The 72,089-nt window shown below is 43.5% G+C and overlaps 1 protein-coding gene and 1 long non-coding RNA gene across 3 annotated transcripts; both read left to right on the top strand.

Annotated features, from left to right (window-relative positions):
• Positions 1-1,477: 1,477 nt before the first annotated feature.
• Positions 1,478-41,824, top strand: LOC112253569 (lysyl oxidase homolog 4-like). 2 transcript variants are annotated; one of them, XM_042323670.1, is made up of 15 exons: positions 1,478-1,624; positions 3,044-3,370; positions 5,719-6,026; positions 6,337-6,551; positions 20,393-20,431; positions 23,171-23,384; positions 23,651-23,828; positions 27,077-27,231; positions 27,599-27,766; positions 28,962-29,124; positions 30,354-30,597; positions 33,251-33,366; positions 35,507-35,643; positions 40,819-40,930; positions 41,305-41,824. In XM_042323670.1, the coding sequence occupies exons 2-15, from the start codon at positions 3,046-3,048 to the stop codon at positions 41,373-41,375; spliced, it is 2,445 nt and encodes an 814-aa protein (XP_042179604.1). In that variant the 5' UTR covers positions 1,478-1,624; positions 3,044-3,045; the 3' UTR covers positions 41,376-41,824. The 2 variants fall into 2 exon arrangements, with proteins under 2 accessions (XP_042179604.1, XP_042179603.1); XM_042323669.1 differs by lacking the exon at positions 1,478-1,624 and adding an exon at positions 1,695-1,792.
• Positions 41,825-44,440: 2,616 nt separating this feature from the next.
• On the top strand, positions 44,441-47,738 carry LOC121846701. The gene is made up of 2 exons (XR_006083656.1): positions 44,441-45,779; positions 45,839-47,738. It is a non-coding gene; the product is annotated as an uncharacterized LOC121846701 (long non-coding RNA).
• The last annotated feature ends 24,351 nt before the right edge of the window (positions 47,739-72,089 follow it).

Raw genomic sequence — 72,089 nt, forward strand, 5'->3', positions numbered from 1 at the left:
AAAGACACATGATGATTGACTGAACAATCCCCTGGAGATGTCTCCCTTGGAAACGACATGCATAGTCTTAGATACAGAAGATATAAGCCTACTACACTGTATAAAAGACAACAGCTGTGATTCCAATTGTCTATCAAAACCTTGCAATTTGAAGTCAAAGCGTCAAACAACAGCTTTTTACTCTTCCTGCTTTATCAGGAAATTGCGGCCACACTTAGGTAAACAGTGAAGTGAGGGCAAGTGACCTTAGAAATCCACCTCTCACGTATCACACGTTCCTCACTGGTGCTATACCCTCATCAATACTCCCATCTCTGACTACCACCCTTACACTAGCAGAGAGAGAGAGACAAGGAGGCTGGGCCTATTTTAAAACGCTGGTTTGCGGTTGGGCTCAACAAGGAAATATATACCCTGTGGTTTACGCAGCTTCTTTGGGATACTTGGAACTTGACATTTTGGAACTATTCCTGACATAGCAACTTCCTGTTGGTAGCATTTACACAACACACACACATACAGACTTACATAATGTTGGCCTCCTCGAAGACTTGTTGTGTAAAACATTCTGGACCGAGGTTGTGTAAAGGCAACCATCAGCCTATCAGAGAAGAGAATTTGATGGTGTCACTAGCAGAAACATGTGACTCTAAATGTGAATGATTTGATGATTAGGTTCATTCACTCATTTATTCATTCATTCATTCATGACACATAATCAGTCTTGAATGTACAGGACATATACGCTCTCATGTTGAATTATTTGAATGGTTAAATTGATGAATAAATTCAAAGGACAGACACTGATTCTTCTTTCATGTCAAAGGTATTACCCCAGTATTTCATTATGTTTCTGTGATAAAACGTTTGGATTGTTTTTGACATTATTAAGATAGAATCCTATCTCTCCTCCCTGTAGAGACAACAGCACCATGCTGTCAATACAGAACATGGAGGATGGAATACTTTTGCATTAGTTGAACCCATTAAGAAGACGTAAGACATCATTTACAGTCATTCAACCTGGATGTTTTTGTTTGAACGATTACTCAGATCCACCCACTGTTGACTCTCCTCCCGTACTGCAGATTGTTCTTTTATTCATGTGATCATGAAAAATCAAGGATACAAACTGAACTGTTTCATCACTTTACCGTCTATCAAGTGAGATTTGTCTCCCTGTGAGTTTATAGGAGATGCAGTGGGTTGTGAGAAGAGACTTTATTTGTTACATGTGACTACATTTTATCTCTATTGGTACAAGAGATGTGTGGGATTATGTACAACAGTGAAATTATACACAGACAGTATCTGAAAACAGATCATTATTTCCCAACAGCACCATTTAAAATGCACACACACCCCAAACTATGTTTATAGTTAAATCAAAATGCAATTAAACAATTGTGTGTGTGTGTGTGTGTGTGTGTCAGCATTTTTGAGTGAGCAGGAACATTCTTAAAAAGAGAGAGAGAAGAAATGTGGGAGGGAATGAGGGAGGCAGGAGAAGAAAGAGAAAGATTGACCAGAGACCTCATCTAGCAGGCACACTTCCTTACTCAGTCACTCTCTCCTCTCCCGGTCTGGGACGTGTAGGACAGCTGTGTCTGTAGCTTTCTATCAGGTGAGTCCATCCTCCTTACTCAGTCACTCTCTCCTCTCCCGGTCTGGGACGTGTAGGACAGCTGTGTCTGTAGCTTTCTATCAGGTGAGTCCATCCTCCTTACTCAGTCACTCTCTCCTCTCCCGGTCTGGGACGTGTAGGACAGCTGTGTCTGTAGCTTTCTATCAGGTGAGTCCATCCTCCTTACTCAGTCACTCTATTATTTTCAATGACGGCCGAGGAACAGTGGGTTAACTGCCTGTTCAGGGGCAGAATGACAGATTTGTACCTTCTCCTGCTCTTTTATTCTAATTTTATTCCCTTTTTATTGACCTTGCAGTGCTTTTGATGTATAATTCAAATACACATTTTCAGATAAATATATTAGTCTAGGTAACTTATGTTAAATTGACATGTTGGCTTTTATCTGGTTGTGTCTTCTCATACAGGGATGATCAGGTAGTTAAACATGAGTGGTTGCTTCTTTCTGGATGAGTTGATTAAAGAATAAACATGATTTGATGAACATCAACCTCATCCATTTTTTAAGATTACGTTTCATTCAAATGCGGAATTTTGTTCCACATGTAATTATCATAATTTATGATAATAGCTCTATTCTGTATTCTGATATGTAATTACACAAAGAAAGTTATGGCTTCTGTGCAACTCAATGTGATCTAGTGTATTCTCATGTGTTTCTGAGGATAGAGTGAATGTCTCAAACATTTGTGGAGTTATTTAGCTGATTTATAGTATTATGCAATTCTGTCCGTCCTTCTGCCTGCCTGTCTCGCTGTGTCCGTGAAGGGGTGAAATACGTCTCGATAGCTCCAGGGTGATACTTGTACATATCTGGGGCTGAAAGAACTTAAGAACTGAAATATTTCTAGACTAATTATATGTCTATGTGAAATGCAACCATGGTTCTGTGGTTGAACTTCAGATGTTAATGTCTGGAACTACAAAGAGTTTCATCATATCCTGCTCATATCAGACTGGTTTCTATCAGGTCCTCTTCATTGTATCTGTAAACTTTGGATTAAGCTTATTTTTATGTTGTACAAATGTATTTTGAGAGCGAGAGAGAGACTAACCTGTCCACTTACCTGTAGCCTACCTGTCTTCCAGCTCTGAATAGGACAGAATAGACCAACTCTGTCCAGATGATGTCAGTATTGGCCTGTTTGATAGCCATCTCTCTCTCACTCTCTTACTCCCTTACAATTCCACTGCTGGTTATGAGCCAAAATAATGCCTCTTCTTTTAGGGTAGCAAAATATTGAATTGGGATGAATCATCTCTCAATAAAATACTATTGATCACACTATCAAATTTACTCAATTAATAAACAATTGATTACCTTCAGTCAATTATGTTGATGACTCTACTAACCCAATTCTCTCTCTCTCTATCTCCTGGACGATATTCCATACACAGACATGATGCATCGCATCTTCCTCATCTGCTTGAGTTCTCTGCTCCTCCTCCTCTTCCTCTCCTCCTCCGCGCTTTCGGAACCCCGCCGATGGTCGTCATCCTCACCACGCAGCAGGACCGCGCGCGCTCCGGTTTCCAAGGTGCGCCTGGCGGGAAACTTCGCCCGGGGACTGAACGAGGGTCGCGTGGAAGTGCTTCACAACAGCACGTGGGGGACGGTGTGTGATGACGAAGTGGATATCAAACTAGCCAAAGTCGTCTGCCGCGAGCTGGGCTTTCAGACCGGCATCACGTGGGCGCACAGTGCCAAATATGGAGAGGGTGATGGTAAGCGTTCCCGAGCAGTTGCTGCATGGCTCCCAGTTGCTGTTCCAGAGCAGTTTGCAATGATCAAAACGTATCTTTATTTCTGTAATGTAATATAGATAATATACTCTTTAAAATCGAAAGGTACATTAAAAGAAGACAGTCAGCTTCCATTATTTTTATATGGCTGTCAGATGTTAAAGGGATAGTTCACCAAAATTACACAAATTACAAAATTACCCTGTAAGCAGTCTATGAACAACATATGACAGGAATACATGCTTTAATTTCCCTGTCACTGTTTCCACGTGCTAACATTTTAGCATTTGTTGCACTAATCCCATTCAAGTCATTGGACCGATATTAGCATTTTTCACGCATCATGTCCGAATCATCTGAAAGTATCAAAAAATTTTTGTGATGCTTAACAAAGTCAGTTATAGATAATATGAACATGATGTGCAGAAAAAGCTCATATCGATCTGTGGTGTTTTGTGCCACAAATTCTAAAACGTTAGCATGTGGAAACAGAACCAGGGAAACTAGACCAAAGCATGGATTGCTGTCATTCCTCATCCATAGACTGCTTACATGGTAAGGAAGCCAATATATAATTGAGTCATTTGGGTGAACTTTAATCCATAGGCCTATCTTTCCAATCCTGTGAAGAGGGCGCCTGCATTCTAACTAAAATTCAGTTCCTAAACCTTTCAGTTTCTAAAGCACTTGACTTTTACTGGCAGGCATGATTAGTAAATAGATATTTCACAACAGCAGTAGCCTATCCCAGGATAGGATGGCAGTGCTAGACAGCTAGCCTAGCTACTGCCATGTCGGTTCACTCACCCTTCCCTTTAATTGTAATTTAAAGTTGGAAATAAAGCATGTCTATAAAACAAGGCAAGTGTAGCACATCGCTGGCAGGGCAAGGCTGCCATTACTCTAAAACAAATGTTCCTCTCAGGCCGTATATTGCCACGCCAGCCTGCCAGGCAGCGACTGTAATGAGGAGTGCAGTGAAGTCCCATAAGTTTTCCTTGTGTCTTTATGATGGTGGCAGGCTCAGCTCATTCACTGCAGGGTTATTTTGGTGATGTAATTGGTGATGTAAACTTGGGTGTTGGAGGCCTACAGAAGCTGGGGAGACAGGCTCCCAGTCCCACAGTTGGGTGTTGGAGGCCTACAGAAGCTGGGGAGACAGGCTCCCTAGTCCCACAGTTGGGTGATGGAGGCCTACAGAAGCTGGGGAGACAGGCTCCCAGTCCCACAGTTGGGTGTTGAAGGCCTACAGAAGCTGGGGAGACAGGCTCCCAGTCCCACAGTTGGGTGTTGGAGGCCTATAGAAGCTGGGGAGACAGGCTTCCAGTCCCACAGTTGGGTGTTGAAGGTCTACAGAAGCTGGGGAGACAGGCTCCCAGTCCCACAGTTGGGTGTTGGAGGCCTACAGAAGCTGGGGAGACAGGCTCCCAGTCCCACAGTTGGGTGTTGGAGGCCTACAGAAGCTGGGGAGACAGGCTCCCAGTCCCACAGTTGGGTGTTGGAGGCCTACAGAAGCTGGGGAGACAGGCTCCCTAGTCCCACAGTTGGGTGATGGAGGCCTACAGAAGCTGGGGAGACAGGCTCCCAGTCCCACAGTTGGGTGTTGAAGGCCTACAGAAGCTGGGGAGACAGGCTCCCAGTCCCACAGTTGGGTGTTGGAGGCCTATAGAAGCTGGGGAGACAGGCTCCCAGTCCCACAGTTGGGTGTTGAAGGTCTACAGAAGCTGGGGAGACAGGCTCCCAGTCCCAAAGTTGGGTGTTGGAGGCCTACAGAAGCTGGGGAGACAGGCTCCCAGTCCCACAGTTGGGTGTTGGAGGCCTACAGAAGCTGGGGAGACAGGCACCCAGTCCCACAGTTGGGTGTTGGAGGCCTACAGAAGCTGGGGAGACAGGCTCCCTAGTCCCACAGTTGGGTGTTGGAGGCCTACAGAAGCTGGGGAGACAGGCTCCCAGTCCCACAGTTGGGTGCTGGAGGCCTACAGAAGCTGGGAAGACAGGCTCCCAGTCCCACAGTTGGGTGTTGGAGGCCTACAGAAGCTGGGGAGACAGGCTCCCAGTCCCACAGTTGGATGTTGGAAGCCTACAGAAGCTGGGGAGACAGGCTCCCTAGTCCCACAGTTGCATCTTATTACTGTATATGGCATATTTACAGCACATTTTTATCAAATGTGGCTATCAATTATTATATCAGTGAAGGAATGAAGGAATTAATAAAGGGATGGATGATTCAATCAGTCAATCAATCAGTAAATACTTGAATCCGTCCAACCATACATCAATGACAAGTTGATGTCCATATCCGATAATAACCCTGTTTCCACCGTCCCCAGGTCCTATCTGGATGGACAACGTGCGTTGTGACGGCACAGAGAAGACTGTGAAAGACTGTAAACATAACGGCTGGGGTGTCAATGATTGCAAGCACTCTGAGGACCTTGGCGTGGTCTGCAGTCCGGAGCGACGACTGGACCAGGTCACGGGGTCACGTAATGGTCAGGCAGTGGCCCAGCGTCCGGATGTCAGCATCTCGCCCCAGTGGCAAAGCATCCTGGCCAGCCGCAGTAACCCCCGACAGGCCCATCATGGGAACGGACACCCTCCAGAGAGGCCCAGCCAAAGACAGCACCACTACAACCCGGTGGGTAGCATTGCACCTTATACTCTCTATCCCTGCTACCGCTAGTAGTAAAGTAGACGTAACCTGAGACAACATCTATACAAACTGGTAAGCAGCTACAGTGGGCACCACCAACTCTATAACTCTGGTACTTGCTAATGTCTGGTATTTGCTGATCAACCACCAATACTGCCAATGCCAATCAATTAACCAATCAATCTATATATTTACTGTCCCAGTTGGAAATGATTCACTTAAGTCATTTGAATTTGAAAGTGTCCTTGATCAAACTTTTTTACAGCAAAGTTTTAAGAAATCCCCTCCCCCTCAGTATTCCAGCAAGGTGCGTATCCAGGAGGTGCGTCTGCGGCCCATCCTGATGCACACTAAGAAGCGGGCCCTGATCACTGAGGGCGTGGTGGAAGTGAAGCATGCTGGGAGATGGAGGCAGGTGTGTGACCTGGGCTGGAACCTCAACAGCAGCAGAGTGGTGTGTGGAATGCTGGGGTTCCCTGAGGCAGAACTACACAACGAAAGACCATACAAGTAAATAACCCACTCCATTCAGCCCTGCAGATTCAGAGTGTCTAATAGTCACATGTTCAGGGTTACAGGAGGGATTGTTGTTCAGATTCAGAGTGTCTAATAGTCACATGTTCAGGGTTACAGGAGGGATTGTTGTTCAGATTCAGAGTGTCTAATAGTCACATGTTCAGGGTTACAGGAGGGATTGTTGTTCAGATTCAGAGTGTCTAATAGTCACATGTTCAGGGTTACAGGAGGGATTGTTGTTCAGATTCAGAGTGTCTAATAGTCACATGTTCAGGGTTACAGGAGGGATTGTTGTTCAGATTCAGAGTGTCTAATAGTCACATGTTCAGGGTTACAGGAGGGATTGCAGGGTACAGTGAGCTACAACCTCTAGGATTAAGGGAAATGTGTATATATATATATATATATGTATGTATTTTTTTTTTAACCTTTATTTAAACTAGGTAAGTCAGTTAAGAACACATTATTATTTACAATAACAGCATAGGAACAGTGGGTTAACTGCCTGTTCAGGGGCAGAACGACAGATTTTTACCTTGTCAGCTCGGGGATTTGATCTAGCAACCTTTCGGTTACTGGCCCAACTCTCTAACCAGTAGGCTCCCTGCTCTAACCACTAGGCTACCCACTCTAACCACTAGGCTCCCTGCTCTAACCACTAGGATCCCTGCTCTAACCACTAGGTTCTCCGCTCTAACCACTAGGCTCCCCGCTCTAACCACTAGGCTCCCTGCTCTAACCACTAGGCTCCCTGCTCTAACCACTAGGCTACCTGCTCTAACCACTAGGCTCCCTGCTCTAACCACTAGGCTCCCTGCTCTAACCACTAGGCTCCCTGTTCTAACCACTAGGCTCCCTGCTCTAACCACTAGGCTCCCTGCTCTAACCACTAGGCTCCCTGCTCTAACCACTAGGCTACCTGCTCTAACCACTAGGCTCCCTGCTCTAACCACTAGGCTCCCTGCTCTAACCACTAGGCTCCCTGTTCTAACCACTAGGCTCCCTGCTCTAACCACTAGGCTCCCTGCTCTAACCACTAGGCTCCCCGCTCTAACCACTAGGATCCCTGCTCTAACCACTAGGCTCCCTGCTCTAACCACTAGGCTCCCTGTTCTAACCACTAGGCTCCCTGCTCTAACCACTAGGCTCCCTGCCACCTCAAAATAATGGAAATGGTAATAAAACCCCCCCAATATAAATAGAAATAGCACTATATACATCATAACAACTGTAGCAGTGATGAATAAATAAATGTCCATTGGGGTGGAAGCAGAGTAAAGACTGTTGAGGGAGTGGGGAGAATGACCATAGCAAATAGTTGGAAGGTGTAGGGGGTGGTTTTCGGACAGGGCTGAGGTTTTGTCCGGATGTACATGTCCTCATGTGTATGGTATTCATATTAGGAAGTCTCTCAGTTCTCAGACAAAACGTCCTCAGTTGTCAGACTCACTTACTTACTCACTGACACATTGACACACTGACTCACTGACACACTAACACACTGACTCACTGACACACTGACTCACTGACACACTAACACACTGACTCACTGACACACTGACTCACTGACACACTGACTCACTGACACACTAACACACTGACTCACTGACTCACTGACACACTGACACACTCACACACTGACTCACTGACACACTAACACACTGACTCACTGACACACTGACACACTGACTCACTGACTCACTGACACACTGACACACTGACTCACTGACACACTAACACACTGACTCACTGACACACTGACTCACTGACACACTGACTCACTGACACTGACTCAACACACTGACTCACTGACTCACTGACTCACACACTGACACACTCACACACTGACTCACTGACACACTGACACACTAACACACTGACACACTGACACACCGACTCACTGACACACTGACTCACTGACTCACTGACTCACTGACACACTGACTCACTGACACACTGACTCACTGACACACTAACACACTGACTCACTGACACACTGACTCACTGACACACTGACTCACTGACACACTGACTCACAGAAAAACACAGACTCACAGAAAAACACAGACTCATGGACACACTGACTCACTGACACACTGACTCACTGACACACTAACACACTGACACACTAACACACTGACTCACTGACTCACTGACACACTGACTCACTGACACACGGACACACGGACACACTGACTCACTGACACACTGACTCACGGACACACTGACTCACTGACACACTAACACACTGACACACTAACACACTGACTCACTGACACACTGACTCACTGACACACTAACACACTGACTCACTGACACACTGACACACTCACTCACGGACACACTGACTCACTGACACACTCACTCCCTGACACACTGACTCACTGACACACTGACACACTGACTCACTCACTCACTCACTCACTCACTCACTCACTCACTCACTCACTAACACACTGACTCACTGACACACTGACACACTGACTCACTGACACACTGACTCACTGACACACTGACTCACTGACACACTGACTCACTGACACACTGACACACTGACTCACTAACACACTGACTCACTGACTCACTGACACACTGACTCACTGACACACTGACACACTGACTCACTGACACACTCACTCACTGACACACTCACTCACTCATTCACTAACACACTGACTCACTGACACACTGACACACTGACTCACTGACTCACAGACACACTGACTCACTGACTCACTGACACACTGACTCACTGACTCACTCACTCACTGACTCACTCACTGACTCACTCACTGACTCACTAACACACTGACTCACTGACACACTGACTCACTAACACACTGACTCACCGACTCACCGACTCACTGACTCACTGACACACCGACTCACTAACACACTGACTCACTGACTCACTGACTCACTGACACACTGACTCACTGACTCACTGACACACTGACTCACTGACACACTGACTCACTGACTCACTGACACACTGACACACTGACACACTGACTCACTCACTCACCGACCTAACTGTACTTCCTCTGACCCTGTGGAAATCAGTGGTATTAGGACGGTTTAGCTGAGAACCGAGGGAGAAGCAAGCATTAGCACAACTATTTCTGTCCCATCATGAATGAAAGTCCTCTGTCCAGACTGTCATGGACATCCTACTGTAATTATTTCCTAATGGTTTTGTCCTGTGTGACTCAAAGTGGAGACATTCATTCTCCATATAGGCTGCAGCTACTGTAGCTTGTGTGTGTGTGTGTGTGTGTGTGTGTGTGTGTGTGTGTGTGTGTCATGACAGTTCACTGGTTGTCACTGTAGGGTATTGTCCTGTCAAAGTCAGGTTCTCTGGGGTTGTGTGAAGCAGATGCCAGCTGGCATGATGGACCAAAACTGCACGGTGACTTGGTCAGGATCGGAGTGGGTGTGTGTGTGTGTGTGTGTGTGTGTGTGTGTGTGTGTGTGTTTGTGTGCATGTGACTGAACTGACCATAACATCTGTTCTGATTCCTGTATCTGTTTAAAGAGAGAGCTACTGTTTTAGCCGGTTCATTTCCTCACTAGACCTTTCCCTGTCATGTTACATTCAAGTGAGGGGAGTTTCAAGACTGGATTGGTACATTTTCAGAGGTGATTAATTCCAATGAGATATTTAGCTCCATAATGGCACCGTGGAAGACAGAGGCCCTACCTAGGCTCATAGCCAGTATACTGGAATTGTAAGGGAGACGAGAGAGAAACAGGACAAGGTTGGTGTAGTCTGAAGGACTTCAGAAGAATTCATAGGCAGTTGAATTCTGTTGGCCTCTTATTTTTAAACCTGTGAGGTCACAGGAACAATGTTCAAAGAAGGAGGAATGAAAGAAAGGAAAAAAGATGACAACAGAAGAAGAAGAAGAAAAATAAAGTAGGGAATAAATAAATAGACTGAGAGTGGATATATTCAGGAGTATTTGTCTGTTTGTTTTGACAAGTGCATGTGGTCCAATGGCCGTGTCCGAAATCTGTCTTGCCTATAGGCTACTTACTAAAACTGCATACTGTGTACTTATTATTATACGGGACATTTACATTATAGTCATTTAGTTGACGCTCTTATTCAGAGAGACTTACAGGAGCAATTAGGGTTAAGTGCCTTGCGACCTTTCACCCCTTCTTTACTGCTCGTTCATTTGGGTACAGCTTGTCACCTCAGCTAATTATAGGCTGCTGTCAAACCTACATGGATCTGACAAGACGACTCTTCCTCAATAGTGTTCAGATAATTCTACTACATGAAAAGCCTAAATAAGTATGATATCAAGACACTTAAATCAAACATTCTATTTTTGAAAACCCAAAATGCCTACTTTTTAGAACGCAAGTACAGATATTTGGCCATTATCTTTTCAGAGTTCAAACCGCCAGTTTGTTTTTCTGTCAGTATGTTTCATTCTCAGTTGAGTAAATAACAAGGCATTTGGGATGGCAGTGGTTGCTTTCTATTTTAATTCAGTTGGGTCTCTGTGTCCTAGGGTTGACCTGGTGTTGTGTTCCGAAGGGACAAACGAGAGAACACATCTGGAAACGCACAACAAAAAGGGACTTTCTCATTGGCTAAATTCCATCTGTTTCAAAGCGTTTTCTTTAATTGCGTGCCTACTGAACTGTACCCCAGTGTTTGTGTGCCTGCTGGTCCAGCTAGTGAAAGCTTTATCCCTGGCACCACATCACTCTGATATGACCCAGAAAGGCCAGATTGTTTTTTTTTATACCTCAGATTAGACAGACATGTTTAAAGTCTGTATAGTTTATTAAGGACAGTTTTGCTATTTTATAGTTTTGTTCTCATGGATTTTATTAGTATTTTAGTCCTGGTTGGTTGATAATTTAAGACACTACAGTTTTTATGTGTAGCCCAATATCCCACATTCTAAAATAGAATGAGTGATTGACTTACTGATGATTGATTGATTTTAACATGGCTTAAAGGTGCAGTCTGTAACTTTGATAATTATCACATTCGTCCAAGAACCTAAATGAAAATATCATTTATTTCACAGAAAATGAAAGTTACTGTAGTCCTAACCCAATAGAACCCAATTAGGACTGGCATGACCTGGCATGAATTGACCTACAGTAGCTTGTTCAGACAATCTCTGGTCCATTCTTAGAAAGCTCAAACGAGACCAGAGCATATGGCTCCTGTCCCCTCCTGGCTCTTGTCCATGTCTACTGGTCTGGATGAGACCCTGGAGATGTTGTAATTGTAGGTTGGCCAGTACTGAGGCTCTCCAGGCTTCTGCCCTGCTTGCCGCCAGAGAAAAAACACCCCAATTATAGCTGTGTGTGTGTGTCTGTCTGTTGATGGCTGTAAGTGCGTGTGTGTGTGTGTGTATGCATGCATGCGTGTGTGTGTGTGTGTGTGTGTGTGTGTGTGTGTGTGTGTGTGTGTGTGTGTGTGTGTGTGTGTGTGTGTGTGCATCGTTCATGTGTGTGTGTGTCTGTGTGTGTGAAGACCAGTGTGTAGGACTGGGCCACTCAGACTACCCAGGGTTTTCTACTGTCTCCAATTATAGCTTGGGCCCAGCTGTGGCCCCACTGTGTCAGCAACTGTCTGTCTCTCTCTGTCATCGTGGAGATTAGAGGTCCTACAATTGATTAATTGCGCTTCAGCCCAGATGGGGGGGGGGGTATCATTTTCCTTAGAGTGACATTTTTCGTAACCGATTCAGTCTCGGTTGGTGTCTCAGATCTGAGAAACCTGAGGGATCTAATGTGAGCTTGTCTCTAATTTATATAGCTTCTTTTGATTTATTGGGCGGCAGGGTAGCCTAGTGGTTAGAGCGTTGGACTAGTAACCGGAAGGTTGCAAGTTCAAACCCCCGAGCTGACAAGCTACAAATCTGTCGTTCTGCCCCTGAACAGGCAGTTTACCCACTGTTCCTAGGCTGTCATTGAAAATAAGAATTTGTTCTTAACTTACTTGCCTAGTTAAATAAAGGTAGGCCTATGTATGGCGGGCGGCTGTGGTTTTGGTGTTTAACTGTGGTTGTCAGCTGTAATTCATTCAGTTGTGTTTTGACTGACATGTTTTATTGCATGTACTGTACTTGCATAAGAGATCGTCCATAGCCAAGGAGGAGCTCACAGGCTATCATCTCTGAGCCCATAGAAAGAGGATCATCCATGATAGGAGGACACAGACTATGCAACTATGAAAAAACTGTGGATCTAAGATCGATGGTTCCCAGCAATCACTATCCTGACAAAGACATTTGGTGTTGAAAGTAGTTGCTATTCATATCCGGGGTTCAAACATTGCATGGGGTACTCCTCTTCTTCTGGCACTGCAGGGTAAGGGAGGAAGATGCTGGAGAGGGAGAGAGAGAGGTGAAGGGGGAGAGAAAGTGGTAAAGTGGTAAGGAAAGCAAGGGAGTGTGACGGTGATGAATAAAGAAACAGCAGGGTGATTGTTGTCGTTTAGCAACAGGGGTGGGTCCCCCTATAATTAGCTCTCTCTCTCTCTCTCTCTCTCTCTCTCTCTCTCTCTCTCTCTCTCTCTCTCTCTCTCTCTCTCTCTCTGGGTTGGTAAACGAGGGGTAGAGCCTGTAGCACGCTGATTATACAGACAGACTGGGGTTCTGGGAAGGAGAACCGTTAAACACATTTAAACACATACCATTACAGAGTCAGAGGTGTAGTGAACAGTAGTTCTGTTTTCTAACCCACCTGCTCAATATGTGTGTTCATACAAGTGTTCATAATATTCACTAGCTAGCTAATTAACATTTGTACAATCATATTAGAGAAAGAGGGATAGGTGCACCCTAAATATAGTACCTTCAGAAAGTATTCACACTCCTTGACTTTTTCCACATTTTGTTGTGTTACGGACTCAATTTAAAATGAATTCAATAGAGATTTTGTGTTACTGGCCTGCACTCAATACACCATAATGTCAAACTGGAATTATGTTTTTTTTTAAATGAAAAGCTGAAATGTCTTAGTGTTTAATATGATTATTGAATGACTACCTCATCTCTGTACCCCACAATACAATAATCTGTAAGGTCCATCGAGCAGTGAATTTCAAACACGGATTTAACCACAAAGACCAGGGAGGTTTTCCAATGCAAAGAAGAGCACCTATTGGTAGATGGGTAAAAATGACAAACAGCAGACGTTGAATACCCCTTTGAGCTTGGTGAAGTTATAAATTACACTTTGGGTGGTGTATCAATACACCCAGTCACTACAAAGACACAGGCGTCCTTCCTAACTCAGTTGCCGGAGAGGAAGGAAACCGCTCAGGGATTTCACCATGAGGCCAACGGTGATTTTAAAACAGTTACAGAGTTTAATGGCTGTGATAGGAGAAAACTGAGGATGAATCCACAACATTGTAGTTTCTCCACAATAGTAACATATTGTGAAAATAAGGAAGCCTGTACATGCATCCTTTTTGCAATAAGGTGCGAAAGTAAAACTGCAAACAAATTGGTCAAAGTAATAAACTTTATGTCCTGATTATAAAGTGTCATGTTTGGGGGAAATCCAACACAACACACCACCGTTCATATTTTCAAGCTTGGTGGTAGATGCATCATGTTATGGGTATGCTTTTCATTGGCAAGGACTAGGATGTTTTTTAAGGATAAAAATAAACAGAATAGAGCTAAGCACAGGCAAAATCCTAGAGGAAAACCTGGTTCAAACCTGGGAGACAAATTCACCTTTCAGCAGGACAATAACCTAAAACACAAGCCCAAATATACACTGGAGTTGCTTACCAAGAAGGCAGTGGGTGGCAGAGTTACAGTTTTGACTTAATTCAATCGGCTTGAAAATCCATGGCAAGAGTTAAGGGACAAACAACTTGAGCTTGTGCAAATATTATACAATACAGGTGAGCAAAGCTCTTAGAGACTTACCCAGAAATACTCATCAGCTGTAATCGCTGCCCAAGTTGATTCTAACATGTATTGACTCAGGGGTGTGAATGCTCATGTAAATGAGATATTTCTGTATTACATTTTTAACAAATTAGCAAAAAAATCTAAAAACATGTTTTCACTTTGTCATTATGGGGATTTCTGTGTAGATCGGTGAGAGAAAAACATCTATTTCATCCATTTTGAGTTCAGGCTGTAACACAACTAAATGTGGAATAAGTTAAGGAGTATGAATACTTTCTGAGGACACTGTATATTCAAAGACAGGAGAAGTAGCCTGAATAAAGTTAGAGTAGTAGTAACAATACAAAGACAGGAGAAGTAGCATGAATAAAGTTAGAGTAGTAGTAACAATACAAAGACAGGAGAAGTAGCATGAATAAAGTTAGAGTAGTAGTAACAATACAAAGACAGGAGAAGTAGCATGAATAAAGTTACAAAGACAGGAGAAGTAGCCTGAATAGTTAGAGTAGTAGTAACAATACAAAGACAGGAGAAGTAGCCTGAATAAAGTTAGAGTAGTAGTAACAATACAAAGACAGGAGAAGTAGCCTGAATAAAGTTAGAGTAGTAGTAACAATACAAAGACAGGAGAAGTAGCCTGAATAAAGTTAGAGTAGTAGTAACAATACAAAGACAGGAGAAGTAGCCTGAATAAAGTTAGAGTAGTAGTAACAATACAAAGACAGGAGAAGTAGCCTGAATAAAGTTAGAGTAGTAGTAACAATACAAAGACAGGAGAAGTAGCCTGAATAAAGTTAGAGTAGTAGTAACAATACAAAGACAGGAGAAGTAGCCTGAATAAAGTTAGAGTAGTAGTAACAATACAAAGACAGGAGAAGTAGCCTGAATAAAGTTAGAGTAGTAGTAACAATACAAAGACAGGAGAAGTAGCCTGAATAAAGTTAGAGTAGTAGTAACAATACAAAGACAGGAGAAGTAGCATGAATAAAGTTAGAGTAGTAGTAACAATACAAAGACAGGAGAAGTAGCCTGAATAAAGTTAGAGTAGTAGTAACAATACAAAGACAGGAGAAGTAGCCTGAATAAAGTTAGAGTAGTAGTAACAATACAAAGACAGGAGAAGTAGCCTGAATAAAGTTAGAGTAGTAGTAACAATACAAAGACAGGAGAAGTAGCCTGAATAAAGTTAGAGTAGTAGTAACAGTACAAAGACAGGAGAAGTAGCCTAAATAAAGTTAGAGTAGTAGTAACAATACAAAGACAGGAGAAGTAGCCTGAATAAAGTTAGAGTAGTAGTAACAATACAAAGACAGGAGAAGTAGCCTGAATAAAGTTAGAGTAGTAGTAACAATACAAAGACAGGAGAAGTAGCCTGAATAAAGTTAGAGTAGTAGTAACAGTACAAAGACAGGAGAAGTAGCATGAATAAAGTTAGAGTAGTAGTAACAGTACAAAGACAGGAGAAGTAGCCTGAATAAAGTTAGAGTAGTAGTAACAATACAAAGACAGGAGAAGTAGCATGAATAAAGTTAGAGTAGTAGTAACAATACAAAGACAGGAGAAGTAGCATGAATAAAGTTAGAGTAGTAGTAACAATACAAAGACAGGAGAAGTAGCATGAATAAAGTTAGAGTAGTAGTAACAATACAAAGACAGGAGAAGTAGCCTGAATAAAGTTAGAGTAGTAGTAACAATACAAAGACAGGAGAAGTAGCCTGAATAAAGTTAGAGTAGTAGTAACAATACAAAGACAGGAGAAGTAGCCTGAATAAAGTTAGAGTAGTAGTAACAATACAAAGACAGGAGAAGTAGCCTGAATAAAGTTAGAGTAGTAGTAACAATACAAAGACAGGAGAAGTAGCATGAATAAAGTTAGAGTAGTAGTAACAATACATGGGTTTTATATAGCACTTTTTTCCAATGCTTTGAAGTTAGGTTGAAGTTAAGGGAACTTAGGTGAAGTTCCACCAAAGTTCAACCAAATATACTGTAACTGAATCAAAGGAGTCTGGGAAATGTTTGATATGTGGTTTTCTTTCCTCGGTGCTCAATTTAGTCAGTGCCAGTGTGGTGAGGGAAATAGTTGGTTTGATTGGTGTGTGGTGAGGTCACAATTATGTCACAGACATTCTCTCCCCTGGTTACGTGTGTGTGGGTGGGTGTGTGTGTGCTGGCGCGCCTTTGCGTATATGTGTGTGTCTATTCTCTGGGTTACAAACGTTTTACAACAGAGACACATGGTAGACACATCCAAGTTGTTTTACGAATTTCATTTAAGAATAAGTGTTCAATTCAATTCACAGCGTGTGTGTCTGTCTCAATCCACCACAAGTCCTTTAGCATGACCTTACTGCTGCAGTATATGTCTGTCTGAAACTTACATATACATATAATTCAACTTTTGATGGCTTAAGCTAACATCCACAGGGATGCTGGCTAATGTTGACTGCAATGCTTCCCACAGTTGAGTTGGCTTGATGTCAGTCAACTTGGCTTGATGTCAGTTGGGTGGAGGACCATTCTTTATACACACGGGAAACTGTTGAGTGTGAAAAACCCAGCAGCGTTGCAGTTCTTTACACAAACCAGTGAGCCTGGCACCTACCACCATACCCTGTTTAAAGGCACTTCAGTCTTTTGTCTTGCCCATTCACCCTCTGAATGTCACACATTCACAATCCATGTCTCTATTGTCTAAAGGCTTAAAAATCCTCCTTTAACCTGTCTCCTCCCCTTCATCTACACTGATTGAAGTGGATTTAACGAGTGACATCAATAAGGGATCATAGCTTTCACCTTGTATCACCTGGTCATTTTCCACATGGAAAAAACAGGTGTTCTTAATGTTTTGTATACTCAGTGCATACCTCCATTTATTTATGTAACTGGTACTGGGCCAAATTCAGACGAGTCTTGTGAGGCTTGTGGGCATCCTAAAGCAAATACAACTGGCATGTATTTGTTTGTGAGAGTCTCATCTTTCCATGGAATGGTCATATTAGTTTGTAGGCCAAACCGTTCTGACGCTACAGATGTTTTCGTGAGAAGACCGTTTTTTGGGATGTCTCCTGGTCTGACAAACACCGCAGTTGTGGCTACCAGCTCTCAGTCTCACGTCAGAATTAGACATTCATCCATGTTCCTCAAACATAAACATTTAGAAGTTGTTCCAAAACATCAAATTTCGAAGTGTTTAAGGTTAAGTTCAGGCATTAACTCTGAATTCTTAAGGTTAGGCATTAATATTGAATTATTAAGGTTAGGCATTAACTCTGAATTCTTAAGGTTAGGCATTAATTCTGAATTCTTAAGGTTAGGCATTAACTCTGAATTCTTAAGGTCAGGCATTCATTCTGAATTCTTAAGGTCAGGCATTCATTCTGAAGAGGCAGAGGCAGACTAGAGGCAGACTCTTACTCTCATCCAGCATCCCCGTCTACAACACCAAAACCTACTTGAAGGTAACAGTGCTTACTGTTGCCTCTAGTGGCCAGTTTCCACTCCATCTCCTGACGCCCTGTGACATGGATGGACATTGAATACTGACTTGTGGCTGACCTGGCCAATGGAAGGCCACCATTGGTGGATGCGATGGATTGAGATGCAGCACATGGCTGACCTGGCCAATGGAAGGCCACCATTGGTGGATGCGATGGATTGAGATGCAGCACATGGGTGACCTGGCCAATGGAAGGCCACCATTGGCGGATGCGATGGATTGAGATGCAGCACATGGCTGACCTGGCCAATGGAAGGCCACCATTGGCGGATGCGATGGATTGAGATGCAGCACATGGCTGACCTGGCCAATGGAAGGCCACCATTGGCGGATGCGATGGATTGAGATGCAGCACATGGCTGACCTGGCCAATGGAAGGCCACCATTGGCGGATGCGATGGATTGAGATGCAGCACATGCTACAAAAAAAGACATCTCTACCTTAAACAGACAGATTTTGCGGGGTATTTGTTATTATACTAGTTTGATTTCCGCGAGGGCACGGACATCGACTCTAGGGGTCTAATAGTTTAACCATTGATGCTTTAAAGGGATAGTTCACCCAAATTACACGTTGTATCCTGTCAAGAAAGCTAGCTATCTTAAAAGAGCCGTTGTGCCAGGAACCGAAAGGTCGCTGGTTTGAATCCCTGAGCTGACAAGGTGAAAAATCTGTCAATGTGCCTTGAGCAAGGCACTTAACCCTTATTTCTTCTGTCTGTAAGTTGCTCTGGATAAGAGCGTCTGCAAAGGTTTTACCTGAGAAAGCACATGTTTTGCCTATGACTAAGGATAAAAAGAAATAACTTTCAAGGGATCACAGCTAACTGACTTCACTCCCTGAACTTGCTTCCCGACTCTCGTTACAGTGTTAATGTGCCGTTAAAAGGTAAACATTTTAAAAGTTAAACAACAAATATTTACTATTAGGCCTCAGTGATGAGAGATGATATTACAGTAAATGCATAATGATTCTGTATGTAATTCTATATTTAGGTCAACAACAAAAATAGTGCAAGGAGGTACCATACCAGAAAGAAGTGACATCTACTTTCCCACTGTAACAGGACTTAACTCTAGCTACTTTACAACACCAGGGCTGAAACAATGTCTCTCTTCATTCCAACATCCTCCTTTGTAGACTTTGTGACTAGCAAGGCAGGAATGTGTTAGTTTCATGTTGGAAATCCAAATATCCTGTGTTATGAATATCCGTAGATGTATTTGTTTCCCTAAGTGCAGCTGACTGAGTTGTGTGTGTGTGTGTGTGCGTTGGTGTGTGTGTGTGTGTGTGTAGTCTAGTCTGTCTCAGCTCCTGTTTGGCACTCTCGGCATCTAGGGGTGGGAACTGTGGGACGGCTATTTCGATGCAGATCAACCGTGTTTGTGTATGTGAGCGAGTGGGAGGGAGGGAGAGAGGGAGTTTCTCGGACAGACTGACCAGTTCTTACGGTTAAAGTGTGCCAACACTGTTTGTTTGTGTGTGTGTTTTGTTTCAACCTTTTCCCAGCAATGTCGTCCATAGTTGGTGTTGAAAGTCACATTTTTTTCAGCCTATGCATGGTTGGTTAGTATAATGAGTAGTTTCAAAAGGAGCGGCATTTAGTTTGAATCCCTTTCTCGCTTTCAAGAGTTATTTACAAATGTTGTTGTACTAGCAATGTTCTTGTAAAATGCCAAGTAAGCGTTTGTTATTGAAGTCATAGTCCCTCCCTGTTTTATTCCGTTTACTTCCATTTGGTGCATAATGAATACAACCCAGCTGTTTGAGCAGATCTACTGTATGTTGGAAACAGACATCATTGTTTTTCTCTTAAACCCAGGCTTAGCTGGGTGTACATAGACCTACTACACTCTGACCAGTCGTTCTAAACATACACACAGACCTAGGCTAGACATCTACACCCCAACATAAAGGAAAGAGAGACAGGAAGTGTTGGTCAGAGAGAAGAAGGGAAAATTTCACGATCCCACTTACACACACACACACACAACGATTTACTGTATCTCAACACAGATGGGCCTCTCTTTAGGCTGACAATATGTATCTATGTTAGTGTATATCTACTGGTTGGCATCCGTAAGGCCAGTATGGCAGGTACAGATGCTTCTAGGACATAACTGCTTCTGTCTGTGTCCATGTACACCAACAACACATGCCTACCGATGTGGCTGATAAACAGTGTGTGTGGGGGAATCATTCTGTGTGGCATGGACCATACAAACACCAGATATCTACAGTCAGTGTTTGGGTATCACTGTGTGTGGCATGAACCAAGCACATCAGACAGTTGTCGTCTACAAAAGCTAACTCAGTGGGTAAGCTTTAGTCATCACACCTCACAGGACTAACAGGTGCTTCACGAAACCTCAACTAATAAACGGAAGAGATACTCACGTCCTTTTCTTTTCTTCCTGTTTCTTCACAGGAAAATCTGGGACACCAAGCTTGCTGATCCATCCACAAAGTAAGACCAACTCAGATGTTGGAACATCTCAACTAACTACAAATTCTTTGTTCTCCAGATGTTGATACTGTTTGTGTATGTGATTTTAGCACACATGACTGTAAGTCATTTTGGATAAAAGTGTCTGCTAAATAGCATCTACTATACAGTATATCTACTATAGTAATGCATTATAAAGTATTCATACGAAGTGTTCCTGGATAGGGCTTCTCTTGTTCCTCTTCTTCATGGAACGGAGATGACATAAAGGACCAGACATTAGCTATGCACACATTAAAGTCTTGTTCCTCTTCTTCATGGAACGGAGATGACATAAAGGACCAGACATTAAAGTTAGGTGGGACGTGCAAAGCAAAAGTTCAGACTTTAAATCTTTGTCGTACTTCTTATTCTTCTGCACCCTACTTCTCCTATACTGTTTAAGCTAGAAACGCCGTCCGAACTTTAAAATGCAGACTGGTCTGGAATAGTGTACTTGCATGCAACTTTGTTATATTATTTATACTTTTTAAACTATGATTTTGTTGGTCTTTCTTTTTTTCCCATCTTCATTCACTTTAATGTGACGTTTTCAACATTCTAAAACTCCCCGTTGTGACATCATCACTTCCAACTTCTATTCACTGTAAAGGCAACATTGCAACTTTTGACACAAATCAGTTGTTTGACCACTTTGCCAAACACTTAGACATCTTCCTCTCCCACTCTACCATTCAAATCTGTATTAATAACAGAATGATCTGATCAAAAGTTACAGCTATTTAAGTGACCGCATAAACAACATTTTCTTTAATTAACAACTGACATTTTGACCACTTTCCCGAAGAAGTTTGACAAAAAGTTAGATGGTGTGACATCTTTGTCTACTTCTCTGCTATTCAAATCTGGAAATAAGAACAGAAATATCTACTACCAATCAAGACTTACACTACAGATCTAATGATACAGCTGTTTTAGTAACTGCATTAACATATTTTTCAAACAACTGCAGTTTTGAGCACTTTCCCAAAAACAGAGAGGTTATGACTGTTGTTCTCTCTCTGCTATTCAGATCTGGAATCAGAACAGAAACATCTTGTACAGCTGGTTTAGTAACCGCATCAGACCTATTCAGATCTGGAATCAGAACAGAAACATCTTGTACAGCTGGTTTAGTAACCGCATCAGACCTATTCAGATCTGGAATCAGAACAGAAACATCTTGTACAGCTGGTTTAGTAACCGCATCAGAACTATTCAGATCTGGAATCAGAACAGAAACATCTTGTACAGCTGGTTTAGTAACCGCAACAGAACTATTCAGATCTGGAATCAGAACAGAAACATCTTGTACAGCTGGTTTAGTAACCGCAACAGAACTATTCAGATCTGGAATCAGAACAGAAACATCTTGTACAGCTGGTTTAGTAACCGCAACAGAACTATTCAGATCTGGAATCAGAACAGAAACATCTTGTACAGCTGGTTTAGTAACCGCATCAGACCTATTCAGATCTGGAATCAGAACAGAAACATCTTGTACAGCTGGTTTAGTAACCGCATCAGAACTATTCAGATCTGGAATCAGAACAGAAACATCTTGTACAGCCGGTTTAGTAACCGCATCAGACCTATTCAGATCTGGAATCAGAACAGAAACATCTTGTACAGCTGGTTTAGTAACCGCAACAGAACTTTTCAGCTTCATTTTTTCAAACAACTGCCATTTTGACCACTTTCCCAGCACTTTAGACAAACATACATATAACATCTTGGTCTACTTCTGTGCTATTTAAATCTGCTTTATCCTATGATTACTACCAACCCCCCCCCCACACACACACAGACACACCCTCAACCGTCCTTTATCATACCAATCAGTCCAACTTAACCTCATTTTATCCCTTCATCCCTCCATCCATAAGGTCTTCCATCTCTCCGTCCATCTCTCCGTCCATCTCTCCGTCCATCTCTGTAACCTTACTTTATATTTATTTATCCTGTCATTAACTTTCTTTTAACAGCTTTATCCTATGATTAAGACATTTATGTTTGGTTAAAGTAAGGGATAAATGCTTGGGATAAAAATATATATATTTTTAATGTATTCTTTAACTTCAACAATGCCTCCTTATCTTATTATACTGTATTTTTACAGTTGTCATATACTGTGATATTCTAGTAGGAGTGTATAAAAGTCTGGTAGGCTAGTCTGAGTCTAGTTATTCTAGTAGGAGTGTATACAAGTCTGGTAGGCTAGTCTGAGTCTAGTTATTCTAGTAGGAGTGTATAAAAGTCTGGTAGGCTACTCTGAGTCTAGTTATTCTAGTAGGAGTGTATAAAAGTCTGGTAGGCTAGTCTGAGTCTAGTTATTCTAGTAGGAGTGTATACAAGTCTGGTAGGCTAGTCTGAGTCTAGTTATTCTAGTAGGAGTGTATAAAAGTCTGGTAGGCTACTCTGAGTCTAGTTATTTGTGATAAAATATATGATCTAACTGCCACACAATCCAAAGTAATAAGGTTGATATTGTAGTCTATCAAAGTAATCAGACCAATTATCTTACTGAATTAAATGTAGAGTATATTGAACTTCTTGGCTTAAGTAATACATTTTAAACATATTCCACTACCACAACAATACTTGTAAAGAATTAAAGCAAGTTCCATCAATGTTTCTTAATGGAAAATGACCATCTAGTATGTTATCATGTGTTATAAAGCATTCTAAAACACTTACAACCTCTTCTCTCCCCCTTCCTAGGCTGAGCCTCATGGCTAGTAAGAAAAGTTACTGGGTAGAGAAGGTTCACTGCCTGGGGTCAGAGACCAGCCTATCAGAGTGTCACACTAAGCTGTCCATCCCACTTAACCCCTCCCCCTGTAAGAGTGGGAGACACGCTGTGGCGAGGTGTGTACTGGGACCACAGTTTGCGCTCATGTCATCTGGAAGACCCCAAGCACCCCACCCAATTGTAGTAAGAGACAGACGCAGGCACACATGCACGCACACACACACTGACGCACACACACACATACACTGACACACACCACACTCCATGCCTTACTGTGCTAATAGCCAAGACCTTGCCACTGTCTTTCAATCTCCTTCTCTCTCTCTCTTTCTTTCTCTCCAATTCTCTCTCTTTCTCTCTCTCTCTCTTTCTCTCTCTCTCTCTCTATCTCTCTCTCTCTCTCTCACCATCTCTCTCTGTGCCTCTAAATCTCTTCTCTCCCACTCTAGCCGGTGCGTCTGAAGGCTGGCCCCAGGCTGGGCGAGGGCCGTGTGGAGGTGTTGAAAGAGGGGAAGTGGGGTACCATCGTAGACCACCTGTGGGACCTCAACTCAGCCAGCGTGGTGTGCAGGGAGCTGGGCTTCGGAACTGCCAAGGAGGCCCTCACTGGAGCTCACATGGGACAAGGTAGGCTAGGACTCTCTATCTGCTATTCTCTGTCTTTTTGTCTGACAGGGGTCAAGGGTTAGACTGTTATTATCTCTGGCAAAGGAAAAAGTTCACCCCAGTTTTGCCATGTGAACATCCTGCCCTGCCTGTTTCATTCAGGGTATTTTGCACCTGAGGGAACACACCCATGATAAAGCTGTATATGTCTCTATGTCTGTCCTGGCTTAGGTCATAGGAACAGTGTACCCTGAGTACCTTAGACTGTTTACGATTCCAATGTGAGTCAGAGGGACTTTTCCTGCCACGTTTAGGACTGATCTTAGGACTCCACGCCCGTCTGCTGCTGAATGGTCTGAGAATGGATTTGTATGTGAGCCTGATCTGTGGTTCACACATTGTTAGCGGGTTTCCTCTGCTAACAATGTCCTCCAGCCTGGTCACTGCAGCTGTAGTGTAAATCAAAGCACCATGTCTGCCACAAGTTGACTTGAGTTCTGCAGGCCATATTAACATACTGTACTATATGTGATGTTGGAAAAGGCCTATATTAAGAGTCCAGATTTTTTTATTTTTTTTTATTTAACTAGGTAAGTCAGTTAAGAACAAATTCTTATTTTCAGTGGGTTAACTGCCTGTTCAGGGGCAGAACGACAGATTTGTACCTTGTCAGCTCGGGGTTTTGAACTTGCAACCTTCCAGTTACTAGTCAACGCTCTAACCACTAAGCTACCCTGCTGCCCCAGATGACAGGGCAGAGACTCACAGACACAGATGGACGGCCGGACAGACAGAGGAAATGTACAGAGAATAAGTGTTTATATGTACTGTAGTTTGGTAAGCACAAAAGAGAGACATGTTCTGTTGAATAACTTGTGTTGTTTTCGCTCAATAGTCTCAATAAGTTTCGTAAATGCAGTCAGTGGTTTAAATATAGCATTGACAATAAATCATTCCAGATAAATAAGCAATGCAATATTTAACATTAGCACATGGCAATCAAACAGACAGATACAAATCTTTAAGACTCTTTAGGGAGCTGGAAATGGAATGATTCTGGTGACATAGTTAGTGAGAATAGCCCAAATAGCCCAAATAGTGGTTATGATGGAAACCCTAGGATTTTCCTCTCTCTGAAATTAAGCTGGGTTTGGGGAACATGAATTAAGCTGGGTTTGGGGAACATGAATTAAGCTGGGTTTGGGGAACATTAATGAAGTGTGGTTTAGGGAACATTAATGAAGTGTGGTTTAGGGAACATTAATGAAGTGTGGTTTAGGGAACATTAATGAAGTGTGGTTTAGGGAACATTAATTAATCTAAAGTCATTGAGATTTTACAAGTTATTATTACTTAATATATTTGTATTATTATATATTTTTTTCAAATTTGACCCCATTTTTGTGACATCCAATTGGTAGTTACGATCTTGTCTCATCACTGCAACTCCCCAACGGGCTCAGGAGAGACGATGGTCGAGACGTGTGTCCTCCGAAATATGACCCGCCAAGTCGCGCAGCTTAACAGGTGTAATTGATCATGATAAATGGATATCAAAACTGGCTCACAAACTGATGTCAATAATGAGACAAGCCATTCCCATCATCACCAAGGTCATATGCACCACTCTTAATGACAGAGGCTAATGCAGCATCCTGTGATGCCTACATCTCTACCTCTAGTTACTGTTAGAGGAATGAGCACTGTTCTCAACAATGACTGTTTACATCTCTACCTCTAGTTACTGTTAGAGGAATGAGCACTGTTCTCAACAATGACTGTTTACATCTCTACCTCTAGTTACTGTTAGAGGAATGAGCACTGTTCTCAACAATGACTGGTTACATCTCTACCTCTAGTTACTGTTAGAGGAATGAGCACTGTTCTCAACAATGACTGCTAAGGTGGATTAAAATGACAAATGGTCAATTACATTAAACAATGGTAAACATTAAGACACAGCCACCGAACATTACTAATCAGTACTACTTACTACTTACACTTGAAAATAATTAGTAGACGGGACCCCACATTTTTATGTTCACTACAATAAATATTTATGTTCAAGTATCTTCAATCGTTACAGTTCAGAATACATAATGCAATTTAGTGACAAAGTTTATAAAACATAAAACAGTATTTACAACTTTGAAAAATAACCTTATGGGAGGTGATGTCTGTTTATTACTTTAAGTATTGACACTGATATACTTTGAGTTAGGACACTCCAATGGTTCTAGGCACCTGGTTTCCACCCCCAAAAATGTTAGCAGAACGAATTACTTTTTACAGTGTGTGAGGTCACGCACACGAAGAGCTCTGATTGGATACGAGATATGATAGGGTTAGGGCAGAGTAGCCTAGTGGTTAGAGTGTTGGACTAGTAACTGAAAGGTTGCAAGTTCATATCCCCGAGCTGACAAGGTACAAATCTGTTGTTCTGCCCCTGAACAGGCAGTTAACCCACTGTTTCTAGGCCGTCATTGAAAATAACTATTTGTTCTTAACTGACTTGCCTAGTTAAATAAAGGTAAAATAAATCAAATTTAAAAAATTTAAAAAATCTGCTGTACCTCACTGGGAAAGAAGACCAATCTAAAGTTTACACAAAAACATTTCTCCTTTGAAAATGAGACCTTGAAAGGAGAGAATGTAAAGTATGGACACACAAATGTGATACAGCAAAAACTGGACAAAGTAGGAGAAAATTGAATGGGAAATTATTGGGAGTGAATTTGCCTTTTGCTGACTGTTTACAGCACTTTGATCATTGGTAGTGACATCAATGAAACTGAAACCAACGTCTAAACACATCAGCTGCCATTTGAACTCTCGTCATCGCCATCATCATCATCATCGTCAGCTTCTATGTTCAAATCTGACCAATACTATATTATCATTTCTACTACTATATGTAATTTACTCTGAGGTGGTATACGTACACAGTTGTGTGTGTGTGTGTGTGTGTGTGTGTCCCTCGTGGTGTGCTGTGTTGGACCTGGTAAGTTAAACTGTGGTTGTTCTGATCTACCTACTCACATATTTTATGTGGTATTCTACTCACCGATAGAGAGGTTTGGGTCAGGAAGTGGGTTTTGTTTAGCCTATTTAGTGTGGGTGGATGTGTACCCAGTCCTTGTGACCAATATGGATGGAAGCCGACATTCTATCATTATAGATAACCAACATAGGAGACCAATATAGGCCTGCAATCACCAACTCTCTCGCTCTCGCTCTCTTTCTCTTTCTCTTTTGCTCTCTCTCTCTAGGTACTGGTCCTATCCATATTAACAGTGTCCAGTGTTTGGGGACAGAGAAGTCTATCCTAGAATGTAACTTCCAGGATGCCCCTCTATGGACGTTCAAACACACCCAGGACGCCTCAGTACGCTGCAACGTCCCCAAGCTTGGCCTGGACAGCATGGTGAGAACATACACACATTATTATATACACATTAGACACATAACTCTAAACATACACACATTCCATTATTATATACACATTAGACACATAACTCTAAACATTTGACTTGCCAAACTTACAGGTTTAGAAAATACATAATTGAAATTGAAATGTATTTTTCTCCTCTTCCTCTTCTTCCTCCTTCCTCTCCTCTTCCTCCTCCTTCCTCTCCTCTTCCTCCTCCTACCTCTCCTCTTCCTCCTCCTCCTACCTTTCTACCCTCCTTCCTCTGCTAACACCTCCTCTTCCTAACCTCCTTCCTCTCCTCTTCCTTCTCCTACCTCTCCTCTTCCTCCTCCTCCTAACCTCCTTCCTCCTCTTACCCCAGGTGCGGTTGGCGGGAGGCAGGGAGCCAGGTGAGGGCCGTGTGGAGGTACTGATGGATGTAGGGGGTCGTAAGAGATGGGGGTCAGTCTGCAGTGAGAACTGGGGGATCAACGAAGCCATGGTGGTCTGTCGACAGCTGGGTCTGGGGTTCGCATCCCGAGCACACCAGGTACGGAAACACACCTATGAAACCTTATTCTCTGTATAGAAACACACCTATGAAACACACCTATGAAACCTTATTCTCTGTATAGAAACACACCTGTTAAACACACCTATGAAACCTTATTCTCTGTATAGAAACACACCTGTTAAACACACCTATGAAACCCTATTCTCTGTATAGAATCACACCAAATATGAAACCTATTCTCTGTATAGAATCACACCTATGAAACCCTATTCTCTATATAGAATCACACCTATGAAACCCTATTCTCTGTATAGAATCACACCTATGAAACCCTATTCTCTATATAGAATCACACCTATGAAACCCTATTCTCTGTATAGAAACACACCTATGAAACCCTATTCTCTATATATATATAGAAACACACCTATGAAACCCTATTCTCTATATAGAAACACACCTATGAAACCCTATTCTCTATATAGAAACACACCTATGAAACCCTATTCTCTATATAGAAACACACCTATGAAACCCTATTCTCTGTATAGAAACACACCTATGAAACCCTATTCTCTTTATAGTGTACTACTTTTGGCCAGAGCGCTTTGTGGGAATATGGTGCCATTTCAGATTTGTCCCTAAACTCCCTGACTTCCACAATTCACCAATCAACTCACTGAGTCTCCCTGAGTCCTCAAACATGAACAGATGAAATACTTAGTAACACTTTACACGAGACACAATTAAGCAATAAGGCTCTAGAGGAAGTGAGATGTTTTCCATTATAAACTGGGTGGTTTGAGCCCTGAATTCTGATTGGCTGAAAGCCATGGTATATCAGACCGTATACCACGGGTATGACAAAACATTTAGTTTTACTGCTCTAATTACGTTGGTAACCAGTTTATAGTAGCACTAAGGCTCCTTGGGGGTTTGTGATATATGGCCAATATACCACGGCTAAGGGCTGTCCGGGCATTTCACATTGCCTAGTTCCTAAGAACAGCCCTTAGCCATGGTATATTGGCCATATACCACACCTCCTCGGGCCTTATGGCTTCAATATACCACAGCTAAGGGCTGTTATTACGCATGATGCCAAAGTGTAGTGCCTGAATACAGCTCTTATCCCTGGTATATTGGCCATATACCACAAACCACCGAGGTGCTTCATGTACAGCAGTCACACATTCTCTCACACTCTCTCTCTCTCTCTCTCTCTCTCTAGGAGACATGGTATTGGGCTGGGGATCCTAACGCAGCAGAGTTGGTGTTGAGTGGAACCCACTGTGTCGGAAATGAGCTGTCAATCCAACAGTGTCGCCGTAACAACCACATCCACTGTCCCCGGGGTGGCGGGGCTAAGGCTGCAGGGGTCACCTGTTCAGAGAGTGAGTCATCACAGCACACCTGTTCCACCTGGCTAGATCTCCACACCTGTTCCACCTGGCTAGATCTCCACACCTGTTACACTTGGCTAGATCTCCAAACCTGTTCCACCTGGCTAGATCTCCACACCTGTTCCACCTGGCTAGATCTCCACACCTGTTCCACCTGGCTAGATCTCCACACCTGTTCCACCTGGCTAGATCTCCACACCTGTTCCACCTGGCTAGATCTCCACACCTGTTCCACCTGGCTAGATCTCTACACCTGTTCCACCTAGCTAGATCTTTACACCTGTTCCACCTGGGATCTCTACACCTGTTCCATCTCTACACCTGTTCCACCTGGCTAGATCTCTACACCTGTTCCACCTGGCTAGATCTCTACACCTGTTCCACCTGGCTAGATCTCTACACCTGTTCCACCTGGCTAGATCTCTACACCTGTTCCACCTGGCTAGATCTCTACACCTGTTCCACCTGACTAGTTCTCCACAACTGTTCCATCTGACTAGATCTCTACACCTGTTCCATCTGACTAGATCTCTACACCTGTTCCATCTGACTAGATCTCTACACCTGTTCCATCTGACTAGATCTCTACACCTGTTCCACCTGGCTAGTTCTCCACAACTGTTCCATCTGACTAGATCTCTATACCTGTTCCACCTGGCTAGTTCTCCACAACTGTTCCATCTGACTAGATCTCTACACCTGTTCCATCTGACTAGATCTCTACACCTGTTCCATCTGACTAGATCTCCACACCTGTTCCACCTGGCTAGATCTCCACACTTGTTCCACCTTGCTAGTTCTCCACAACTGTTCCATCTGACTAGATCTCTACACCTGTGTAATCTGCAGAGATCCTTCCTAGGCTTCTGTTCAAAATCACGAAATGGGAGAAAACAGTTTGTAACTGAAGTACCTGAAAACGTTTCTCCTTTTTTGCTTCCTGAACGTGAACTCTGATTGATCTGACTGTTCAATCAATGAATCAAATGTATTTTATAAAGCTCTTTTAACATCATTAGTTGTCACAAAGTGCTTTACAGATAGGAAGCCTAACACCCCAGCCAGAACCACCTGCATTGCAACTGGTGAACCTCTAACCTACCCCTCCCGTCTCCGTAGTGGCCCTTGCCCCAATGTTTCATGTAATACCTGGTTAACCTGTCACTCCGATACATGTTTAGGTTAACCCTAACCTCTCACCCCTCTTCCCTGCCCTTTAGCTGCCCCTGACCTGGTACTAGATGCCCAACTGGTTCAGGAGACAGCCTACCTGGAGGACCGACCACTACACCTGCTGACCTGTGCCAACGAGGAGAACTGTCTGTCGTCTTCCGCTGCCAGAATGAACTGGCCCTATGGACACCGCCGCCTGCTACGATTCTCCTCCAGGATCATGAACATGGGACGGGCCGACTTCAGACCTAGGGCTACCAGGGAGTCTTGGACCTGGCATGCGTGTCACAGGTAAGGGGTGTTGTAGTAAGGGGTGTTGTAGTTGTAGTCTTTGGCATTATGAACATGAAAACTCTGACTTCAGACCTAGGGTTACCAGGGAGTCTTTGACATGGCACGCATGTCACAGGTTCTGCGTGGGAGTCAGGGGCTTTGTAGTTCTAGAAGGCCATGTATTTGTTGTTCTGTTTCACTGCATGAAGGAATTGTTGTAGTTTTACAATGCATTGCCATATACTTAGTTTGTAGTAGTTGAAATTCTCTGTTGCCATACTTGTCATAAGCTGCAGTACCATATCACTATACTCTATGGAGGGGATGTGGGCAGTGGTATGAAGTACTTAAGTAAAAATACTTTCAAGTACTACTTTTTGGGGGTATCTGTACTTTAATATTTATATTTTTTACAACTTTTACTTTTCACTACATTCCTAAATATGATAATGTATTTTTTTACTCCATACATTTTCCCTGACTCTCAAAAGTACTCATTACATTTTGAATGCTTAGCAGGACAGGAAAATGGTCCAATTTACACACTTATCAAGAGAACATCCCTGGTCATCAGTACTGCCTCTGATCTGGCGGACTCACTAAACACAAATGCTTTGTTTGTTTGACACTTAAGTATATTTTAGCAATTACATTTACTTTTGATAGTTAAATATATTTAAAACCAAATACTCTTTGACTTTTACTCAAGTAGTATTTTACTGGGTACTTTCACTTTTATTTGAGTAATTTTCTGTTAAGGTATCTTTACTTTTACTCAAGTATGACAATTGGGTGCTTTTTCCACCACTGCTTGTGGGTGTAGGAGTTAAGGTACTTTCACATATCCCCTGTATGACCTGGTTCCTGGAGCGTTAGGTACCCTGATCCGTGCTCTAAAGCAAACTAACGCTGACTGAAACGAATCCTGGACCTGGTGAGTGGGGGTCCAAGATTCAGGACCAGAAGTGCGAGTCGTGTTGAACTTGTTGTCCGTTGCAAACAAGCTAGCTTGCTAGCATCATGTAGAATGTACATTTTGCTAATCACATCCTGAAACAGTTATTTTCAGGTCTTGTGAAAACAAAACCTATTCTGTAGAATTCTCAAAAACACTGTAAGAAACCGAATCAGGGAACTGAATTCCATATGTAAAAACGCCCTTAGTAACAGTCCCTTAGTAAGAGTCCATTAGTAACAGTCCCTTAGTTACAGTCAAAGGGAGGCTGCTGGAGTCCTCGGTCATTATAAGTGGTTGGTAGTGGAAGTTGTGGTTTTGGATGACCATGTTACAGGTAAATGGTTACATTACCTCAAGGAGTTATGGAAACCAATACCACAGACTTCCATTTTACAGCTGTAATGGCCCTTGTGGTACATAATTGTTCTGTGTGGAATGAGTAAGGTCTTATTGACTTGAACTGCATTGAATTGATTTAGTTACAGGTTAGAAAGCATGTAAAAGTATGATCTAATTGTCATTAAGTACAATAAATGCTGTTTGGAAGAAACTTACTTACAGAAACTAATGGTCCAGATCAGGGCCCCCTGGAGATCAGGCCCCCCTGGAGATCAGGGCCCCCTGGAGATCAGGGCTCCCTGGAGGTCAGGGCCCACCTGGAGATCAGGGCCCCCTGTAGGTCAGGGCCCCTGTAGGTCAGGCCCCTGTATGTCAGGGCCCCTGGGCATGTGCCCTGTGTGTCTTGTGGGTATCCGGCCATGATCACTACACCTTTAGATAGAAAGCTGGCTAGACTAACTTACCAATTTAAACGTTTTTAACTGACTTTGCTAACAGTAGGTAACAGTGAGCACTGTTACCTTCACGTAGGTTTCGGTTTTGCAAGGGTGTTGTGGACGGGCATAGTGGAACGGATGGCGGATGTGTGTAAACATCTCTCTCTGATTCCAAAGGTTACAAGTTCAATTCCAGCGATAGAAAGTTGTTTTTGAGATTGTTGTCTATCCCAAACCTTAACCCTTGTCTAACCTTAACATTTCAGAGTTAATGCCTAACCTTAACATTTCAGAGTTAATGCCTAACCTTAACATTTCAGAGTTAATGCCTAACCTTAACATTTCAGAGTTAATGCCTAAACTTAACATTTCAGAGTTAATGCCTAACCTTAACATTTCAGAGTTAATGCCTAACCTTAACATTTCAGAGTTAATGCCTAACCTTAACATTTCAGAGTTAATGCCTAAACTTAACATTTCAGAGTTAAGGTCTAACCTTAACATTTCAGAGTTAATGCCTAACCTTAACATTTCAGAGTTAATGCCTAACCTTAACATTTCAGAGTTAATGCCTAACCTTAACATTTCAGAGTTAATGCCTAAACTTAACATTTCAGAGTTAAGGTCTAACCTTAACATTTCAGAGTTAATGCCTAACCTTAACATTTCAGAGTTAATGCCTAACCTTAACATTTCAGAATTAATGCCTAACCTTAACATTTCAGAGTTAATGCCTAAACTTAACCTTAAATACTTTGAGAAACATGGATCAACGTCTAGTTCTAATGTGAGACTGGGAGAGCCAGTTGCACGCACACACACACACACACACACACACACACACACACACACACACACACACACACACACACACACACACACACACACACACACACACACACACACCCTAACCAGCCCTTTTATTCTACGTTACCAGGCACTACCACAGCATTGAGGTGTTCACCCACTATGACCTGCTGACTCTGAATGGGACCAGGATAGCAGAGGGACACAAGGCCAGCTTCTGTCTGGAGGATACATACTGCCCTGAAGGTAATAACACCTGTTATTAACATTCATACATACTGCCCTGAAGGTAATAACACCTGTTCTTAACATTCATACATACTGCCCTGAAGGTAATAACACCTGTTATTAACATTCATACATACTGCCCTGAAGGTAATAACACCTGTTATTAACATGGATAACACCTAACGTCACATGTTATTAACATTCTTACATACTGCCCTGAAGGTAATAACACATGTTATTAACATTCATATATACTGCCCTGAAGGTAATAACACATGTTATTAACATTCATATATACTGCCCTGAAGGTAATAACACATGTTATTAACATTCATATATACTGCCCTGAAGGTAATAACACCTGTTATTAACATTCATATATACTGCCCTGAAGGTAATAACACATGTTATTAACATTCATATATACTGCCCTGAAGGTAATAACACCTGTTATTAACATTCATATATACTGCCCTGAAGGTAATAACACATGTTATTAACATTCATACATACTGCCCTGAAGGTAATAACACCTGTTCTTAACATTCATACATACTGCCCTGAAGGTAATAACACCTGTTCTTAACATTCATACATACTGCCCTGAAGGTAATAACACATGTTATTAACATTCATACATACTGCCCTGAAGGTAATAACACATGTTATTAACATTCATATATACTGCCCTGAAGGTAATAACACCTGTTCTTAACATTCATACATACTGCCCTGAAGGTAATAACACCTGTTATTAACATTCATACATACTGCCCTGAAGGTAATAACACATGTTATTAACATTCATATATACTGCCCTGAAGGTAATAACACATGTTATTAACATTCATACATACTGCCCTGAAGGTAATAACACCTGTTCTTAACATTCATCATATACTGCCCTGAAGGTAATAACATATATGTTATTAACATTCATTATATACTGCCCTGAAGGTAATAACACATGTTATTAACATTCATATATACTGCCCTGAAGGTAATAACACATGTTATTAACATTCATATATACTGCCCTGAAGGTAATAACACCTGTTATTAACATGGATAACACATTCTAACTGAAGGTAATAACACATGTTATTAACATTCTTAACATTCATACTGCCCTGAAGGTAATAACACATGTTATTAACATTCATATATACTGCCCTGAAGGTAATAACACATGTTATTAACATTCATTAACATACTGCCCTGAAGGTAATAACACATGTTATTAACATTCACCTGTTATTAACATTCATATACTGCCCTGAAGGTAACATGTTATTAACATTCATATATACTGTTATTAACATTCATTCATATACTGCCCTGAAGGTAATAACACATGTTCATTAACATTCATATATACTGCCCTGAAGGTAATAACACCTGTTCTTAACATTCATACATACTGCCCTGAAGGTAATAACACCTGTTATTAACATTCATACATACTGCCCTGAAGGTAATAACATTCATATATACTGTTATTAACATTCATATATACTGCCCTGAAGGTAATAACACATGTTATTAACATTCATACATACTGCCCTGAAGGTAATACATTCATACATACTGCCCTATTAACATTCATTATATACTGCCCTGAAGGTAATAACACATGTTATTAACATTCATACATACTGCCCTGAAGGTAATAACACCTGTTATTAACATTCATATATACTGCCCTGAAGGTAATAACACATGTTATTAACATTCATACATACTGCCCTGAAGGTAATAACACCTGTTCTTAACATTCATACATACTGCCCTGAAGGTAATAACACCTGTTATTAACATTCATACATACTGCCCTGAAGGTAATAACACCTATTCTTAACATGCATAACACTTAACGTCACATGTTATTAACATTCATACATATCACCTTGAGGTTAATAACACCTGTTATTAACATGGATAGCACCTCATGCCACATGTTATTAACATTCATAATATGGCAATGTCACCTGCTATTAACATTTATATCAAGCATTTATTTCAAACAACTTGGCTTCATATGCTGTCCATGACCTAAACTATTCCTGGACCATGGTTATTTTTCTTTTTGAATAGCTGAAACTGGCTCCTAAAAGCATCAAGCTGAAGAGTAAAGTCACTGTTCTTGTCTGTGTGTCAGGTCTGCATAAGCGTTTCTCCTGCTACAACATGGGCGACCAGGGCATCTCAGTGGGCTGCTGGGATACGTACCGCCACGACATCGACTGTCAGTGGATTGACATCACCGATGTCAAGCCTGGAGACTACATATTCCAGGTACATATACACGCACAGACACACACACCTGCGCTTGGTTCAGCTTGGAGTTGACACTTTTTACATGATCCCATTGGTCCCTTTTTACCACGCAAAACAATTAAAGTATGTTGAAGTATTTAACATGTATGTGACCGAGGTCTGCAGACCACCCTCTGTGTTACCATGAGAGACAGCCATGTTGTACACACACACACACACACACATACATGGCTGTACAACATGGCTGTCTCTCATGGTAACACAGAGGGTGGTCTGCAGACCTCGGTCACATACATGTTAAAGACATCAACATACATTAATTGTTTTGCACACACACACACACACACACACACACACACACACACACACACACACACACACACTCTCCATCTCTGTCATTACCCTGTCTCATGTTAATCAGCTGTGTCCTTGTGGGCGCCACCTCAGGACACTCCAACTCCCATCAGCCACCACGTCTGTCTCACATTACTAATCCCAGCATGCCATCCCTGGGGGCAATTAAGCTTTCAATTATTTTTATACCTCTGAGTCATGGGAAAGCCATGGGTTACAGTGAAACTCGCTATCTGTTAATGAGAGGAGGGTTATGGTGAAACTACCACCCCCGTAATTACTAATAGTACTACCTAATCACTCTCTGTTAATAAGAGGAGGGTTATGGTGAAACCAGCCCCCCTGTAATTACTAATAGTACTACCTAATCACTCTTTGTTAATAAGAGGAGGGTTATGGTGAAACTAGTACCCCCGTAATTACTAATAGCACTACCTAATCACTCTCTGTTAATGAGAGGAGGGTTATGGTGAAACTAGTACCCCCGTAATTACTAATAGCACTACCTAATCACTCTCTGTTAATGAGAGGAGGGTTATGGTGAAACTAGTACCCCCGTAATTACTAATAGCACTACCTAATCACTCTCTGTTAATGAGAGGAGGGTTATGGTGAAACTCATTCCCTTAATGACTGTGCTACCTAGGCCATGGGAGTCAGTTGAGAGGTTACAGTGAAAAGTGTCTCAGCCTGTTTTATTTAGTCACCCTCCATGTCCCTATGATAGATGTACACATGCTCACGGGGACACACACACGCTTACGGGGACACACACACAAATGTGTGTATTTTAGGCATGTAGAGCAGGGCGTGATTACAAGTGGTGGCCATGCAACAGCTGTGAGGAGAAAAGGAGTTGAGGAAGAGAGGAGAGAAGAAAACAGGAGAAGAAGAGGAGGACAGGAGAAGAGGAGGACAGGAGAAGAGGAGGACAGGAGGACAGGAGGACAGGAGAAGAGGAGAACAGATGTGAGAAGAGGAGGACAGGAGAAGAGGAGGACAGGAGATGGGGAGGACAGGAGTGAGAAGAGGAGGACAGGTGAAGAGGACAGGAGTGAGAAGAGGAGGACAGGAGTGAGAAGAGGAGGACAGGAGAAGAGGAGGATAGGAGAAGAGGAGGACAGGAGTGAGAAGAGGAGGACAGGAGAAGAGGAGGATAGGAGAAGAGGAGGACAGGAGTGAGAAGAGGAGGACAGGAGGTGAGGAAGAGAAGGACAGGAGTGAGGAAGAGGAGGACAGGAGAAGAGGAGGACAGGAGTGAAAAGAGGAGGACAGGAGAAGAGGAGGACAAGAGTGAGAAGAGGAGGACAGGAGTGAGAAGAGGAGTACAGGAGTGAGAAGAGGAGTACAGGAGTAAGAAGAGGAGGACAGGAGTGAGAAGAGGAGGACAGGAGAAGAGGAGGACAGGAGTGAGAAGAGGAGGACAGGAGAAGAGGAGAACACGAGTGAGAAGAGAAAGACAGGAGTGAGAAGAGGAGAACCGGAGTGAGAAGAGAAGGACAGGAGAAGAAAAGGAGGACAGGAGTGAGAAAAGGAGTACAGGAGTGAGAAGAGGAGGACAGGAGAAGAGGAGGACAGGAGTGAGAAGAGGAGTACAGGAGTAAGAAGAGGAGGACAGGAGAAGAGGAGAACACGAGTGAGAAGAGAAAGACAGGAGTGAGAAGAGGAGAACCGGAGTGAGAAGAGAAGGACAGGAGAAGAAGAGGAGGACAGGAGTAAGAAGAGGAGGACAGGAGAAGAGGAGAACAGGAGTGAGAAGAGGAGGACAGGAGTAAGAAGAGGAGAACCGGAGTGAGAAGAGAAGGACAGGAGAAGAAGAGGAGGACAGGAGTAAGAAGAGGACAGCCAAATAACCCTTCCAGTTGTCCAAACTCCAGTTGTTCAAACTCGAGGGCCTATTCAGTGGGGTGCACCGTTCAGGGCTTTAATTCACACCGTGTCTCGGAGTAGGAGTGATGACCTAGGACCAGTTAAATAAAACGGGGTGCCCTGATCATAGATCGTCTTCTCTGAGACACTTAGTGAACGCAGGACCATAACATCACATATCTACATTTGAGAGACATGGACTAAACGTTCCCCAATTACCCAAATGAACCCTCTATCATTGGACCCTTCTTCTTACAGTCAAGCACCACATTTTCATTTCTCCCCATGAAACTCCGTTGCTGTCCTGACAGGCCTTTTACTCATGCCATTACACATTCTGATGGCCACAAGCCAACAGACTACAGACGACAAAGTCCAACGATGTAATTCCTACAGAGTTGCCATCATGGCTAGTTTTTGAGCAATCACAAAGTTTTAAATATGTTTGTTAGAGGTTAAAGTTTGTTTTCCTGTGTAGTTGGATGCAGCCTGTATTTAGAGTGGGTGTAGTACATTTACAGAGCAGCTATTAGGGATGATGGCTTCTCAGTATTATCACGGTGTGTGTGTGTGTGTGTGTGTGTGTGTGTGTGTGTGTGTGTGTGTGTGTGTGTGTGTGTGTGTGTGTGTGTGTGTGTGTGTGTGTGTGTGTGTGTGTGTGTGTGTGTGTGTGTGTGTGTGTGTGTGTGTGTGTGTGTGTGGTATGTGTGTGTGCGCGTTACAGAAGAGAATGGTTATGTCAGCAGCTGTGGATGTAGACTGGTGAATAACAGTCTATAAGAACATGGTAGAGCTCAGAATAGCACCTATTACAGACACTTATACAGTCACGGTTATGCTCTCTGTAACTACTGTACCTTCCTAACCACACACTAAATTACTCCCTTAATTCAGCTTTAGTCCTCAACATAAAGGTGTCCTTTAAACGAGCCAGGAGTAATGTTCGCCCTTATGGTAAACTGCATTGAGACTATTTTGTGATCGATTTATTTTTACAAGAGATTCAGACACTCAATGACAGGACAGAAACACAGAAGTGGGGAGCAAACAGGTTGAGGCTTCCTCTAAAATAGTTTTCTGTTATGACTCAAATGGTGTGAGATTCAGTTGGAATGGCAATCCTTTAGTCCTGTGACAAACCATACAATTACACAACTCTTCTTCTTAGGATGCACACTGTGTGGGTTGAGAATGTCTTTGTTACTCAATATTTATACTAAACTTACACAGCTTTCCATACAATAGTCATACAACTATTTACTGTATGAGTTTTCTTTAGGCTGCTATTACTGCTAATGTCTTCCAGTATGTATTTCATGTTTCTCACAATGGGACAAACAATGGTTTTGTTACAGTGTCTGAACAGTATACTGTACATCTGAACAGCTCTACCAACTGAATGTTATTAAATAGCAAATGTGGATCTCTCTCTCTCTCTCACTCTCTCTCTCCCTTTCTTCATTCCTTCCACCTACCCATCCATACTTCCACCTACCCATCCATCTTTCCTTCCTTCCTTCCTTCCTTCCTTCCTTCCTTCCTTCCTTCCTTCCTTCCTTCCTTCCTTCCTTCCACCCATCCATTCCTTCCTTCCTTCCTTCCTTCCTTCCATCCATCCATCCATCCTTCCATCCATCCATCTTTCCTTCCATCCATCCAAAAGCTTTTCCTGCTTTTTTATGGAATCGAATGAGAATCGCTATTAAAAACAATACCAACCATGACTGACTTTTAATGTCTCTCGCCCTTCTTTGGACTGTGCTAACAAACCTCCAAACGAGCTTCAATGCCATACAACACTCCTTCCGAGGCCTCCATCTGCTTTTACATGCAAGTAAAACTAAGTGCATGATCTTCAACAGATTGCTGCCCACATCTTCCCGCCCGACTAGCATCACTACTCTGGACGGTTCTGACTTAGAATATGTTGACAACTACAAATATCTGGGTGTCTGGTTAGACCGTAAACTCTCCTTCCAGACTTCCAGACTAAACATCTCCAATCCAAAATTAAATCTGGAATCGGCTTCCTATTTCGCAAACAAAGCCTCCTTTACTCATGCTGCCAAACATACCCTCGTAAAACTGACTATCCTGCCGATCCTTGACTTCGGCGATGTCATTTACAAAATAGTCTCCAGCCCTCTACTCAGCAAACTGGATGTAGTCTATCACAGTGCTATCCATTTTGTCACCAAAACCCCATACAATACCCCTACCCACCACTGCGACCTGTATGCTCTCGTTGGCTGGCCCTCAATACATATATTCTTTGCCAAACCCACTGGCTCCAGGTCATCTATAAGTCTATGCTAGGTAAAGCCCGCCTTATCTCAGCTTACTGGTCACCATTGCAACACCCACCCATAGCACGCGCTCCAGCAGGTATATTTCACTGGTCATCCCCAAAGCCAACACTTCCTTTGGCTGACTTTCCTTCCAGTTCTCTGCTGTCAATGATTGGAACGCATTGCAAAAATCACTGTAGCTGGTGTCTTATATCTCCCTCGCTAACTTTAAGCATCAGCGGTCAAACAGCTTACCGATCACTGTACCTGTACACAGCCAATCTGTAAATTGCACACCCAACTATCTCATCCCCATATTGTTACTTGTCCTCTTGCTCTTTTGCACCCCAGTATCTTTCCTTGCACATCATCATCTGCACATCTATCACTCCAGTGTTATTGCTAAATTGTAATTATTTTGCCTCTATGGCCTATTTATTGCCTTACCTCCCTACTCTTCTACATTTGCACACACTGTACATAGATTTTTCTATTGTGTTATTGACTGTACGTTTGTTTATGCGTAACTCTGTGTTGTTGTTTTTGTCGCACTGCTTTGCTTTATCTTGGTCAGGTCGCAGTTATAAATGAGAACTTGTTCTCAGCTGGCCTACCTGGTTAAATAAAGTTCAAAAAATTAAATATATATATTTTTAAAATCACTGTTTCTGTTATATTATAGGTGGAAGTCAACCCCTCGTTAGACATGGCTGAGTCAGACTTCCAGAACAACGTGATGAGATGTCGATGCAAATACGACGGACACAGAGCGTACATGTATGGATGTCACGCAGGTATGGGAAATGACATTTATCTGTCGTTAACACACATTCTCTCTCTCTCTCCCTCTCTCTCTCTCTCTCTCTCTCTCTCTCTCTCTCTCTCTCTCTCTCTCTCTCTCTCTCTCTCTCTCTCTCTGCTCTCTCTCTCTCTCTCTGCTTCTCTCTCTCTCTCTCTCTCTCTGCTTCTCTCTCTCTCTGCTCTCTCTCTCTCTCTCTCTCTCTCTGCTCTCTCTCTCTCTCTCTCTCTCTCTCTCTCTCTCTCTCTCTGCTTCTCTCTCTCTCTCTCTCTCTTTCTTTCTTACTCTCTCCTCTCTCTCTCTCTTTCTTTCTCTCTCCTCTCTCTTTCTTTCTCCTTATCTCTAACTGTATTTTGTTACTTTTACCAGGTGATGCGTACAGTGCAGAGATTGAGGACCTGTTTGATCACCAAAGGCAGATCTCCAATAACTTTGTCTAGGCCCATCCAGGGCCCAGCGTTGGCCCAGGCTGGTGCCCAGCAAAGAGGGCTCAGAGCTGGAGCCAAAACTGCTCAGGGTGCCCTGGGGTCTGGAGGTCTGGTGGGTCGTGGGATCCTGCCCCACAACACTAGGGGACTCACAAAATGGCACCTGTCCACTGCCCTTACCTGCTGTGGACTACACTACCCAGAATAAACCACAACTAGGAGACCATTACCCTGACTATAGCTTTCGACCCCAACAGCCAATAGAAACTGAGAGCAGGACAGATGTCACCAGGGAAACCAAATGATTTCAGTTAACAATGGAGGGTTACAATGATATGGATTCAATCAAGGTTTAGGTATTTTGTTAGTTTATGAATGTGGACTACTAGTAACTTAGCTACTCAAAATTTCTGTGAATTAATTCATTTCAATTAAAGTTGAAATTATAATTGTACATCTAACATACCAACCTGATCAAAGAGCATTTCGTATGATTATGTATGTAAATCCCTGATACTCCTTTTCGTATGATATGTTACATTTCGTATGGTATGTATCAATTTGTGGATGTCCATCACCCATTTCATATACTTTGTTCATATTATATGTTAGGAATTTTCTAAATTCAAAACAGGTTACGAATTTACAAAACACATGATATTTTATGAATTCTAGTAAAGTGGCTAGCTGGCTAATGTTAGCTAGGCTAGGGGTTAGGGTTATGTTTAGGAGTTAGGTTAAAGGTTTAAGGTTAGGGTTAGGGGAAGGGTTATCTAACATGCTAAGTAGTAGCAAAGTAGCTATAAGGCAGTAAGTAGTTAAAAAGTTGCTAATTTGCTAAAATAGTCAAGTTGACCGTGATGAGATTCAAACTCGCAAACTTTGGGTTGCTAGACGTTTGCGTTAATTGCCTACTGATCCACCCTGACCAACCACCCATACGCCCACCCGTCCACCCCACCACCACCCATACGCCCACCCGTCCACCCCCCAACCACCCATCCACCCCGCCCACTCGTCCACCCCAACCACCCATACGCCCACCCGTCCACCCCAACCACCCATACGCCCACCCGTCCACCCCAACCAACCATACGCCCACCCGTCCACCCCAACCAACCATACGCCCACCCGTCCACCCCAACCAACCATCCTACTTTCCTTTTTGCCTTAAGTAACCATCTGTCTTATGTAACCATACCAAACGTAACATATCATACTAATTTGAATGTCCCGGATTTAGGTTTACTATGTTACGTCTAGTCTATGAAAACAGGCTGAAGATATGGATGATCCCGTATGCCAATGTCCCAGGAAAGGGGAATGACTGAAAAGAGTCCTGTGTTATCTGTTTGACTGATGGTCTGTCTAGACAGTGTCTCCTACAATATCGGTGCTGTTTGATAAAATCTCAACCTTCCAGTAGACTTTAGCGGTCTGCAGTGTTTTGGTCCATAAACAGGGATTAAATAAAACCAGGAGTGTCCTTGAGTGGACCTCAAAGCCCGAGTTTGATTACAGAGTTGGGTATGTTTATCTTAGTTTTTACTATTGAATTAGTTGTTTTACTTTGTGCAGGTATTGCCATATTCTGAAAATAATGACGATATACTGTAGCTACAGTAGATCTGATACATCAAAACAAATATAGTTTATTTAGTTAACATTTCTCTCTTCTTCGGTTTTAAAATTACTATAACATGAGGTCAAATCATTTTCATGGAATGATGCACTTTATCTATTAAACTAATATCAGTATTTAGAATTTTGACCAAGTCCCCCCTCCATAGTTTAATATGATCAGTCATAAAGTGCACGGTTACCATATTAGGACAGCCTAGTCCTTCTGTGACTGAGGCTGTCCTAATATGTACTCCGTAATGTTTGCTTTTGTGACGTTATCTCTTTATACCTGCCATGAAAATGTTACTTTTGATGCAGTTTACTGTCTGATTTGCTGTAGTAACTGAATTTCAATGCCTCTGGTGCAGTTTACTGTCTGATTTGCTGTAGTAACTGAATTCCAATGCTTTTGGTGCTCATTTTGTCATAACATGTAATGTATCATATATACTGCAGTTAATTTATTCAAGGCTACAATTTGCAATACTTTTTATATTGATTAAACATATAAAACAAACACATTTCCCCCATTACAGTAAGTCACTGTAGGGTATGCACTAGAAAAAAAGGTCTACCAAGAACCACGGTTTATTTGACTGTTCCTGTAGCTTGGTTAACCATTTTTGGTTCCAGATATAACTCTGTTTTGTTTCGAAAATATTTTGTTACTGTTTAACTTCAAAGGGTTGAGATGAACCTTAGCCATTCATATTCCTTTCACAAAATGGGCGGCAGAGAAAGCTTTGTGACATCCACCCAAGTGCAGTTCTCCACCCTTCTGGCCTTCCCAACCCACAGTTCTGCAGCAGCCAGACAGGCAGTGTATGAAAAAAACTTGAATTAGCTGTGTTTGGGTTAGAGTTAGGGTAAGCATGGGGCGTACACAGAGAAACACAGCAACTGTGAGCTCTGCTGTCACCAGCTATAGGCATGGGTGGGAAAGACACACGAGAAAGAGAGGGTAGGGGTAGAGAGAAAGAGAGGGTAGGGGGTAGAGAGAAAGAGAGGGTAGAGAGAAAAAGAGAGGGTAGGGGTAGAGAGAAAGAGAGGGTAGGGGGGTAGAGAGAAAGAGAGGGTAGGGGGTAGAGAGAAAGAGAGGGTAGGGGGTAGAGAGAAAGAGAGGGTAGAGAGGGGTAGAGAGAAAGAGAGGGTAGGGGTAGAGAGAAAGAGAGGGTAGGGGGTAGAGAGAAAGAGAGGGTAGGGGGTAGAGAGAAAGAGAGGGTAGGGGTAGAGAGAAAGAGAGGGTAGGGGGTAGAGAGAAAGAGGGGAGAGAAAGAGAGGGTAGGGGGTAGAGAGAAAGAGAGGGTAGGGGGTAGAGAGAAAGAGAGGGTAGGGGTAGAGAGAAAGAGAGGGTAGGGGTAGAGAGAAAGAGAGGGTAGGGGTAGAGAGAAAGAGAGGGTAGGGGTAGAGAGAAAGAGAGGGTAGGGGTAGAGAGAAAGAGAGGGTAGGGGTAGAGAGAAAGAGAGGGTAGGGGTAGAGAGAAACAGAGGGTAGGGGTAGAGAGAAAGATATGGAGAACAATGCCTTCACATTGGCCGGGAGAAAGAAAAAGAGAAATAGAAAGAGGACAAGCCTTGACGTGGGCAACACATCCACCCTGGCCACTGCTGCGGAGACCGCAGGGCTGGCATACTGAGACCGCAAGGCTGGCATGCTGAGACCGCAGGGCTGGCATACTGAGACTGCAGGGTTGGCATACTGAGACCGCAGGGTTGGCATACTGAGACCGCAGGGCTGGCATACTGAGACCGCAGGGCTGGCATACTGAGACCGCAGGGCTGGCATACTGAGACCGCAGGGCTGGCATACTGAGACCGCAGGGCTGGCATACTGAGACCGCAGGGCTGGCATACTGAGCTCCTAAAGAGAACAGTATGTTTGTCTAAGAGAAAATGAACTCCTGCATTCACACAGTCAACAGCTGCTGCAGCAGTTGAGATCTGCTAAAAGCTAAAAGCAGATGCTGAAAGGAGAATGGGTTTCAAATGTACCGTGTCTATCCATGTCTCAGTTCAATCAGTATCGGTGGAATATTCCAATTTCTGTACAATGCTGTAACTCCATTTTGAGTCATCCATGTTTGTGGCTCTTACGCCATAGATGTTGACTGGTAGATGGATATGTTTGTGTTTTATCCTTCTCCTTTGTCTTTTGCGTGAGTTGGCTAAAACAGAAACAAATCTGGCGCAAAGCTCCATGTTCACTGTCACCTTTTGCACCATTATGGCCTTTTGATGTGTTTGAATGACTAACCGTCCTCAGGTCTAGACGCTGTCACCATTATGGCCTTTTGATGTGTTTGAATGACTAACCGTCCTCAAGTCTAGACGCTGTCACCATTATGGCCTTTTGATGTGTTTGAATGACTAACCGTCCTCAGGTCTAGACGCTGTCACCATTATGGCCTTTTGATGTGTTTGAATGACTAACCGTCCTCAGGTCTAGACGCTGTCACCATTATGGCCTTTTGATGTGTTTGAATGACTAACTGTCCTCAGGTCTAGACGCTGTCACCATTATGGCCTTTTGATGTGTTTGAATGACTAACTGTCCTCAGGTCTAGACGCTGTCACCATTATGGCCTTTTGATGTGTTTGAATGACTAACCGTCCTCAGGTCTAGACGCTGTCACCATTATGGCCTTTTGATGTGTTTGAATGACTAACCGTCCTCAGGTCTAGACGCTGTCACCATTATGGCCTTTTGATGTGTTTGAATGACTAACCGTCCTCAGGTCTAGACGCTGTCACCATTATGGCCTTTTGATGTGTTTGAATGACTAACCGTCCTCAGGTCTAGACGCTGTCACCATTATGGCCTTTTGATGTGTTTGAATGACTAACCGTCCTCAGGTCTAGACGCTGTCAGCAGCAGCAATGGATATTTTCCAGGACTCTATAATATGCAGTAGTAGGCTGTTAACAGTACAGTTCCGTAATGAATAGCAGATCCCTTTGGTTCCCTCGGCCTACTCATTCACATTTCGTTATTAAGGGCTTCAGTTAATATCGTCTTCAACAACATTTTATATCACAAAACACCTACATGTTATTACGAAACAGTGTTAAGTTAACCTCCTTACACACACGCACGTATGTACAAATACATGCTCCCACAAATGTAGGCATGCACGTACACACACAAACACACACGCCCCCCTCCGACACACACAGTCAAACTCTTTAATCAATAAAAGCTGTAGATGAAATCACACTGAATAGACCTTAGATGTGTCTTTACAGGGCTATTTAACAATGTAAAACAAACATATTATAGGCTAATATGTGTTTTTTAATTTAATTGTATGGTGCTTGTGTACAGTTGCTATTGACATAACAAAATAGTCTATTCTATGTGTTGCTTTTCAATGTTTGTATTGTGTTCCATCATTTTAATAACAACTTTGTATATGTTTGGTTAGTATTCATCACATCCACTTCATCATTATCTTGTACTGTACAATACATATCCCATGCTGTTGGACTATCTAGCGTTGGGATTTCTATAATGGCCAGTTTGCTAACCAGTTATCCGATGCAATAATGTTTGAAACCATATGTAAGCTGAGGGTGTGAGCTATGGTACTTATTTAATATGCATATGGAACGATTGTGCTGTCAGGGACTCAAATAACTCCCAAAACCAAATATTTGTTTAATGTGTGACCAAAGTATACTTTCATGAAAATAAATTAGCAATTCTTATGTCAAATGGTTTCACATGAAGATTTGTTTCATGTTAACCCATTTACTAAAGATATTTATTTTGAGTCCACTATTACTAGGTTTCTATTCAACCATTTCGTGAGGATGAATTACCTGATGCATGAAAATAGTCACGAACGGACTGATGCTAACATAATATGACGGTACAATTTTATTAATGTCTACAGACAATTTGTTTGTTCGACATGGTGGAATCTTTTTGTGTTAGTAAAATTATGTATGCGAGAAATGCCGGTAGAAACGCCTTTATGCTCAAATATTGATATAATAACCATCATATGGACGTTAACTTGGAGTCATGCGATGATATGTTGTGTGGTCCTCCCACTACGACTCAGGAAACCATGTAGTTTATTAGGCTACTGATTAAATAACAATGAACTTCACAGGGTGGTGAAAGAGCAAGCTGATGAGCTTGATGCTCCTTTCTAATCAATATCCAGGGTCTTATTCTGGTGACATGAACTGATGCTTGGCTGCCGCTTGAAAATAAAAAATAATATTGCTCTTATCCACAATAATCTAATAATGTAGGTAACCTACCTGCACTGTGTCTGTGAGCTGTTGGCTAACACGCACTTGCCAATACCAGAGTGGGCATATAAAGCAACAGTTAGTCTGACAAAACCATCAGTAGAGTTGAAAATGCGATTGAAACCCATTTAACTTGTGATTTTCATTCTGTACATGGCAATTTAACCGCAGAAGGTAATTGTATTTACACTACGTCATCACACACAGCCTTTTATCAGCAATAAGTCCATTTGATGGAAACACCTCTCATGTGAGCATGTTATTTTATGCAGATTTTAGAATATTCGCATCAAATTGGATGGAAACCTTGCTAATGTTGTTATGCCTAATTGGTGTGTTTGTATGGAAAACCGGAATTGGACTTGGTGATGTCTGCCCTCGGAATAGCTGGGATAGCTGTGGTTCAGTACTAGCTGCCTTGACTGCACAGCTGACTTACAGCCCAAATATCACTACATTCATTACTGTGAACCAATAAAAAAACAGATGCAAAGTTGTCTACCCTGCCTGTTTTTTTCTGATCTTCTTGATTCTCTTCGTCTTAATTCTCTTTGACTTTATGTCTACCCAGCCCAGCTCTAAAAACACCTGATTCAACTAGCCAATTAAGGCCACCATTAGTGGAATAAGGTACGTCAGATCTGGACTGAAACAAAGAACCTCCAAACACTACAACCCTTCATGACCGAACCTGCCTATCCCTGTCCTACACGCTCTGTAACACAATTATAAAGTGGACCGTTTATACATTTCTGAGTCTATGAGTAAATGGTAAAATACTGTGGTTTCCATTTCATGAAGTGTCCCCTGAAAAGTGCAGGTTGTCCAAATAAAGCAGTTTTAATGTTATTAGCTTTTCTGTGAACTGTTCATATGCAAATACTCAGCACAGATCTCTCCCATGGGGAAGTTAGAAACTCAACTATTTATGTAACTAAAGTACACACTGACTCCCATGGGGAAGTTAGAAACTCAACTATTTATGTAACTAAAGTACACACTGACTCCCATGGGGAAGATAGAAACTCAACTATTTATGTAACTAAAGTACACACTGACTCCCATGGGGAAGTTAGAAACTCAACTATTTATGTAACTAAAGTACACACTGACTCCCATGGGGAAGTTAGAAACTCAACTATTTATGTAACTAAAGTACACACTGACTCCCATGGGGAAGTTAGAAACTCAACTATTTATGTAACTAAAGTACACACTGACTCCCATGGGGAAGTTAGAAACTCAACTATTTATGTAACTAAAGTACACACTGACTCCCATGGGGAAGTTAGAAACTCAACTATTTATGTAACTAAAGTCCCATGGGGAAGTTAGAAACTCAACACTGACTCCCATGGGGAAGTTAGAAACTCAACTATTTATGTAACTAAAGTTAGAAACTACACACTGACTCCCATGGGGAAGTTAGAAACTCAACTATTTATGTAACTAAAGTACACACTGACTCCCATGGGGAAGTTAGAAACTCAACTATTTATGTAACTAAAGTACACACTGACTCCCATGGGGAAGTTAGAAACTCAACTATTTATGTAACTAAAGTACACACTGACTCCCATGGGGAAGTTAGAAACTCAACTATTTATGTAACTAAAGTACACACTGACTCCCATGGGGAAGTTAGAAACTCAACTATTTATGTAACTAAAGTACACACTGACTTCCAGGAATTAACGGTTGAATATTAAACCATGATGGGAGGGGTGGGGCATTCAGGCGAGTTTTGACAGAAACCATATGTTCTACATTTCTTTTCTTCAAAATTAAAGTTTGATTTGATAACCTGACACACCTGACACACCCTGCCCTGACTGGGCACGCACATGCACACGCACACACACACAGATGTCCGCCCAGTTAGAAAACATTTTGACCTGTGATGTGGTCATTCTCAGAGAAACCAAACCCAATGCAGAGTTAAAACAGCTGCTTAGCAAACAGGATGGACGGGAAACACATTTCAAAGATGAAAGCAACGGAGGTGAATTGATAAACACCCGTCAGCCAAGAGAGTGCGAAGTGAGTTGATAAACACCCCTCCAGCCACTCTGTTCTTGTTTATTCCTGACTGAACTAGGCTGCTTCCTGGAAGCAACATGTGTTATGAGACCTCAGGGCTGGTTACAATGGAGACTGTGTGTTCCCTCTCAATCACAGACCTGTCCCTGTATACTGCACCCACACCCTGTCACTGACATCTATAGACATTCACCCTTTCATTGACATAGAGCTGGAATGGATAGAACTGTCATTTACCCTACATAGAAGTAGACTGATGCTGTAGTTCTATGTCACCTACATAGATCCGGGTATATAATCGTCATTCACCCTTTTACTGACATACAGCTAGTGTGGATAGAACCGTCATTCATGGTGCTGGTCCATTGTATATGAACATTTTTCTCCCCACCTATTGGCAGAAACTTAAACAGGAAGCACCCGTGGTAAGGACTGTTCAACGTTGGTCTGATCAATCAGAATCTTCAAGATAGTTTTGATCACGCTGAATGGGAAACGTTCTGGGTCGCCTCTGAGAATAGTATCGACATAAACCCCGTCACTGAGTCAGTGTATATCAGGATTTGCATAGAAGATGTTGTTCCCACTGTGACTATTATAACTTATCCAAACCAAAAACTGTGGATAGATGGCAGCATTCACGCTAAACTGAAAGCCCAAACCACCGCAATTAACCATGGCAAGGTGACATGGACGTGAACAAACAGATCAGCTATGCCCTCCATAAGGCAATCAAAGAGGCAAAAGGGAGCACAGGGACAAAGTGGAGTCGCATTTCAATGGCTCAGACACGAGTCGTGTGTGGAAGGGACTCCAGACAATCAGTGATTATACAGGGAAAACTAGCCACGTAGTGGACACCGATGCCTCACCCCCGGATAACCTAAACACCTTCTTCGCCCGCTTCGTGGAAAACAACATTGAGCCGCCGACTTGGGCCCCCTCCACTCACGAGGACTGTGTGCTGTCGTTCTCCGTAGCCGACATGGAAAAGTCATTTAAGTGTGTTAACCCTCACAAGGCTGCTGGCACAGAATTGTTTCTGTACCCAAGAAAGCAAACTTAACTGAATTAAATTACTATCGCCCTGTAGCACTCACTTCTGTCATCATGAAGCGCTTTGAGAGGCTGGTGAAAGACCATATCCTCTCCACCTTACCCAACAACCTAGACCCGCAATTGGCATATCGCCCCAACAGATTCAACGACGACAAAATCACTGTTACACTGCACACTGCCCTAGCCCACCTAGACAAGAGAAATACAAATGTAAGAATGCTGTCCATTGACTACAGCTCAGCTTTCAACACCATATTGACCGATGATGGCACTAAAACCGCACTCAATGAGCTGACATATAGCTGTTTTGTTGTTCCACCATAAGCAAACAGGAAAACACTCATCCAGAGAGGGCGTTCCTAGTGTCCTGGGACTTTAATGCAGTGAAACTTAAGTCAGTTTTACCTCATTTCTATCAGCATGTTAAATGTGCAACCAGGGTGGGAAAACAACTAGACCACTTTTACTCCACACAGAGATGCATACAAAGCTCTCCCTCGCAATCCATTTGGCAAATCTGACCATAATTCTAACCTCCTGACTCCTGCTTTAAAGCAAAAATTAAAGCAAGATGCACCAGAGACTCGATAGATAAAAAAAGTTGCCAGATGAAGCAGATGCTAAACCGCAGGACTGTTTTGCACAGACTGGAATATGTTCCGGGATTCTTCCAATGGCATTGAGGAAAACACCACATCAGTCACTGGCTTCATCAAATCAAAGTTTATTTGTCACGTGCGCCGAATACAACAGGTGAAATGCTTACTTACAGGCTATAACCTTTCGTGCAAAAAAATGTATTATGTAGACAATATGTAAGTAAAGAAATAAAAATAACAGTAGTGAGGCTATATACAGTAGTGAGGCTATAAAAGTATCGAGGCTACATACAGACACCGGTTTGCCGGACTGATTGAGGTAGTATGTACATGTAGATACGGTTAAAGTGACTATGCATATATGACGAACAGAGAGTAGCAGTGGCGTAAAAGAGGGGGTGGCGGGTGGCGGGACACAATGCAGATGGCCCGGTTAGCCAAAGTGCGGGGTCGGGCCAATTGAGGTAGTATGTACATGAATGTATAAAAATCAAATCAAATTTTATTTGTCACATACACATGGTTAGCAGATGTTAATGCGAGTGTAGCGAAATGCTTGTGCTTCTAGTTCCGACAATGCAGTAATAACCAACGAGTAATCTAACCTAACAATTCCACAACTACTACCTTATACACACAAGTGTAAAGGGATAAAGAATATGTACATAAAGATATATTAATGAGTGATGGTACAGAGCGGCATAGGCAAGATGTAGTAGATGGTATTGAGTACAGTATATACATATGAGATGAGTAATGTAGGGTATGTAAACAAAGTGGCATAGTTTAAAGTGGCTAGTGATACATGTATTACATAAAGATGCAGTAGATGATATAGAGTACAGTATATACATATACATATGAGATGAGTAATGTAGGGTATGTAAACATTATATTAAGTGGCATTGTTTAAAGTGGCTAGTGATAAATGTTTTACATCAATTCCATCAATTTCCATTATTAAAGTGGCTGGAGTTGAGTCAGTATGTTGGCAGCAGCCACTCAATGTTAGTGGTGGCTGTTTAACAGTCTGATGGCCTTGAGATAGAAGCTGTTTTTCAGTCTCTCGGTCCCTACTTTGATGCACCTGTAATGACCTCGCCTTCTGGATGATAGCGGGGTGAACAGGCAGTGGCTCGGGTGATTGTTGTCCTTGATGATCTTTATGGCCTTCCTGTGACATCGGTTGGTGTAGGTGTCCTGGAGGGCAGGAAGTTTGCCCCCGGTGATGAGTTGTGCAGACCTCATTACCCTCTGGAGAGCCTTACGGTTGTGGGCGGAGCAGTTGCCGTACCAGGCGGTGATGCAGCCCGACAGGATGCTCTCGATTGTGCATCTGTAGAAGTTAGTGAGTGCTTTTGGTGACAAGCCAAATTTCTTCAGCCTAGTGAGGTTGAAGAGACGCTGCTGCGCCTGCTTCACAACGCTGTCTGTGTGGGTGAACTAATTCAATTTGTCCGTGATGTGTAGGCCGAGGAACTTAAAACTTACTACCCTCTCCACTACTGTCCCGCCGATGTGGATAGGGGGGTGCTCCCTCTGCTGTTTCCTGAAGTTCACAATCACCTCCTTTGTTTTGTTGACGTTGAGTGTGAGGTTATTTTCCTTACACCACACTCTTGTGGGCCCTCACCTCCTCCCTGTAGGCCGTTTCGTCGTTGTTGGTAATCAAGCCTACCACTGTAGTGTCGTCTGCAAACTTGATGATTGAGTTGGAGGCGTGCATGGTGACGCAGTCGTGGGTGAACAGGGAGTACAGGAGAGGGCTCAGAACGCACCCTTGTGGGGTCCCAGCATTGAGGATCAGCGGGTAGAGATGTTGTTACCTACCGTCACCACCTGGGGGCGGCCCGTCAGGAAGTCCAGTACCCAGTTGCACAGGGCTGGGTCGAGACCCAGGGTCTCGAGCTTGATGACGAGTTTGGAGGGTACTATGGTGTTAAATGCTGACCTGTAGTCGATGAACAACATAGGTATTACTCTTGTCCAGATGGGTTAGGGCAGTGTGCAGTGTGGTTGCGATTGCGTCGTCTGTGGACCTATTGGGGCGGTAAGCAAATTGGAGTGGGTCTAGGGTGTCAGGTAGGGTGGAGGTGATATGGTCCTTGACTAGTCTCTCAAAGCATTTCATGATGACGGAAGTGAGTGCTACAGTGCGGTAGTCGTTTAGCTCAGTTACCTTAGCTTTCTTGGGAACAGGAACAATGGTGGCCCTCTTGAAGCATGTGGGAACAGCAGACTGGGATAAGGATTGATTGAATATGTCCGTAAACACACCAGCCAGCTGGTCTGCGCATGCTCTGAGGACGCGGCTGGGGATGCCGCCTGGGCCTGCAGCCTTGAGAGGGTTAACACGTTTCAATGTTTTACTCACGTAAAACAGTGAAGGAGAGTCCTCAGGTTTTGGTAGTGGGCCGTGTCAGTGGCACTGTATTGTGCTCAAAGCGAGCAAAAATGTTATTTAGTTATTAGTCTGTCTGGGAGCAAGATATAGTTAAAGTGACTGCATATATGATAAACAGAGAGTAGCAGCAGCGTAAAAGAGTTATTGGGGGGGAACACAAAGCAAATAGTCTGGGTAGCCATTTGGTTACCTGTTCAGGAGTCTTGTGGCTTGGGTAAGTGCATCGAGCAAGTCGTCCCAACAGTGACTGTACGTACATACCCCAACCAGAAGCCATGGATTACAGGAAACATTCGCACTGAGCTAAGGGTTAGAGCCCCCGCTATAAAAGTGTGGTACTCTAATCTGGAAGGTTATAAGAAATGCCCTCCGACGAACCATCAAACAGGCAAAGCATCAATACAGTACTAAAATCGAATCGTACTCCGACTCTCGTCCGATGTGGCAGGGCTTGCAAACTATTACAGACTACAAAGTGAAGCACATTCGAAAGCTGCCCAGTGACACAAGCCTACCAGATGAGCTAAATAACTTCTATGCTTGCTTCGAGGCAAGTAACACTGAAACATGCATGAGAGCATGTGCTCAAGGACCTGCCTAAATTACTACCGACCCGTAGCACTCACGTCTGTAGCCATGAACTGCTTTGAAAGGTAGGTCATGGCTCACATCAACACCATTATCCCAGAAAACCTAGACCCACTAAATTTGCATACCGCACCAACAGATCCACAGATGATGCAATCTCTATTGCACTCCACACTGCCCTTTCACACCTGGACAAAAGGAACACCTATGTGAGAATGCTATTCACTGACTACAGCTCAGCTTTCAACACCATAGTGCCCTTAAAGCTCATCACTAAGCTAAGGACCCTGGGACTAAACACCTCCTCTCTGCAACTTGATCCTGGACTCTCTGCAACTGGATCCCTGACGGGCCGCCCCCCAGGTGGTAAGGGTAGGTAACAACACATTTCGCCACGCTGATCCTCAACACGGGGGCCCCTCAGGGGTGTATGCTCAGTCCCCTCCTGTACTCCCTGTTTACTCATGACTGCATGGCCAGGCACGACTCCAACACCCTCATTTAGTTTGCTGATGACACAACAGCCTGATCACAGACAGCGTATAGGGAGGAGGTCAGAGATCTGAACGTGTGGTGCAAGGACAACCTCTCCCTGTGATCAAGACAAAAGAGATGATTGTGGACTCAACGAAAGGAGAACCAAGGCACTACAGAGGGTAATGCATACGGCCCAGTACATCACCGGGTTCAAGCTTCCTGCCATCCAGGAACTTTATACCAGGTGGTGTCAGAGGAAGGCCCTAAAAATTGTCAAAGACTCCAGCCACCCTAGTCATATACTGTTCTCTCTGCTACCGCACGGCAAGCGGTACCGGAGCACCAAGTCTAGGTCCAAGAGGCTTCTAAAAAGCTTCTACCCCCAAGCCATAAGACTCCTGAACAGCTAATCCTCTTCTACGCTGTTGCTACTCTCTGTTATTTTCTATGCAGAGTCAATTAACTCTACCAACACGTACATATTACCTCAATTACCTCGACACCGGTGTCCCAGCACAATGACTCTGTTATGGTACCCCCTGTATAAAGCCTCCACATTGACTCTGTACCAGTACTCCCTGTATAAAGCCCCGCTATTGTTATTTACTGCTGCTCTTTAATTATTTGTTATTCTTATCTCTTATTTTTTGTGGGATTTTCTTAAAACTGCATTGTTGGGCTTGTAAGGATTTCACCTGTTGTATTCGGCGCATGTGACAAATACAATTTGATTTGATTTGATATTGCCCTCCAAGCTCATCACTAAATTTAGGGCCTAGGTCTGATCTTCTTCCTGTGCAACTGGATCCTGGACCTTCTGAGGTAGGTAACAACACCTCCGCCACACTGATTGTCAACACGAGGGCCCCATAGGGGTGCGTGCTCAGTTTTACAATAACTGATCCTTATCAAATCATTTTTAATTGTTCTGAGAGTTTTTGTCCTTTCTACTAATCCTAATTGTAAATTCTTAACTTCCACTTATAAAAAAACATCCCTGTAGATGAATTTAACAGGCTCATATTAACTATTGGGCACCTCTAGGGGTTGCCAAGGGAGGTTATTCTACTGGAAACTTCCTAAGTTTATCAGTAAATTACCAGAATTGTGGTATCTTTAAAGGATTTTATATAATCTATCACAACACATCTAGTGGCCCTTTGGGGTACTTCAGATTATCACAGGTGTCTGTAATTATCTCTGGCCCTCTCTCCGTCCTTATCACATACATGAAATAATTAAATAAGATGATTTTAAAATAAAAAATAGAATGACAAAGCTGTAAAACATGATAATATATATAAACCATCAACTTAGTGAATACCATTGGCGTTAAATGTGAGGTTTTTAGCATTTTCAATATGTATTTGTTGTCAATGTTTTGGCGTCAAACTGGTGGTAGCTGTGAAGAAAGTTAGTAGTTGGACAAGTTGCAGAGTTAATTGAAAATAGATGCTTTTCTTCATTAATTAGGCTATTTTCTCTTGAACCATATGGTTTATCGACTAGAAACTCATGGACAATATGGATACATATATAAGAAAAAATTCATACTATACAGTATATGAATACATTTAAAACAAGTTATTAAAGTATAAATGACCAAAGTTACAATAGATTGCCATAGATTTTCTGTTAATTACAAAAATGACAGAAAATTCCGGCAACTTTGCAACCCTAGTCACCTTTCTCTCTCCTCTCCTCTCCTCCCCTCCCTCCCTCCTCCCCCTCTTTCCTCTCCCTCTCCTATTCTCTCTCCCTCTCCTATTCTCTCTCCCTCTCCTATTCTCTCTCCTCTCCTATTCTCTCTCCTCTCCTCTCCTCCCCTCCCTCCCTCCTCCCCCTCTTTCCTCTCCCTCTCCTATTCTCTCTCCCTCTCCTATTCTCTCTCCCTCTCCTATTCTCTCTCCTCTCCTATTCTCTCTCCTCTCCTCTCCTCTCCTCCCCTCCCTCCCTCCTCCCCCTCTTTCCTCTTCCTTTCCTATTCTCTCTCCCTCTCCTATTCTCTCTCCCTCTCCTATTCTCTCTCCCTCTCCTATTCTCTCTCCCTCTCCTATTCTCTCTCCTCTCCTATTCTCTCTCCTCTCCTCTCCTCCCCTCCCTCCCTCCTCCTCCCCCCTCTTTCCTCTCCCTCTCCTATTCTCTCTCCCTCTCCTATTCTCTCTCCTCTCCTATTCTCTCTCCTCTCCTCTCCTCCCCTCCCTCCCTCCCTCCTCCTCCTCTTTCCTCTCCCTCTCCTATTCTCTCTCCCTCTCCTATTCTCTCTCGTCTCCGATTCTCTCTCCTCTCCTCTCCTCCCCTCCCTCCCTCCTCCCCCTCTTTCCTCTTCCTTTCCTATTCTCTCTCCTCTCCTATTCTCTCTCCTCTCCTCTCCTCCCCTCCCTCCCTCCTCCCCCTCTTTCCTCTTCCTCTCCTATTCTCTCTCCTCTCCTATTCTCTCTCCTCTCCTATTCTCTCTCCCTCTCTGCTCATCTCTTGGCCAGAGCGTCCAGTGTGCGCTCTGAGTGCTCTTAGAGTGAAACACAGAAGCTCTGAATTTACAAACTAGGTGCTAAATGAAACGCTTATAGTAGTATTTTGTACTCTTACAGACCCTGCTAAATATTTGTATCTGTTTTATGTAAAACATGCATTAGATGTGTTAGACTTAGGTTAGGTATCCCCACACAACCAGATGACATTATTACAAACAGCTTTGCTCAGTTTTGCTAGCATGGCAATACTTCATGTAGTTAAAAGTATCTGTAAAACATTTCCCAGCAGGCAGGAATTACCTGGTTCGAACTTAGAACACAGCTGAGCTGATTATCTAGATGAAGAGACAGAGATGGAGCGACAGACTTGGGGCACTGAGCTGGGGTGAATATTGAGTGTGGTGAAGAGATCTACCTATTCCTGTGTGGCTCTGTCGATAGAGCATGGCGCTTGCAATGTCAGGAATGAAGTTCGATTCTCGCCGGGGCCACCCATATACTATGTAAGTCACTGTAGATAAAAGCACCTGCTAACTGCTATACATTACTATGTATGATTGGTGGTGTAACACTCACTGGACCTCTACGAGTATCAACCAAATACCCTACTTCTTATAGCTATAAAGGGCAAGTTAGTAATAATACGTAAATAGATCCACCTAGATATCTGGTATTTTTTATTTTATTTTTACCTTTATTTAACTAGGCAAGTCAGTTAAGAACAAATTCTTATTTTCAATGACAGCCTAGTGGGTTAACTGCCTGTTCAGGGGCAGAACGACAGACCTTGTCAGCTCAGGGATATGAACTTGCAACCTTTCGGTTACTAGTCCAACACTCTAACCACTAGGCTACCCTGCCGCACAAATGCAAGAGTATCTACTGCCATATTGATTAAACCCAGCAGAGGTGTATTTAGAGGGCAAGTTGGTCAGGATGATATCTAAGAGGGTGCCCATGGTTACAGATCCCAGTTCAGGCCATCTAACAGTATGAACTCTGAACAGTATGAACTCTGAAGATAGATGGGGCCAAATCAATTCACATATGGTGTCCAGGGCACAGCTGGGGGCTGAGGGGGGTCTATAACAAGCAGCAACGATGAGAGACTTGTTTCTGGGAAGGTGGATTTTTAAAAGTAGAAGCGCTAATTGTTTGGACATAGACCTGGATATTATGACAGAACTCTGCAGGCTATCTCTGCAGTAGATTGCAACTCTGTCCCCTTTGGCAGTTCTATCTTGTCAGAAAATGTTGTAGTTGGGGATGTACATTTCAGAATTTTTGTTGGCCTTCCTAAGCCAGGATTCAGACATGACTAGGACATCAGGGTTGGCAGACTGTGCTAAAGCAGTGAATAAACAAGTTTAGGGAGGAGGCTTCTGATGTTAACATGCATGAAACCAAGACTTTTTCGGTTACAGAAGTCAACAAATGAGAGCGCCTGGGGAGTGGGAGTGGTGCTGGAGGCTGCAGGGCCTGGGTTAACCTCTACATCACCAGAGGAACAGAGGAGGGGTAAGATAAGGGTACGGCTAAAGGCTATAAGAACTGGTCGTCTAGTGCATTTTGAACAGAGAGTAAAAGGAGAAGATTTCTGGGCATGGAAGAATAGATTCAAGGCATAATGTACAGACAAGGGCATGGTAGGATGTGAGTACAGTGGAGGTAAACCTAGACATTGAGTGACGATGAGAGAGGTTTAGTCTCTAGAGGCAGCAGTTAAGCCAGGTGAGGTCACCGCATGTGTGGGGGGTGGTACAAAAGGGTTATCTAAGGCATGTTGGGCAGGGCTGTGGGCTCCACAGTGAAATAAGACAATAATAGCTAACCAAAACAGCAAGGCATATTGCCATTAGAGAGAGGCATTTGTAGCCAAGTGATCATAGGGTCCAATGAGCAGCAATTGGTGAGTCAGGGAGCCGTTCAGTCGTCGCTACTACGCTAGGCGAGCTGGAGACACGGCTATTCAGACAGCTAGTGGGCCAGGGCTAGCAGATGGGCCTTCGGCGACGTCGCAATGGAAGAGCCTGTTGAAACCACCTCGGACAATTATGTCGGCAGGCCAGTCGGGATGGATCGGCTTGGCTCTGTGTCAGCAATAAAGGGTCCAGGCCAATTGGTAAAAGAGGTATTGTAGCCCAAGAATTAGCTGGTAGACCTCTTTAGGTAGCCGGGAGATGGGCCTAGCTCGAGGCTAGCTCAAGGCTAACTGGCGCTTGTTTCGGGACAGAGGTATTAGCCAGCAGTAGTCACTCGAATGCAGCTAGCTAGCTGCGATGATCTGGTGTAATGGACCAGGGCTTGCGGCAGGAATCAGGTGATGAGGTAGAAAAAAAGCAGTCCGATATGCTCTGGGTTTATACCACACTGTGCAGACTGGCAGGTTTTGACCGAGCTGAAGCTGACTGGTATCCAAGTTACAGGTTGTAACGTAACAAAATCAGAAAAAGAGGAGGGAGAAGAGAGGGAGGAGTGAGTCAGGAGGTAGAGAGAGACAGAAAGAGAGATAACAGAAGAGAAGGGGAAGACCATAACGCTTCCTCAGCTTATCAGCGCCTCACTGAAGCGAGGAGAACGGTACTGTAGTTTGAGCTGTACTGTAGCCTCCAAAAAAGAGACTCCCAGTTACTGTACCACAGCATAACCTGGAGAGCTACTGTGTTGGCAGGATTGTCTTCTAGCCCAGCACTAAAACACCTGACTCAGCTAAAGAACTCATCAATGTAGTACAACAGTGCAACAGTTTGATCGTCCCAGTTACTACAGCAGTGGAGACCATGCCTGGTCCTGGAGAAATACAGGAGGTGCAGGGTTTTGTTACAACAACACATTACCACAGCTTCCTGAGCAGACCAATTACACATGACTCACTTTGCTTATAGATACTAACTTATACTAACGTCAGCAGTCATATTTCAATCCCTTTCATCACAATTGCACACGTATTAATTACCCTTTTAATTAAGAATACACATTCAGAGTGCTTCCAGACATAGTGGAAGTGTTTGAAACACTATTTGGTTTTCCCCAGGGTGGCTGTAATATCTGTTAATATCTATCAACATGAACCACTGCCTACACCACATGATGTTTCATTCGCGTGAAACTGAAAGCGGGAACCACTGCTTTTAATCAGGGCAAGGTGTCTGGTAACATGACCGAATACAAACAGTGCAGCTATTCCCTCCGCAAGGCTATCAAACAAGCTAAGCGTCAGTACAGAGACAAAGTAGAATCTCAATTCAACGGCTCAGACACAAGAGGCATGTGGCAGGGTCTACAGTCAATCACGGACTACAGGAAGAAATCCAGCCCAGTCACGGACCAGGATGTCTTGCTCCCAGGCAGACTAAATAATTTTTGCCCGCTTTGAGGACAATACAGTGCCACTGACACGGCCTGCAACGAAAACATGCGGTCTCTCCTTCACTGCAGCCGAGGTGAGTAAGACATTTAAACGTGTTAACCCTCGCAAGGCTGCAGGCCCAGACGGCATCCCCAGCCGCGCCCTCAGAGCATGCGCAGACCAGCTGGCCGGTGTGTTTACGGACATATTCAATCAATCCCTATACCAGTCTGCTGTTCCCACATGCTTCAAGAGGGCCACCATTGTTCCTGTTCCCAAGAAAGCTAAGGTAACTGAGCTAAACGACTACCGCCCCGTAGCACTCACTTCCGTCATCATGAAATGCTTTGAGAGACTAGTCAAGGACCATATCACCTCCACCCTACCTGACACCCTAGACCCACTCCAATTTGCTTTACCGCCCAAATAGGTCCACAGACGATGCAATCTCAACCACACTGCACACTGCCCTAACGCATCTGGACAAGAGGAATACCTATGTGAGAATGCTGTTCATCGACTACAGCTCGGCATTCAACACCATAGTACCCTCCAAGCTCGTCATCAAGCTCGAGACCCTGGGTCTCGACCCCACCCTGTGCAACTGGGTACTGGACTTCCTGACGGGCCGCCCCCAGGTGGTGAGGGTAGGCAACAACATCTCCTCCCCGCTGATCCTCAACACTGGGGCCCCACAAGGGTGCGTTCTGAGCCCTCTCCTGTACTCCCTGTTCACCCACGACTGCGTGGCCACGCACGCCTCCAACTCAATCATCAAGTTTGCGGACGACACAACAGTGGTAGGCTTGATTACCATTAACGACGAGACGGCCTACAGGGAGGAGGTGAGGGCCCTCGGAGTGTGGTGTCAGGAAAATAACCTCACACTCAACGTCAACAAAACTAAGGAGATGATTGTGGACTTCAGGAAACAGCAGAGGGAACACCCCCCTATCCACATCGATGGAACAGTAGTGGAGAGGGTAGCAAGTTTTAAGTTCCTCGGCATACACATCACAGACAAACTGAATTGGTCCACTCACACAGACAGCATCGTGAAGAAGGCGCAGCAGCGCCTCTTCAATCTCAGGAGGCTGAAGAAATTTGGCTTGTCACCAAAAGCACTCACAAACTTCTACAGATGCACAATCGAGAGCATCCTGGCGGGCTGTATCACCGCCTGGTACGGCAACTGCTCCGCCCTCAACCGTAAGGCTCTCCAGAGGGTAGTGAGGTCTGCACAACGCATCACCGGGGGCAAACTACCTGCCCTCCAGGACACCTACACCACCCGATGTTACAGGAAGGACATAAAAATCATCAAGGACATCAACCACCCGAGCCACTGCCTGTTCACCCCGCTATCATCCAGAAGGCGAGGTCAGTACAGGTGCATCAAAGCTGGGACCGAGAGACTGAAAAACAGCTTCTATCTCAAGGCCATCAGACTGTTAAACAGCCACCACTAACATTGAGTGGCTGCTGCCAACACACTGACACTGACACTGACTCAACTCCAGCCACTTTAATAATGGGAATTGATGGGAAATGATGTAAATATATCACTAGCCACTTTAATCAATGCTACCTTATATAATGTTACTTACCCTACATTATTCATCTCATATGCATACGTATATACTGTACTCTATATCATTGACTGCATCCTTATGTAATACATGTATCACTAGCCACTTTAACTATGCCACTTTGTTTACATACTCATCTCATATGTATATACTGTACTCGATACCATCTACTGTATCTTGCCTATGCTGCTCTGTACCATCACTCATTCATATATCCTTATGTACATATTCTTTATCCCCTTACACTGTGTATAAGACAGTAGTTTTGGAATTGTTAGTTAGATTACTTGTTGGTTATTACTGCATTGTCGGAACTAGAAGCACAAGCATTTCGCTACACTCGCATTAACATCTGCTAACCATGTGTATGTGACAAATAAAATTTGATTTGATTTGATAGTGTAATGTGGTGTTAGATACCTGGTGTTAGTGTAGCTAACTGGTTTTACAGTACATACCGTGTTTTCCCTTAATGTTACATTGGTGTTCCTGGTGTTCCTGTTGTGTACGTGTGATTACATGGACGACAGGTAGCCTAGCGGTTAAGAGTGTCGGACCAGTAACCGAAAGGTTGCTGGTTTGAATCCCTTAGCTGACTAGGTGGAAATGTGTTCCTGTAAGTCACTCTGGATAAGAGTGTGCATGTAAACATATTGTCTCCCTCCCCCAATAAGTAGTGTCTCAGAAGCTCTCCATGGCATCTCCGGTGGGTAGGGTCATCGCTGCAGACTTCAACAACGACAATGAAGTAGAGGTGTTCTTCAATAACATCCCTAACAGAGGGTCCTCAGTCAACAGACTGTTCAGGTACAGAGACATATGCATTATATCAGTTACAAAACACAATTAAACTAATGTAATTTAGATAAACATTTTAGCTAACATTAGTTCATGTAAATTATATAATTCCTCTCAGTTATTCTGGACTAAAGCATTTCTGTAGACAGGAAGTAGTCATAATGACTGAAAATTCAGATCAGTGAAATGTGTGTGTGTGTATGTGTGTGTACCTATGTGTGTGTGTAACAGTCTGTGTGTGTGAAACTGTTGGAGTGTGTCTGTCCCCTATGTAGTTATGCAGGATGTCTGTTGTTTGCTATGGTGAGCGATCCAACATCCAAAAGGCTGAGGTTCCGCTTGTACCATATTAAAACCTGAGTGGAAGTTTCAGTCATGAAACAGAAACCCTCAAATGAACGGTTAAGGATTGTCTGGCAATGAAACACCCAGCTTGAACTATTGTCCTGGTTGAAGCTAATTAATTAATACAATCAAGGTTTGCTGGGTTTCCAGCTCTTTGTAAATGCTTTGCCTAATATTCTAAGTTGACAATTTTTGAAATCTAATAAAGTTTGATTCAAAAACGCATATGTGATTCAATCTCAATTTGGAGCATTTTGATAGGTGAGGCGCTGTCCAAACTATGAGCTGTTAGCATGGAGATGACAGTGATTACTACTGGATGTGTACATGATTAAACATAATGTCCAACATTACAAATGTGTAGTGGATAAGAAACTGTTTAACATCAACTCATTCTACACTGTGATTCACTGTTGAACATCAACTCTACACTGTCAATGTGAAGCACCTCTTACATGTAGTGTGATTCCTATTTCCTCCACTGGATGGCGCTATAGGTATGTGGTTTAGGATTTGAGACGAGACAGACCAGCCTCTCTCTTCTACATGTGTCTCTTATTGTTGCTAGTGTCCCGTGTGTCTTCATAGCTTTAGATGTGTGTGTGTGTGTGTCTTCTGTGTCCTGAGTGTGTTCACAGCTTTAGAAGTGTTTGTGTTGTGGTCTGTCAGGACCAGCAGTAACAGACTGGTGGAGATGGTAGTCAGGACCAGCAGTAACAGACTGGTGGAGATGGTAGTCAGGACCAGCAGTAACAGACTGGTGGAGATGGTAGTCAGGACCAGCAGTAACAGACTGTGGAGATGGTAGTCAGGACCAGCAGTAACAGACTGGTAGAGATGGTAGTCAGGACCAGCGGTAACAGACTGGTGGAGATGGTAGTCAGGACCAGCAGTAACAGACTGATGGAGATGGTAGTCAGGACCAGCAGTAACAGACTGATGGAGATGGTAGTCAGGACCAGCAGTAACAGACTGATGGAGATGGTAGTCAGGACCAGCAGTAACAGACTGATGGAGATGGTAGTCAGGACCAGCAGTAACAGACTGATGGAGATGGTAGTCAGGACCAGCAGTAACAGACTGGTGGAGATGGTAGTCAGGACCAGCAGTAACAGACTGGTGGAGATGGTAGTCAGGACCAGCAGTAACAGACTGGTGGAGATGGTAGTCAGGACCAGCGGTAACAGACTGGTGGAGATGGTAGTCAGGACCAGCAGGTAACAGACTGATGGAGATGGTAGTCAGGACCAGCAGTAACAGACTGGTGGAGATGGTAGTCAGGACCAGCAGTAACAGACTGGTGGAGATGGTAGTCAGGACCAGCAGTAACAGACTGGTGGAGATGGTAGTCAGGACCAGCAGTAACAGACTGGTGGAGATGGTAGTCAGGACCAGCAGTAACAGACTGGTGGAGATGGTAGTCAGGACCAGCAGTAACAGACTGGTGGAGATGGTAGTCAGGACCAGCAGTAACAGACTGATGGAGATGGTAGTCAGGACCAGCAGTAACAGACTGGTGGAGATGGTAGTCAGGACCAGCAGTAACAGACTGATGGAGATGGTAGTCAGGACCAGGACCAGCAGTAACAGACTGATGGAGATGGTAGTCAGGACCAGCGGTAACAGACTGATGGAGATGGTAGTCAGGACCAGCAGTAACAGACTGGTGGAGATGGTAGTCAGGACCAGCAGTAACAGACTGATGGAGATGGTAGTCAGGACCAGCAGTAACAGACTGATGGAGATGGTAGTCAGGACCAGCAGTAACAGACTGGTGGAGATGGTAGTCAGGACCAGCAGTAACAGACTGGTGGAGATGGTAGTCAGGACCAGCAGTAACAGACTGGTAGAGATGGTAGTCAGGACCAGCGGTAACAGACTGATGGAGATGGTAGTCAGGACCAGCAGTAACAGACTGGTGGAGATGGTAGTCAGGACCAGCAGTAACAGACTGGTGGAGATGGTAGTCAGGACCAGCGGTAACAGACTGGTGGAGATGGTAGTCAGGACCAGCGGTAACAGACTGGTGGAGATGGTAGTCAGGACCAGCAGTAACAGACTGGTGGAGATGGTAGTCAGGACCAGCAGTAACAGACTGGTGGAGATGGTAGTCAGGACCAGCAGTAACAGACTGGTGGAGATGGTAGTCAGGACCAGCAGTAACAGACTGGTGGAGATGGTAGTCAGGACCAGCAGTAACAGACTGATGGAGATGGTAGTCAGGACCAGCAGTAACAGACTGGTGGAGATGGTAGTCAGGACCAGCAGTAACAGACTGGTAGAGATGGTAGTCAGGACCAGCGGTAACAGACTGATGGAGATGGTAGTCAGGATCAGCAGTAACAGACTGGTGGAGATGGTAGTCAGGACCAGCAGTAACAGACTGGTGGAGATGGTAGTCAGGACCAGCGGTAACAGACTGGTGGAGATGGTAGTCAGGACCTTCTGGTGTCTCATGGAGAAGGTTTCTCTGCCTCTATCTACAGTCATCCAGGTACCACTGCGTGTGTGAGTTAAAGCCACCGTCTAATGCATGAAGTTGCATCCCACACACATAGTCTCTCTCTCGTAACATTATGGGGGTGTTACAGTAACATTATGGGGGTGTTACAGTAACATTATGGGGGTTTTACAGTGACATTATGGGGGTGTTACAGTAACATTATGGGGGTGTTACAGTAACATTATGGGGGTGTTACAGTAACATTATGGGGGTGTTACAGTGACATTATGGGGGTGTTACAATAACATTATGGGGGTGTTACAATAACATTATGGGGTGTTACAGTAACATTATGGGGGTGTTACAGTAACATTATGGGGACGCATATGCTTCCTTACAGTGTGGTCATGGGTTTACTATAAATGAGAATGGCCGGTGCACAGGTCATTTGAGCCCCTAGATCTTTAACAATCCCTGTCCTGTTTGCCAAAGTGCTATCCTGCCTCTCTTTCCCTGCAATAAACTCCCCCCCTTCCTCCTCCTCTTCTTTCTTCTTTTCCCCCTCCATCTTCCTCCTTTCCCTTCTCTCCCTACAGATAAGAATGAGTGTACCCAGTTCCCCTCTGAGTGCCCCACTGGCCGTCCTGTGTGCACTAACGTCTATGGTAGCTACAAGTGTTGTGTCAATAAGAGGTGCAACCAATGCGTTGAACCCAACATTGATGGATCGGCCTGCGTGGGTGAGTGGGTTCATCCTGGTCCCAGATCTGTTTGTGTTGTCTTGTAGCCTGGTGGTCCCAGATCTGTTTGTGTTGTCCTGTAGCCTGGTCAAAGATCTGTTTGTGTTGTCCTATAGCCTGGTCCCAGATCTGTTTGTGTTGTCCTATAGCCTGGTCCCAGATCAGTTTGTGCTGTCTTGTAGCCTGGTCCCAGATCTGTTTGTGTTGTCTTGTAGCCTGTTCCCAGATCAGTTTGTGCTGTCTTGTAGCCTGGTCCCAGATCTGTTTGTGTTGTCTTGTAGCCAGGTCCCAGATCTGTTTGTGCTGTCTTGTAGCCTGGTCCCAGATCTGTTTGTGTTGTTTTGTAGCCTGGTCCCAGATCAGTTTGTGTTGTCCTATATAGCCTGGTCCCAGATCTGTTTGTGTTGTTTTGTAGCCTGGTCCCAGATCAGTTTGTGTTGTCTTGTAGCCTGGTCCCAGATCTGTTTGTGCTGTCTTGTAGTCTGGTCCCAGATCTGTTTGTGCTGTCTTGTAGCCTGGTTCCTAGATCTGTTTGTGCTGTCTTGTATTATGTTCCTAAATCTTTTTGTGCTGTCTTGTAATCACCATGCTATGTTTGGCACGCAGCGGCCATAGAAAGTGGCTACACAGCACTAACAGGTCTGGGAACAGGCTATAGTGGGCTAGAATATACAGTAGATATAACTGTTTATGGAGGTTACAGTCCTTCCTCCATAGAAATATAAATCTATAGAACAGGCTTGGAACCTCTAACCCTGGCAATTTGACTGGTAAACTCATGGGCACACACATAATGGCTGCTAGCCAGTCCATCCATTATGCCACCATTGACTTGAATGAGGAGGCCCATTTTATAGATACTCTTGCGATGCTCCACACACTGTTATATGCTTCATTATAGTTTATTACAACCTGTACATCTGTAACATAATTACAGTCCTTCCAACGAGTGCTCATAACATTCACCAAACTCCTTTTCTCCTCTCTGCATCCCTGTACATGCATGACTTACTATTCTAGGCATTGTGAGTTGATGGATGGATGTTATTCATCTTTTCGCCCCTGTGCCTCTCTGCAGATCAGGTAGCTCACTTTGGGGCGGAACGCGCTCCTCAGGGGTCCGACGATTGGCCAGCCTCTCTCTCTCTCCTACCTCTCCTTTCTCTCCCGCCTCTCCTCTCTCTCCCACCTCTCCTCTCTCTCCAGCATCTCCTCTCTCTCCCACCTTACCTCTCTCTCCCACCTCTCCTCTCTCTCCCGCATCTCCTCTCTCTCCCACCTTACCTCTCTCTCCCACCTCTCCCACCTCTCCTCTCTCTCCCGCATCTCCTCTCTCTCCCACCTCTCCCACCTCTCCTCTCTCTCCCACCTCTCCTCTCTCTCCCGCATCTCCTCTCTCTCCCACCTCTCCTATCTCTCCAGCATCTCCTCACTCTCCCACCTTACCTCTCTCTCCCACCTCTCCCACCTCTCCTCTCTCTCCCGCATCTCCTCTCTCTCCCACCTTACCTCTCTCTCCCACCTCTCCCGCCTCTCCTCTCTCTCCCGCATCTCCTCTCTCTCCCACCTCTCCCACCCTCCTCTCTCTCCCGCCTCTCCTCTCTCTCCCGCATCTCCTCTCTCTCCCGCATCTCCTCTCTCTCCCACCTCTCCTCTCTCTCCAGCATCTCCTCTCTCTCCCACCTTACCTCTCTCTCCCACCTCTCCCACCCTCCTCTCTCTCCCGCATCTCCTCTCTCTCCCGCATCTCCTCTCTCTCCCACCTCTCCTCTCTCTCCCACCTCTCCTCTCTCTCCCACCATCTCCTCTCTCTCCCACATCTCCTCTCTCTCCCCACCTCTCCTCTCTCTCCCGCATCTCCTCTCTCTCCCGCATCTCCTCTCTCTCCCGCCTCTCCTCTCTCTCCCACCTCTCCTCTCTCTCCCACCTCTCCTCTCTCTCCCCCTCTCCTCTCTCTCCCGCATCTCCTCTCTCTCCCGCCTCTCCTCTCTCTCCCGCCTGCAAACCAGACCACTGTAGTTGCTACACACTTCCTCTCTACTTCACTCCGGAACCCTAACCCTTTCACTCTCCTCCCTTTCTCTGTTACTCACTCCTAGAGAGAAGGTAAGACGTCTCTTCATCTCTCTCTTCAGTCCTCTGGGAAACAAAATTATCACGGAAGCTTGTCAACCTCAATCTTAATTTCTCCGGAAAACTGATCATAAAAGTCTCTTCATTTCTCTGGAAAACAGACAGAAGAAGCTTCCATGATCAATCTCTTTACTCATCCTGAAACAAAGTGATCATATAACTCCCTCCCTGTCTTCCCCCTCAAAACGAGCTCTCCATGGACATTTCTGATTCTTTTCACTCCTCTCATACAGAACAGATCATGGACCTTCTCTTCCTCCTTTCTTCACTCATTCATAGACATCTCAGTTTCAAGGGTGTTTATTTTAAAAAAGATAGAAAGAGAAAATAAACCTCTTCCCGTCTTCTGGGCTCCGGGGAATGCTGTCTCCGCTGGGGTAGAACACCAAGCCCCTCGGTTCCAGCAGACCCCGATGACGTCTCTCCGGTAGCAACCTCTCACTACCTCCCACCTCTATCGTGTGCTGCCCTCCTGGCAGCTTTATGGGCCCTGTACGGCTGCAGAGCAATCAGCCCCTTGATTACTCACCAGCCTCAATCAGCCCCAATTAGTCCTGGCTGGAGGACCCATCGAGACCTGGCACGTCCAGCAGAGGGAGCCACTGCCTCGTGATGTAGACTCCACGAGTCTCTCCCGTTGTGTCTTGTCCGTTGTACGCCACAATATATATATATATACACACACATATATATATATATATATATACACACACATATATATACATATATACACACATATATATACATATACATATGTATAACCATATATATAGAGTTGAAGTTGGAAGTTACACTTAGGTTGGAGTCATTAAAACTCGTTTTTCAACCACTCAACAAATTTCTTGTTTACAAACAATAGTTTTGGCAAGTCGTTTAGGACATCTACTTTGTTCACGAAACAAGTAATTTTTCCAACAATTGTTTACAGACAGATTATTTCACTTATTTCACTTGTATCACAATTCCAGTGGGTCAGAAGTTTACATACACTAAGTTGACTGTGCCTTTAAACAACTTGGAAAATTCCAGAAAATGATGTCATGGCTTTAGAAGCTTCTGATAGGCTAATTGACATCATTTGAGTCAATTGGAGGTGTACCTGTGGATCTATTTCAAGGCCTACCTTCAAACTCAGTGCCTCTTTGCTTGACATCATGGGAAAATTGTAAGAAATTAGCCAAGACCTCAGAAAAAAATAGCAGATATCCACAAGTCTAATTCATCCTTGGGAGCAATTTCCAAACACCTGAAGGTATCACATTTATCTGTACAAACAATAGAACGCAAGTATAAACACCAAGGGACCACGCAGCCGTCATACAGCTCAGGAAGGAGACGCGTTCTGTATCCTAGAGATGAACGTACTTTGGTGCGAAAAGTTCAAATCAATCCCAGAACAACATCAAAGAACCTTGTGAAGATGCTGGAGGAAACAGGTACAAAAGTATCTATATCCACATTAAAACAAGTCCTATATTGACATAACCTGAAAGGCCGCTCAGCAAGGAAGAAGCCACTGCTCCAAAACCGCCATAAAAAAGGCGGTATTGTAGTGGCCATCACAAAGCCCTGACCTCAATCCCATAGAAAATTTGAGGGCAGAACTGAAAAAGCGTGTGCGAGCAAGGAGGCCTACAAACCTGATTCAGTTACACCAGCTCTGTCCGGAGGAATGGGACAAAATTCATCCAACTTATTGTGGGAAGCTTGTGGAAGGCTATCCGAAACGTTTGACCCAAGTTAAACAATTTAAAGGCAATGCAACCAAATACTAATTGAATGTATGTAAACTTCTGACCCACTGGGAATGCGATGATAGAAATAAAAACTGAAATAAAGAATTCTCTCTACTGTTATTCTGACATTTCACATTCTTAAATTAAAGTGGTGATCCTAACTGACCTAAGACAGGGAAATTAAATGTCAGGAATTGTGAAAAACTGAGTTTAAATTTAATTGGCTAGGGTGTATGTAAACTTCCGACTTCAACTGTGTGTATATATATATATATATATATATACAGTGCCTTGCGAAAGTATTCGGCCCCCTTGAACTTTACGACCTTTTGCCACATTTCAGGCTTCAAACATAAAGATAGAAAACTGTATTTTTTTGTGAAGAATCAACAACAAGTGGGACACAATCATGAAGTGGAACGACATTTATTGGATATTACAAACTTTTTTAACAAATCAAAAACTGAAAAATTGGGCGTGCAAAATTATTCAGCCCCTTTACTTTCAGTGCAGCAAACTCTCTCCAGAAGTTCAGTGAGGATCTTTGAATGATCCAATGTTGACCTAAATGACTAATGATGATAAATACAATCCACCTGTGTGTAATCAAGTCTCCGTATAAATGCACCTGCACTGTGATAGTCTCAGAGGTCCGTTAAAAGCGCAGAGAGCATCATGAAGAACAAGGAACACACCAGGCAGGTCCGAGATACTGTTGTGAAGAAGTTTAAAGCCGGATTTGGATACAAAAAGATTTCCCAAGCTTTAAACATCCCAAGGAGCACTGTGCAAGCGATAATATTGAAATGGAAGGAGTATCAGACCACTGCAAATCTACCAAGACCTGGCCGTCCCTCTAAACTTTCAGCTCATACAAGGAGAAGACTGATCAGAGATGCAGCCAAGAGGCCCATGATCACTCTGGATGAACTGCAGAGATCTACAGCTGAGGTGGGAGACTCTGTCCATAGGACAACAATCAGTCGTATATTGCACAAATCTGGCCTTTATGGAAGAGTGGCAAGAAGAAAGCCATTTCTTAAAGATATCCATAAAAAGTGTTGTTTAGAGTTTGCCACAAGCCACCTGGGAGACACACCAAACATGTGGAAGAAGGTGCTCTGGTCAGATGCAGCATTCACCGCGAATGGGATCTCCACGAATGTGGGAACATGCCTTTAAAATAAAATATTCCTGCAGCATCAAGAAATGTGAATTGTTATGTGGATTATAATTCATGGACGTTGATACATTTTTCATAAAGAATATAAAGTCTGAAATGTCAGTGGAAATGACAACGTCAAATACACTATAAGTTTTTACATTTTCTGCATTGCATGAAAGTTCTTCTGTAATAGGTTGATCAAATTAAGATCTAACATCTGTATAACTCGTGAAAGGATTGAATCCCTGCCTTAATGACAGCTAAATGACCAAACAGGGAACACATAGCTGGGCCATGGAGTGAGAGTATTCCACTAGGCTGTGGTTGATCAATATTCACTATGGAGAAAGAAAATGTCCTTGAAACTCACTCAAATAAATTAACTGTCAAGAAATGTAGCAACACACACAAAAAATGAATGTAGTCCAAGGTTAATATCACAACTGGGGATGAATTATTCACATAGCTTTAGCAGGAGTTCTCTCTAGGGGTAGTGTTCATGGTCTCTGTGTGTGTGTGTGTGTGAGAGAGAGTGCGCGCGCGTGCGTGTGTGTGTGTGTGCCGCCAGTGGTGGTCTCTCACTATTCCCAGACCGATGTAAGTGTTTCTGTTGTCCCAAATTCCAGAATTCCCACGTCTAGCATCTCACACATTCCAATATTAATACAACACCCCAAGCTAGCGCCACGGAAACCTCCCTATAGTAACATCTCCATGGTAATGACATTGACCGTCATAATAATATGATGCCACCTGTAAATCAACAATATATTTTTTATATTTCTACTTAATGAGACAATGTAATGGGAGAAGACAGAGGTCTGGAAATCATATAAACTAAGGGAATCATAGAGAGATATGTAAAAATGCTCAAGTCTGGAATCTCCCCGATATCTACCTGACCC

This window comes from Oncorhynchus tshawytscha, linkage group LG06, assembly GCF_018296145.1.
Source record: "Oncorhynchus tshawytscha isolate Ot180627B linkage group LG06, Otsh_v2.0, whole genome shotgun sequence".
NCBI classification, from domain to species: Eukaryota; Metazoa; Chordata; class Actinopteri; order Salmoniformes; family Salmonidae; genus Oncorhynchus; species Oncorhynchus tshawytscha.

Coding starts and splice junctions, on each gene's coding strand:
- LOC112253569 (XM_042323670.1), top strand. CDS start 3,046: ATGATGCATCGCATCTTCCTCATCTGCTTGAGTTCTCTGCTCCTCCTC. Junction 6,027..6,336: donor GACAGCACCACTACAACCCG/GTGGGTAGCATT, acceptor CCTCCCCCTCAG/TATTCCAGCAAGGTGCGTAT. Junction 27,767..28,961: donor TCGCATCCCGAGCACACCAG/GTACGGAAACAC, acceptor CTCTCTCTCTAG/GAGACATGGTATTGGGCTGG.